Genomic DNA, 72,089 nt, shown 5'->3' with positions numbered 1-72,089 from the left:
ACAAAATGGGCCATTGGGACGACTACAGACTAAACATAATAAGTACTAGTTACTGATAAGTAAAATATATAAACTATTTACATAGGTATTATTAACAAGCCTTAACTAAATAGAAAATTTAAAAAATAAATAAAAAATTAAAAATATTTACTGTACAAATCATGACCGCGTGGAATGGTGGCAAGAATACTAGCGGCATTTCCCCGTTGAATCGGTATACCAACCTTTTGGGCAAAAAATGAACCAGCTCTCGTCACCAGAGACAACAGAGACATAATTTGGAATAAGAGACGAATATTTAAATAATAATAAAATAATAAGCGCTAAATAATACAAAAATAAAACAAATGTTTTACGCAAAACATCCTAAAAATAAATTAAATCAGAATTTTGACAAATTTAAATACCATTAGAATATATTGGAAATTGAAGCCAATTTTGAATAGCCAGGAAATACTTAATGTATTTCGAGTTAAAGGCCTCTTTCTGTTATCCCGACATCTAAGAACCCTCTCAACCACATTTCATCAAAATCCATTCAACTGTAATCGTAAAGAGATAAAAACGCATCCTACGTTTTCTTTGAGATCTAAAGCACCTCTGTTTTAACTTTTCATCGAAGTCCTTTCAGCCTTTTTAGAATGAAATGTTAATTACATAATAACGTTATACCTTTCTCGTAGGAACTTGCATTTTTCCGAGTTATAAAGTAGCTTATGTCACTCCTCCTCCTCTTGTCCTACACTATCTTTATGTAAATCACGTCAAGCCGTTGCTCCGTGCTACGTGGGAGCAGAAAAAAGTGACATGGTTTTGCTATTAGAATATTAGCTAGATTACATTGCTGTAGATCTACATATTCTCGGATCAAATAACGAGAAAATCAAAATAACAAACTATTAGATTTTTCAAGATTTTTCTCCTGATTGCCATCGTGTCGGATTAAATTAGTACGATATTTTATTCTCTCGCATAAATATGTCAATGAATGATCTAGGAGAGACTACTTTTCAAAAATATAATGATGAACCCGAAACCAAATGAGGGAGATGCCTTTAAGCACTTTTCAGTAATAGTTTTGGATTTGCCCCTTCGACGCATTTACGCGATACCTGATGAAGATGAAGGGTTTATGGAAAGAGTTTGTGGAATTCCATCTGAGTAGGTGCCCCCACTCAACATATTCTACCACCAAACAACAATACTTACTATTGTTGTATACCAGTTTGAAGAGTGTGGAAAACAAACAAAGTGTAACTACAGGCACAAGAGACATAACATCAAAGTTACCAAAGTTGGTTTTTGGTTGGTTAAGAGTTACGTAATCATGCCTACATATTATCAATATAAAAAAGCACACTTAATACAACTACTACACAAGTACAAAATCAAAATTCTCTTTTAACCATAATAATAAATAATTAATGAAACATTTTTATTAAATAATAAATTTGTAAGTAATGAAACAAAAGAGTAATTAAATATGATATTAACACGCAAAAACCACTAACCTAATTATTTTGTATAGGTCAGCGGACAGTAATAACATTATAGGGTTGCCAGAATTATTAAGCTATTTAACAACAACAATAAACAAATACTTCACTAAAACCATTTCTATTACGATAACCCTATTTTGAGGAGCTGAAGTATGAACATGTTTTTGAAATAAATGTATGTATTTCTTAAGGCTATTCAATTTATTAATTTTAAATAAACTTAGCATATAAGTTATTTAAATATTACATAATAGCGTAGTACTATTTAGATTCGTTTTATAAACTAAAATATTTTTTTTTACTTTTTTGCCAATGGTATAATAATCCTGGGGACTGGAATCGAAGTATTTCGTATTTAAAAAAATTCTCGTGTAAAAAGTTTCAGTTTCGAAAAGAATTGAAATGATCAGAGCAAGTTCTAACGAGTACTGCGGATGATGAAGTGTTTCCATTCCAACTGCTGTAGTTTTGCGGTCCATTGTACGGTTTATGGATAAAGGAAGATCATTGTCAATGCGAAGTCGCTTAGAACAATTGACAAAACTCGATTGTTTAACATTGAGTTTACCTATTATTTGCAATTCTTTACTCCTCTGTAGTAATTGTTGTGACAGGTCTTGAGAACTTGTAATAAACAATGGCGGCACATGTTCGTCCTGCATTAACAATCAGCTTGAACAGTGGGCTTGGCTGCTCTCCTTGTCCAACCAGTGCGTTGGTCGTTTTCGGGTGTCATATATGTTCAACTTTTCAGCAACATGATAACCCTCTGATTTGAATGCCTTTTCAGCAAATAAAGAAAAACTTCGATTTTCCAATTTCATTTAACTGATAGTATAAACTATACTTACCTCAAAGAATGCTGCTATTTTTCGATTCATTTAAAAAAAATGATTAAAGGATCGTTCAGTTATAAACAGTTGTTCTGTAATAAAAAATTTTTGGTATTAATCTTTCTATTAGTCAATAGTTTAAATTATTTCAATATACAAGAAATATCAGAAACATAACTCGTTTTAACATATACGAAATTGAGACGGCGTATCTAAAAATTAAATTTAACAGCATATTTTTTTTTTAAATTAACACATCAATATTTCAAAAGAAAATAATCTTAAAAATGGAACAAAATTAAAAACCTTGAACTCTGTCACAAATAAAACACCACCCCTATACCAAAAACAATCTAAAACTTTAATCATAAAATGTTATAGATCCTTAATTTCGGGTACGTAAAGCCGATTTGTACATGACACTCAACAATCCTGCATTTCTATGAAATGGTTAAAGTTATATGAAATGGGTCAGGCTTAGACGCGACACGTTGAGGCAATTTACGTACAATAAATATTTACACCGTATATTAGTATTTTATTTCGGAACTAAGTATTAAAAATATATTTTATTCAACCCAGGTCAATCTGTTGAAGAAGTTTATACTTTCTCAATCCGTTTTCGTTAAAATAAATTCTATTCAATGAAGTAAATATTTTTGTAAATGTAATAAAATTAAATTGACCCAATTTTGAATATCACTGATTTCTTCCATTAATTAAACATAATATTCATGAATCTTTTGAGAATTAAATGACGTCATCAGTATGAGGTTAACTGAGGTCACTTAATCATACCTGATGGTAAAAGGGTACTTATACAGTATGTTTTGGAATTCGTTTGCCTAGAAAAGGCCTATTCACTCTTGCCTTGGGGGTATCCGCATAGAAAGACTCAGGAAATACAACAGGAATTATTTTGAATTATTTAACTTTGATGGGAAATTGTAATTCCGTTTCACGGTTTATTTCAGTAGTCTAAGGCGGTCCCTCCCCAGAAGCAGAGCCAGAAGTGCGCAACTCCTATTTATAAAACTTTTTGACATTGTAAAACAACTGACTCGACGCAAATCTAATCTTAGATTGTTACATTACAAGCAAATACATCCGGTGAGGGAACGCTCTTTGACATCAATAAATAAATACTCATAAAACGAAAAATTAAGTATCGAAATTACATTAATGAACAGTACAAAATGCACAAATTAAAAACACAAACCGACACAGACTTAAGTTTTGATTAGAGAACTTAGGTATCAGAAATTTCGACCACTGTGGTCATGATCGAAGAAGACAAACATAATAATCCATTGGTGTTTACTCAACCATTGACACCCAATTGCCAATTACTCTTACCCTCATAGTTAGCAATTACGAGTAAAAATGGATCAGGTGCAATTGCCACCGCTAACGATATCATAAATCTGTTACTGAATGAACAAATAAAACAATACCCTTCTTTTATTACCCAAACAAAGCATTCGAATGCAGTCAGTGAATTTACCTTTATTGGGCAAAGTTATCCTGATGCTATAGGTATAATTTATTACTAGAAAGAACTGATTTTAGAAATGATCCTTTGAAGTAAGATAAACACAGAAGCAGCGTTATGGACTGGTCTTGGATTAGGGGATTCTGGATGAAAACCTTGAAATTGCTATCTATAATAATGATGATTATGGATAGACTGGTCGAATAACATCTCGGCCAGTTAAGGAATCCAGATTCCCACAAAGATCGATCACTCAAAGTAAAACTGGAGTTCATTCCGATTCAATGAAGAAGTCGTCGTCGTAGAGCAAACTTTTAATGGAAACGAGAAACAAAATTATAATGGAAACGGTTGGAATTTCCTTTCGCTATATATTGGTTACTAAATAACAGTTTTTGTTTTGCAATAGGCGGACTGGCAAATAGGCCACCACCGCCCATACATATCGGTGCTGTTAGAAATATTAACCATCCCTTACTTCATCAATGCGCCACTAACCTCGGGAACTAAGATGTTATGTCCCTTGTGCCTGTACACTGTTACACTGGCTCACTCACCCTTCAACCAGGAACACAACAATACCAAGTATTGCTGCTTAGCGGCAGAATATCTGATGAGTGGGTGGTACCTACCCAGACAGGTTTGCACAAAGCCCTACCACCAAGAATGGAATAATTAAAAAAAATTATCTACCAATAAATATTAAACATGAAAACAAAATCAAACGGTAAATAAATTGATATTTTTATTGATGTGATTTATTTATTTTATTCCGATTAGCGCGATTGAGGGTAAGACTGACACGTAACACTCTCGCATGCCGTTATGACCCCTTTGAGATTAACTTTAAACCAGTGCTGTAATATTGAACCAAAGCATGAATAAGTTTTTATATGTTTGCGTGTGATTTGCAAAACTATTTATATATATCTAGTAAGATAGACTGCTCTAAAAGCAGACATATTGTTTATGGACATTTTTATTATTGTAAATGACTTATCTTTTTATTTTGTCTAAGTTGTTTGTACTATTAATTAGTGTCTATTGTGATTTCGATTACTATATACTGTATATAATATAATATACACATAATGCTCAAGGTAACTAATATTTTTATCAGAATAAGGCTAAATAACGAATAACCTGAGAAAATAGTCCTGGGCCTTCTAAGGACCTTCAATTTTCGAGAACATTGTTTTAAACCTCGAAAGACTTAACCACCCGCACAGTTATAAACATTCCTCGTTTATCGCTCTCTCTCTATTAATGAAAACCGCATCAAAATCTGTTGAGTAGTTTAGAAGAGATACAGATACAAATAAAATAACTTTGTTTTATACTATTTATAAATATAGATATATAGTACCTCTAAATATATATTAATAAATTTATATGTGAGCTGAATTTTTTCAAATAAAAATACGTAAGTATATCTGTTTATTGAAGGTTTATTGGATGACGATTGAAATATGGCTTTCCCGCCATCACGGTCATTGGCTTTTATTGTGAATGATACTTTTTACTCTGTGCAGTATTGCGTGCAATCCGTGGATTTATCGTCTGTTAAAATATTCGAATTCGTTTTTTAAATATTTTCAATGTTTTGTTTATTATAGTGAGCTTTTTATTACCAAATAAAATATTTAAATGTTTTTAATCTCTTGGTCAATTTTAATATTTGTGTTATTGTTATTTGTTGGTTCGCGTAAACGTACAATAAAGAAAATGTTTTTATTTAAGCTCCATTAAATTATTATTTATTATGAATTGCGAGGCAGAATTCTCAATAGTACAACTTTGTGTATTATTTAAATATGGGCAGTGAAGTTATTTATTCAATTATTTTTTCTAAGATTTTTTTTTTGTTATAGGGCTTTCTGTACACCCATCTGGGTGTATCACACACTCATCTTATTATATTTAACCGTCAAACAGTAATACTTGGTATTGTTGTGTTCCGATTTGAAAGATGACTGAACTAACGTAAATACAGGCACAAGAGACATTATATCCAAGGTTGGTGGCACATTGGTGTTGTAAAGATGGTGATTATTTCATACAATATCAATGTTTATTAGCAGTGTCACTTCCCACCAGGTGGATTGTTTGTGTCACACGACATCTTAATCATTTTAAAACTGCTTCAGTTGATAAAGCTGGCAGTTCGTAATTGGGTAACTAAAGTGTGTAACTTTATGCTAGCAGTTTTTAATAGTTTCTATCACATGGATATTGTCAAGACTTTGTGCCTAATAACCACTTGGTGGTAGGGCTTTGTGCAAGCCCATCTGGATACATACCACCCACTCATCACATATTGTTGTCATCACATGTTATTGTTGTGTTCCGGTTTGAAAGGCTCACTCAGAGCCAGTATGACTCCAGGCGCAAAGGTCATAACATCTTAGTTCCCAAGGTTGGTGGCACATGGGCGATGTAAGGAATATTTCATGTTTCTTACAGTGTCATTGTCTATAGGCGGTGGTAACCACTTGCCACTTGCATTTTAAAAAATAAAAAACTAGAAAGTTAAATGCCCGGATGACGATATCTCGATGGCGAGAAAAATCTATGGATATATCTCGATGGTCAGATGATGCACTATTGGGTTTCGTGGATTTTAATTCAGAATTAACGAGTAATATTATCGTGACCAAATTGTCTCTTCATCAAATAAAAACATATTTTGTACAGCAGATATTTTACTTCTGATTCGTATATGTTTATTTAAGTTCTCAATGTAAATAAACCTTATGTAAATAAACGAGGTTCTCATATATACTGTTAAGGGATTACCAATTCAAATTACTTTTTAAATTGTTATTTCATTTTTGTATCGTTTTGTCATTTCCCATTTGCATTCTGTTAATAAAGCCTCACGACTTTAAGTTTTATTATTAATGAAACTTAATTATAACAATTCTAAGCTCAAGTATCGAGACAACCTATTACGGAATTTTTAAAGCTGAAACTGTTCGACAAAGAATCTTCGAACTGAAAGCAGCGCATTGGCGCGCACAAAACAAAAAGGCAAAGGCATCAAACTTAAAATACAAGGATTTTTTGAGTTTTTATTTTGTACGTAAATGGTTTAAAAATTAACCGTAATCTTGTAAATATTTGCACCGATCGAAAAACAAGTCAAAATATAGGTGTAAGCTTTGTCACTAGTCCTCTTAAATTTATTAAAATAAAAATATATTCTATTCGAGTAGGCTTTTACAATCACCTTTCGTCATTTTAAATAATTGTATTGAATGAACAGCTGACCTCAGTCCGAATGTAGATTAGTAGAACTGACAAGAAACTCATTTGGAATCAAGAATACAACGCTATATATTTTATGACCACTAGTAAGTTAGTAGTGATAACTTTTACATTTTCTTATAAGGATATAGAACAAAAAACATTTATTTTGTTCCATTTCTTAAACTTAAAATGCTCAATGTCAACGTGAGTATATACTTTCCGTGTATATTTATTATTCCTGCGATTCAGTAGAACATTAATTAATTGTATTCTAGTCTAGTATATAATCATGATGATGTATAGTTATCAATTTATTAGATACAAAAGGTCAAAATTTTCAACTAGTATGTTTTTAAATAGGTAGGTACTTAGGTATAGTAATAGTTCCCGAGGACGTAACTAAATAGATATTAGGTTAATCGCATATAAATCTAACGTTTATTTAACGAGAAGTTTGCAAACAAACGGATAGACGCACAAAGCGACATTGTTATAAACTCGGGGACTACTAAAATATTTCCGATATTATACTTTCTCATTAGTATAAACATAGTTGATATCTAGTTACTAGGTTTTGTTTTAATTAATCCTTACTAAAACAAAGTGTTGCATTCGTTTTCAGTGTGTGCGTGGGTGTGTGCGCATTATAAACTTGTTTCTTTCCTATTAAGTACACAATACTTACCTACCTACAGTAGGTTGAACTTGAAACAGGTTCATTTTAAGAATTAAATACGGAATCGGAATTTCAAGGAAAACATAAAACAGTGCCATCTGGCGTTATCTGTGTTAACTAATGAAAGTATTTTTTTCAGTGCTGCAAAGCCATTTTATCACGTGCTAACCAAACATTATGTAGCTTAGTAATAGAATTTAAATATTGATATTATCATTTATGTTAAATTAAAAAAAAAATAGTTGATATGTGATTAACACATACTGAAATTTCGCTTATAGAACTTTTATTTGTTCAATAATATAAATAAAATTAATATTGTTAGAAACTTTAATAATAATTTTAATGTGAATTCTTTCGTTCTTTTGTTTTGGTTTCTTGAAAATAATAATTTTAGTAAAAAAAAATAGTTTTATATAATTAAAATCATAAAGAGGTTTATAATGGCAATACCAATAAAGTGAGCCATCGCCCTGTTAACGGTGTCATGGCGGTTTGACTTGTTGAAGGTTTTTTTTGCAACAACTTAATAGTTAATGTGCTTTTTAGCAGTGTGATCTTTGATTTTTGTGTAATATATCAAGTTATTCAAAATAGTTAATAATGCGCGAATACAAAATAGTCGTGCTAGGTAGCGGAGGCGTGGGAAAATCCGCCCTGACAGTACAATTTGTACAAGGCATCTTTGTGGAGAAATACGACCCCACTATCGAAGACAGCTATCGGAAACAAGTGGAAGTTGATGGACAACAATGTATGCTCGAAATTCTTGATACGGCCGGCACAGAACAATTTACCGCGATGAGGGACTTATACATGAAGAATGGGCAAGGATTTGTATTAGTGTACTCGATAACAGCGCAATCGACATTCAACGACCTGCAGGACTTGCGGGAGCAGATCCTGCGGGTTAAGGACAAAGATGACGTGCCGATGGTGTTAGTGGGCAACAAGTGTGATTTGGAGGCGGAACGCGTGGTTGGCAAGCAACAGGGCGCTAATCTGGCGAACCATTTCAACTGCGTTTTTATGGAGACCTCCGCGAAGGCTAAAATCAGTGTGAACGAAGTGTTCTACGATCTAGTGCGACAAATCAACAAAAAATCTCCCAAGGAAGAAAACAAAAAGAGAATCAAAAAGCCGCTCACATGTCAACTGCTGTAAAGATCGCGGCGCTTCCGACGCATCTAGGTATTAAATATTTAATAATTTGAAAGACTTCTCGTACCCGGATTTGGCTCTTGACAGTTCCAAAAGTAAACTAGATCGGGTGAGCATGGTTGGTTATTGAATATCTTGAGAATTTTGCAATTGTGCATTTGTTGAGCTAAAGTGGTCCAGTGCTATAGATGAGTGAAAAATGCATCACAGATCTTCACCTACGGTGTCCCGTTCCGACCAGTATATAAAGTAGACCCCTACTTTTCGGTCTGTGTATATTCTGATAATTAGTGTTTTATTTGAGGATCCATTCAAAGGTTCTGTGTGTGTTTCACTCTCAATATTCCATTTTGTATAGTGTAAATGACGCCATGTTCAGAAGTTTACAACTTGAATGTCCTATTTACTTTGTGATTTCAATTCATATAGAAGGCTATAATGAAAGAATATTGTAAAATATAATTGCCTAAAATATTTCCTCTTGTATTTTTATTAAATATAACGTTCTAACCGGTTTTACGAGAGATAATAAATTATGTCATTAGAGTATTGTTAAAATTCCTGCTTAGTTCAGACAATGAGTGGTTATAAGAAACAGGATAATAATTAAACTAATGATTTATTCAGTTCTGCGTAAATCACTCGTCATATTATAAATGTAGGTTAATAAGCTTTAACAATTTTGCACAAGTTTGTTTTAGTCAAGAATTAGTTTGTTAATACAACCATTTGTTATATTAAATATGTGGTAATGAGTAAGTTACGTAGGTTATATTGTTGGTACATTGTTTGGTTATCTTTGGTGCAGGAATGTATCAATGTTTTGTCATAAATTTGATATGCGTTTGATAGTGAATGTTCCTGTGAGCGACACAAAGTTGCCCAGTGATTCTGTCTGTCTGAACTAAGCAGATATGTTATGATAGCATTTACTATTATTATTTGATTTAGAAACTTCTGAAAGGCCAGAATGTGAGTTATAACAGGCTCTTGGGAGTCCTGGAGTTTGTGCCAGCGGGCCTTAACCAATGTATAATGTTTAATAATTAAGAATACATTAAATTTTTTCAGATATATTATTGTCTTGTTATATAATACAAATGTATCAAAGGAAAAGTTAATTATGCAACACCATATAGGACTCAAATTACTTTTGAACAAATATTAGTGAGCCTTAGGTGAGTGCACCCCACCAAATGTAGTGTGTCCAGTGTCTGTCCGAGTGCAGTCGGCACTCATAAAAAACTATTCCTTAATGAAACTAAAGTTTAAAAAATTATCGTTATTGTAAATGGGATAAAGTTTTATGATTACTGGCTCATTTAAATGTGAATTACCAGCCTGTGTTGCTACTATGAAAAACTTTGTTAAATTACTAATTATAATAGGTGTTCAAATATTGTTACGGTTTAGATGTTTCCTTCATTATCATTTCTGTTAAAATATAAGATTAACTGCACAAGGATATTGGTAATGACTTGATCTGAGTTGAACTATATTTTTATATATATCGTGCGAATTAAGAACTTATATTTTTATTTTTTCAATCAATAATCGACATGTACAATTAATTTCTTTTTTTCTTGCAAATTTATCAATAAAACCAATTTTAAATATTCATGTTTTGGGTTGTATTATTTTACTCGCTCGCGTCGTGTTGTCAGTTGTGTATGTTGAAGTACATCGCGATGAGTCACGCCGTAGGCCCGCACTCGCGGAGCCCTGCCGGCGACATATGGCAATTGAATCGGAATTTTAATGGAATTTAATTAAATGAAACAACCAATTATCATCTACTACTATTTTATTGACTTGACGTGTGTAAAAAACTTTTATAAAACGTGTCTAACATCATTCAGTATAACTAAACTACGTAGGTACAATGTTCGGAAAGAAATAATGGCAGTGTGACGTGGCGGGCGTATGTCGACATTCTAGTAACATAAGAATTGACACAGTCCAATGGAAATGAACACAATACGCCTTCCTCGACTATGACCTATAAACCAAGCGTTCTAATTATAATATTACAAATCAAGTGTTGAATTACGTCGCTCTAAACATCACTACGGCCGCATCCCATCAAATGAAACAGGGTCTAATGCATAGATCGAGTTCACGATGGGACACGCATCACTTAAAAACATGTTATAATATTCATATCACTTATTATATATATATATGTACTCCAAGCGTGGGAGATAAAATCTACATACAATTGCGCTCTAAAAGTTTCCATGGTCTAAAAAGACGATAATATGAATAAATTTTTGTGCTATTCTTATCACCACACCCAGAGCGTGTTACGTTCGCGTGTTATCAGCTGGTTATTTATTGGGGACATACATCCAAATGTTCCTGCACATTTTTATAAGAACATACTCTGTAGGTATGTTGGAATAACGCTTAAATAACAATACTATGAGTTCTGATAAACATTGATACATTAAACCGGGGAGCTATAAAGCATTGTACACACAATTTATTTTTAACTTATTTAGGAATAAATATATTTATGTAAAGGAAATTGTTTAGTAATTATTCGTGTAAGTGGTAATAATTTTTAAACAATACACAAATGTAATTCCTTTAATTAAAGTGATTACAGTTTAAATTATCCTCGTTTGAGTCATTATTATACGTTATTTAACCACTAAAACATGAAATAATTGGCTATTAAACCATGAGGTGGACACGTAGATGACGTACATTAATTAAATCAACCATTTCAACCGATTTAAATGACTACATTGAAAATGCATTAATTTAAAAATGGAATATCTCGGTCGTATAATTGAATTAATGACGTTTATTTTTGGAAATGATACAATATACATGTATGATAATGTTAACACCTACACATGTGCTCAATTTGCCTTATTAGTTTTTATTGGAGAGGGTTGTTGACTGACTAGGGTCATCGAAGGCCGACACGAGTGGGGCCAAGAGGACCGCTTCAGAAATAGTGATAAAAGCGTACCACTTTATAAAAAGTTAAATATAGATTTTTTTATAAGCAAAAAAAAATAACCTAGAACGCCTTTTTGGATTTACTGGTATCGCACGCGGTCGAAATGAAATTCGTCCATTTTTGGCGTGAATATTTTTGTGCATGTCTATGGCACTTTCACTTTCTAATTATAAGTTTCATTACCCTTCTTATATAAGAAATACATTAAAAAAAATAGATACCTACGATAATTGTTGAAGTTCATGAATATATAGATCTTTAAATGTTAAGCATAATACTTAATACAGAAAATTAATAAATAACGTTAAAATTACAAATCTCACTTTTAGACTAGACCGGTTCGCTGACTCATTGAATAAAAATAAATACTTCCGCTGAACTTCCGTGTGACGAAATGACCTCAACACTAAGTCGTGCGTCATCATGAATCACTTGAAACTTGAAGAAGGCTGAGATGTGGATTAAAAATGTAAAGAACAGGGTCACGATGTTGACATAAAGTATCACGCTACTAATTACTAACAGCAGACAAAGATGATGCATTTCGCGTGAATATGCGCGTCCCCAATGGCGCAATGAAACCATATTAACAAAAGAAATGCCGTTACATCCAAATATATATCTTGTATATGTAATGACGTCACAAGGTTCATAAATCTAAAATGGTGTATTGAAACGGTTATTTTAAACATTCATCTATTTTTTTTTTAAGTATCATTCTCAAATTGATTGTTTTTTAATAATATATGAAATATTTGAACAAAAATAACTTCTATTTACTTGGTATTGTTTTCTTATTAAACTCTTCAATTTTTTTTTTCTAAATAGACGAAAGTGAATTAAAGTTATGCCCAAGAATAAAATTCCTATTTTAAAAATTAAAATCACATCAACTGCTGGGATAAATAAGTACGGCTTTGTCATGGAAAGTTGACCGAGTTTACTAGACGGATCTATTTCAATTCAGGTTGATAACACAAAGTATCTTATCGTTCGTACTTTTGTCGTATCCAAAAACCATTCTACAAATCTTCATAGAATATTTGTGGCTTGATAGACAATTAATGGAATTATTAGGAAACTTGCCTGTGGAAAGAATTATTTTAGTCATTAAATAGATTGAAAAAATTTTTGGTCCTTAAAATGCAAAATCAACTCCATGACTAAAATATTGACTAGACAACAAGCTCACATCTATAAGCGATTATAATTCTTCTATTAATAAATACGAATATAATATATTACGAACAATGATATTATAAAAATTCTAAAGTGCTCTAAATGTTTTAGTTAATGAGCAATTGGCATCATATCACTGTATAAATAGTGTAACGGTACTTTTCTGCAGTTCAATTTGCAATTTCTGTGTTGACAAATATTTACGATTCCTCAAAAAGTCACCAACAAAGTTAAAACATTGCATACATTTTTATTAAGCTTTGAGTAATCACAAAAACTTGTTGACAAGACGAAAGTTGCTAATTTCTCATTCGCAGACTCGGAGCTCTAGAAACAATCACCTTTGTCTAAAGATAAAGGTGATAGAATATTAATGACTTCCCTAATGGTTCTCTGCAGAGAGTTATTTCCAGGAATGGTTATTTCCTGCAAGGAAACTACTTTAGTCGCACATTTTAGACGTAATATTTCCGAAACGATTTATTTATTTGTTTAATGTAATAAATAAATTATATTAATAGTTTCTTAACTATTTTTTTTCTTATGTGAAATTTCTTCGGGATACGTTTTTATTTAGAAGACCACATAAATTCCCCACAAAAATTACTAGCTTAGTTATTAGTCACAGTATCTTCAAATTTGTGTAAACATTCTATTATGTGCGACTAAATTTTCATTCTAAATATATAATCTGTAATATGCGCTCTATAATTTTATAATCTTTGAATTTATATCATCACTAAAATAAATACTTCGATATTTAAAAAACTAATGACTAGTGCAAAAGTGGTCCTTATAATTGGTACAAAGGTCATATTTGACATTTTATAAATTTAAGTAATCACACAGATTAAACAAGCTTTTGTATACAATTTAAGTTTAACACAATCATGATAGTCGTTTATCGTATTTAATCATTATAAAGAGTACTCAATCGATAGCTGTTAAGTTGTTATTTTGCGTAATCATTATAATGTTAGGTACAATAAATTATTAATATTTAATTACTAGAAATATACTGTATTGTTTCCAATGGTGACAGTTAAATCTCGGTTGCTAGCGTTTGTACCATAATGTAAAATTTTAACAAAGTACAACCGACTTCAAATTTATCCTCCCAGACAAAAAAATATTTTCCTAATCGGTTCATAAATGTAACATTTTTTTTTTTTAAATCAAGCGCATTGTTAAACCTCTTTGTTTAGTCGGTTGTAAATATCAAGTAGGCATGATTTCTATACAAATTATTTATAGTTTTAACCTTAAAACATTTAATAAGTTTGTTAATAATAAAAAAACGTAAAAACGCTGTTTCACAGATTGCAGAAAATGATTTTATGCTTCGAGAAAATACTGTCTTTAAATGTCGAAAGAATTTCAAATTTATGCTAGATGACTGTTTCGTATTTCAATGAATCTCGCCTTTGAATATAATATTAATCAACATCTCAAATCATGTGCCTGATTTGAATAATCTGAGTTTCAACTATGAAAAGATTATTTGGATCATAGAAAATAAATTATAATTGGTATTAGTAATCTGTGAAATTACTTCGATTTCGATACAAAGTCGCGAAAATACGACGAATTACTAAAAACAATGGAGACTATTAAGTATCTCCACATTGAAAGACAAATACGCCGAAAATCCTCCTTAATGTATCATACAAACAATTTTCAATTTTCGAAATCGTCCTACAAAAGTTCAAAATTGAACAGTTTTACTATAATTTGTTTTTATTTTTTTTCTGTTTATTTAGAAGAGTCGAAGCTGTCGTTGAGCGGCGGAAGACTATGCGTCAGCGTATTGTCCAGCTTCCTCGCTTCATGCTCCAAGGTGTAGGAGTCCAACGCTGGATCCTAGGGAAACATCATTTTCACCTGTAAATCTTTGTCTCAAACCATTTCGAATTAATCCAATAAACCAAGTCTTCCATCGCGTAATTTAAAACATAATTTCATGACAAATTATTTTAATATTAATTAGTAAAATTCCATATCTTAAATTGTAACCTATACTGCCATAAGTTTAATTAAAGAAAAATAATTTCAAACTAGTTTTTAATTAATCCATATACTACAAGAACGCATCCCTTTACGTTAAATCATTTATATTTAAAATAAATAAACAACAAAATATATATATATATAACGTGGAGGGGCGCACCCCCGCGGGTAGATAGATCTAATAAAACAATTACGGCTTAGTAGTTATAAAAGTGTGACTAATAACTGGTTTAATATTTGACCCATTTGTATGGGTATAAGCTCTTATAGCTTAAGCTTTTGTAAGCTTAAGCTATAAGAGCTTATGAAAAGGATTCCATTTACATACGTCAGCGATATGACATGAAGTTTTCGGCTAAGCTATTCTTTAAGAACGTTTCACAATCGATCCCTGTAAATTGTCGATTGTATTCATGGTCGCAGATAGCTTACAGACACGATCGAATTTTGCCAACTATTCTCACATTTTCCTGTATACCGTCGGCATGAAGTGAAAACCTCGCGAAGCACGTTTCAGTTGTTAATTTGTTGATGTTTTTTTTAACTCGTAGGCCGTGATCGGCACCGACAGCCGCCGAATGCCTATCGCATTGATTATAAGGAGATCATTGTGCCGTCGGCGGACTTTACTTATACCTTACACATTTTCGTAATGACAGAAACCCAGTGTAATCTGTTGTGCGACACAAAGTCAACCGCAACCCCCGCAAGCCCCCCAGCGGGCAGAGGCGCTACCTGCTCGACGGCGCGCAGCGAGTCGCCGAGCGCGGCGCGCAGGCGCTGCACGTCGCGCGCGGCGCGCCCGCTGCGCGACACGTAGGCCTGGCGGCGCCGGATCTCCGCCGACAGCTGCGCGCGCAGGGCCGACAGCTGCGGGGAATATGAGAGCTTGAATGCCACGTCCCTATTCCACATGCTTGTCGAAGACCTCCCAGAAAATAATCCACCGAGTGAATTTTCATTTCCTATATTTGCATTTGTTTAATTTGGTAATGGGAATGTAAATAAGTCATTGAATCAAATATAAACATTAAACACGTACCATTTGCTTAAGTATAGCCGAAGATAGTATTCAAATACAACGTAGACAAAAAAGGCTTAATATATCATTTATAATTTAACTCTTGCTCGGAGAAAACCAACGTTCGTAAATCTGCATGTTCTTTGACTTCTGATATAAATCCATCAAACTGCACTAGAACATCATAGACTACGAATAACATAAATAAAACTTATTATAAAACATATTTCTCACTTGATGTTCAAGACGAATGATCTGTTGTCTATGACTGGCTTCTCTAGCCTCTAGCAACCTCTCAGCTTGCACCGCCGCTTGTCTGTATTGCTCTATATCTTGTCTATTGTTACCCGACGATGGCTTATCAGTAAAGTAACGATTACGAGCCATTGTCAATTCCGATTCCTGCAAATTGGATAATTTATAAATTATTGATTTTAAAGTATATGCTTTTCCATGATTTATATTTATGTCAAGCAATACAATTGTAATCCTATCTCCAAAACTCCGTGGAAGACCTAACAACACATTTGATTTTTATGTGTTACAACGAGTTTATGTGACTTTAGGTACAAATGAAAATGATTGAATAGTATAACTTGACCTCTTAATCATTGACTGTGTGTGTAGACGTTACAACGCATACATTTAAATTTAAATTGTACACTTGTGTAGATGCATACATCCCTCTTAAATTCGTCACCACTTTAGTGAGTCAATTGTACCGAACGTACGTTAGCCTCTATCGCGAATTATCCAACAAAATAAATAAGTATGTATCAATGATTCAATATAATGAATACATGCGTTAAAACGCACTATTTAAATCAGCAACTGATGCAAGTTCTAGATAGAAGATTATTTGTGGGCCAATGATTCCAAAATATTTATATAAAACTAATTGAATAATTAAATTATTCAAAATAGATCTCTGAACAACACTATCGCAGACAGCTATCTCCGATGCAATATTAGGTTAAGCTTTCACTGAATTGTAATAGTGGCCTTTAAAATAATTAAAGAAAAATGTTCACCTACTAACAAGTTTTTACACTACGGCCTAAAATTAATGGTTTACTATTTCTACTGCATGCTCCCAGTGACGGTATCTACCACAAGGTATAGCCCCAAAAGGGGTTTGTTTTAGACTGTATCTGAATGATATAAGTTTAAACTACTTAGAAATTGAGGGTGAGGCCTCAATGCACAGCTGTACTGGAGCTTTAATTCATCTTGCTATGCTACTAACTGCTCGGCGTGATTTTACCATATTAGTAACTCTTCCACTATTGAGGAGGTTTGATGTTATACAGCTATATTCAAATGGAGTATCTAACGCAAGAAGATTTCTGATGGTAGATCCTGAGAATGACGAATTTAAACAATCAAACTCTTCAAATTTATAATATTAGTTTAAATTATTTACTTTATCAGAGAGTTCCTTCTCGAGACGCCTGATCTTCATTTTCAGTTCTCTGTTCTCTAGCTCCAGGAGACTGAAATCAGAGTTGTAGGGCTTGTCCTTGCAAGGCACTTCTTTATAGTCCTTGTAGCCGCGTGAGTCTTTGGTAGAATCTGCACCTAAGAAAATAAAACGTTCACTGTAAAATGTCGATACAAACTTCTTGGAAGAACGAAGAAATAGGTACAAGTTGAATTTGTATAAATAAAATATTATGAACTCAAAATATTTACCAGAATCTAGATCAGAAGAATAATACACGCTCTTCTCAGTTCTGTCATGACTCTTGCTACGAAGGACTGAGGGTCTGGTCTGGATCATACGTCTCTCGGCGTCCAACTTCCTGACTGTATCTTGTAGCGCGTCGTTCTTGGCCTTCAGCTCTGACCTCTCTCGTTGTAACGCGTGCAGCTCTCGTTCCAGTTCACCGCTGTCGTTGCTCTCCTTACCGTCCCAGGTTGTCATGCGAAGTTGGGACTCCAAATCGGCTCTGGAGGTATCGAAAAACATATAACCAATTTTGCGTCCAAACTAACTACTTGAAAGTAAATTTTTATGAATACCATTGGCATATAGAACAGTTAACAGTTCAAAATTATGTTTTTACAGAATTTCCGTTTATACTCTAAGCGTAAAAAGCTTATGTCCTTCCTTGAAATTCAAGCTTGCTGCATAACAAATTTCACCAAAATCGGTACATTGGTTTATCCGTGAAAGTATAAACGGACGGACAGAGTTACTTTCGCGTTTTCAATATTAGTGTAAATTAGTTAGATGTGTATAGAGGAAGGGGGCGGGAAGCAGACGTTAGGTACAATATTTTCTTTTCTGTTCCCTGACAACGTTTAAAATCTTTTGTAAAATTAGGAGCCAAATCAAGCAAGAAAATAATATTAACCACACCAAGCGTTGCTAACATATCATCCAGTATTGAAGTAAAAAGTGTTACAAACTTTTGCGCTTCAATATTGGCCAGCTGGTTTGTGAGGCGATGCGCCTGGTCCTCCAGCGTGCAATTGAGACGCTTCAGTTCACTCAGCGCCGCCTTAGCGCTTTCCAACTTCTCGGTCAGCACACGACGCTCGTTCTCACAATTGCCTAAAAATCAAAGATATTTAAATTAAAAAATGTATTAGGTTTTACTTAAATCTCCTGATCACTAAAATTAAAATAGAATCAATTTAGTTGAATTTAAACTTACCAACATTCTTCTGCATCTGTCGCAACTTGTCCATAGCATTGGATTCATTGTTCTTGGCCTCGTTGAGGATTCTTTGAGTTTTGCTGAGCTCAGCTCGGAGCTCACTCTCGGCCGTGGCGGCTTTCTGCAGCGAGGTCGAGAGCTGCTCCACGGTACCCTTCAGAGAGGTGCACCTGTCTTCCAGCGAAGCGATAGTACGAGTGTAGGCCTCGCAACGTTCTTGAAGCTTCTGTTGACGGGTAACATTAAAATAATAAAAAAAACTGGAGAAAATATATAAGGCAGGTGTAAACGTGCGTAGTACTTTAACACCAGGGCCGGATTTAGGGAGGCCAGCCGGGGCAACTGTCCTGGGGCCTTGGCAGGAGAGGCCTCACAATACAATTTTCAACAAATTACGGTTTCTTAATACATAGATAGATACAAGGAGTAAATCAATGTTTGGTAAGCTATACTGATAGAAATGAAACTATTCAATTTAATTAGTAAAATAATAATTAGGGCCCCCCCCGCCTCTGTAGCCCAGGGCCTCCACTCCTCTGCGGCCCGGGGTTTCCAGACCTCCAAACCCGGTCCTGCTTAACGAGACATAGTATAGGCGCGTGCTCGCGTGACCTTGAGCGCGCCGTCGCGGTCGCGCGCCGCCACGGCCGCGCGCTGCACGTCGCCCTCCAGCTGCGCGCGCCGCACGTCCAGCCGCGCCGCGCGCCCTGCGGGTTCATAACTCGTTTAGAAAAAATCCTTTCGTTCTGTGCGAGATCATAATTTATGACTGGCGTCGTCGTTTTAAAACCTCCGACCTCAGCCCGGTTATTTCGGTGGCACATAGAGAATGAGCCTAGTCCGTAATATTCACACCCAGTTCCGGTACACACACAGTTTAAAAAGAAGTTACAATATGAGTTGCATTGCAAATTGCAATTGTTGCCAGCAAGATCAATGCCTGCCATAAAATTCAGCCCTAACTTTCACTACTGAGAATAAAAATACACAAGATTTTTTTTTTTATAGAAAATGACGAAATTTTTAATATTATTATTTAACACCAGCAACCGAATCTTACCTCAGTCTTAATATGAATAAAAAGGAAAAAGTATCACCTTCAGCGGCTGCAAGCGCTTCACGCAGCTGACCGACTTCTTGCACGCGCTCCGCCAGCTGAACTCGGAAATTTTCGGATTTATTCTGCAACAATTAAAATCAAAAAACAATAATTTCATCATCAAGACAAATTTAAATTAGCTCTAATTCCCCTATTTCATTTAACTTGAGATGTGCCCATTGTTTTGTAGAACTTGAAAAAAATAATTTATCAGACTTTAACGAGCTGCTGTAATAAGTAGAGTAAACAAATCGTAAAACACGCGTTTGAAAAAAAAACCACATAAATAATCATTTTCACTGATCCACAATTATATAAGCATTACTTTCCTACCTCATTTTGCACTTTGTCCTCAGTGATAGAGCTCAAAGTGGCTTCGAGACTAGTTATCTTGTCCCTTAAAGTGCTGATTTCCACCGTCTTTGCTTGTACCGACTCGTTCTGAAACGAAATAGTTTATCATCATTTTTTAATTATATTTTAATTACATTATTTACTACTCATATATTATAATGATACATGATTATTATTACTAAGACACTGTTACTGCTAGTAATAATACATTTAATAAATTTAATAATCAAATAATTGGTTCCTTCAATTCTACTAATTTATAACGCTTATTACGACACGGTTCGATTGCGGTGAAGTGACAATTCATTCGTAGAATATAAATGAGTTATGAATAATGGCGTCATTCGTAACTCGATGGTGTGGTGACAATACCAGTTAATAAGTAAAAGTCGAGAGATGCGCTAATAATGGATTGATTGATTGCTTGATTGATTGATTGCTTTATACTTTATTTCGAAGCATTGTATATTTATAGTAGTTAGAAACGTTCGTCATTACAGAATTTGCTGATATATATATTGATGCGTTGAATGTTTACAAAATGCGTTGTAGTAGGTTACAAAATACGTCATTGCAGAACTTGCTGATGTTAATGTCGGCTATCTACAATGATATAAACGCATCAACGTGCGGTTTCAGTATACAGAAATAGTTACAATTTAAAAACAATTTAAAATTCACATCAAAAAACATCTTCTTCAATTACCAATTTTTTTAACTAGATTTACTTTGTAAAATATACTTTTTTAACTTTTCAATTAACATGAACAGAAAATTTGACTGACCAAGGCATTCAACTGAGCTTCCTTCTGCCCTAAGGCTGCCTGGAAGCGAGATTTCTCCTCTTGTGCCGTTCGCAAGTTACTATTGAGTGACTGCAGACGTCCTTCGCCCTTACCCTGCTGCTCTGTGGCTTCCTTAAGCTGCTTTTTCAGTACGGTCAGTTGCGATTTGTAATCGTCCTAAAATATTTGTTAATAAATATATATTATTTTATCGGTTCAAAGCAAGCATCATTGAATTTCCATGTACTGAATTTGGGTTTATAATCGACTCGAACTCGAATCGACCGTGAGGAAACCTGAATTGAATGGAATAAGCATCAAACCTTCTCATAATGAAAAGGACTTTAAAGGGACATACACACTGTATTTTTTTTAAGTGATAACTTCTTATGGGAGGGTAAACCGTTTCGTTACGTAACGCGTTACGGCGCCAGTACGGCCACATACGGTAGGCAGGCTCCTCCCTTCTCAATTTAACCCACAGCGCTAGCTGTATTGCGGACAGTTTAAGTTATAACTTCCGTCGAGCGTCCCGAGACGCACACGTATTTATAAGTTTTATTTATTGGATCCCATACCTTTTCTCTCTCGATCTGGCACACTTCATGCATCAAATTACGCATTCCCTTCTTGATCAATTCAGGATCAACGTCGATGGTTTCGTTGCGTTCTTCCGAATGATCGCGGCCTGGAATTAAGGCAAGAAGTCAAACTTTTACTCGGCTGTAAAGTTTTGAGCAAGCTTATCTGCGTAGGTACCGCCCACTTAGCATATGCTTAGCATATTCTACCGCCAAAAAGCAATACTCAGTATTGTTATGTTCCGATTTGAAGGCGAGCGAGGCAAAAAGCAACTACATTCACAAAGAACATAATATCATAGTTCTCAAAGGTTGGTGGCGTATTAGCAGTGTAACGAACGGTTAATATTTATTATAACGCTAATGTCTTTGGGTGGAGGAGACCACTTACGGTCAGGTGGCCTATTTACTCGTCCACTACTTATATCATAAACAGAAAAAACTGGTACATTATTGCTTGTCTACCTAAAAATTTCGACTTCACCAGTAATTTTATTGGTTTTTTTTCACCCCCGTATAGATTTATTTACTGACAAAGGCGAGCCTTCACGTTAAATTAATTTTTTTTTAATATTTTTGAATTAAATAAACTTGACAAATATAATCTTACGAGAAAAAACGAGAAAATATTATATGAATTAATTCATATGATATTTTCTCGAATTATATTACGATGATATAACGCGTGGTCAACGAGCTTAAGCAACAAGCCGGCGGGCAGGCGGCGGGCAGGCGGTGGCAGGCGGCGGGCTCACGGACCCCTGTGCGGGCTGTAGCGGCGCGCGGGGCTGGCGAGGCGGCGGCGCGCCAGCAGCGAGCCGTCGGGCTGCACGCCGCACACGCGGCGCAGCGCGGCGCACACGCTGGCCAGCCGCGCCTCCGCGCCGCGCCGCGCGCCCTCGCTCTGCGCCAGTGCTGCCTCCACCCCGCGGCACCGGCCCTCGCTGCCGCCCAGCCGCGTCTGCGATTTGTGGTAAATTATTTCGGATTTCCTTATCCAGTGGGTAGATTACCCCAGTGAAAGATTACTTAAAGTCGGTCATGGTACGTACAGGTATATGGTACATATATACTCGAGGCAATGAGGACTTGTTAGAAACATTGGTAAAAAGAACACAACCGGCGACTACCGAAGAGATTCCGGATTAGAACCTCAAAATAGAGGTCGGTTGTAGAGATGAACCGATTGTGAACAGATAAACCGAAAACATTAAGAATAATCTGAAGTCGAATTTATATTTGAAAGGACTAAAAGCATTAATCATAATCAACATATTTTTACATTTATCCTCGCCACTAATCCCGCAGTTTGAACCAATCCAAATCTTAAACATAAATTGGTTTTTAATATAAATCACCTTCAACTCCTGTATCTGCTGAGTGGCATCTGCGAGGCAAACTTCTAAGTTGTGTTTCAACTCTTCCAATCGGCGTTCTTTGGATCTACAATCTTCAAGACGTAATACTAATTCCTATAAATTAAATAACGCTCCTGTAATAAACTATTTTACCCAATTAGTGGAAAAATATACACAGAATAGGGTTCGACCACACACACAGGATGATAGATCATGTCTGTGTAGACTTAGAACTGAATTAATAATAAATTGATTTACTGTTTCATTTCCGTTCGATGTAGTATAATTGTTCATACATAAACTTGGAAAAAATGTGTAATATAATAATATACAATAAGCGCCCGTAAGAGAGGGAGCGTCACCTGGTCGCGCGCGCGGCACGCCTCGTCCAGCTCGGCGGCGCGCTGGCGGGCGGCGGCCAGGTCGGCGCGCGCGGCGCCCAGCAGCGCCTCCAGCTCGGCGCCGAGCCGCTTGGCGGTGGCCGCGTCGCCCGCCGCGCGCTCGCGCTCCTCGCCCTCGTTCTGCAGCCTGGCGCGAGTGGGAGCAGATGGCGAACTTAACGTTAGTCAAATTTGTATTTATTTATATCGGTATGTCAGTTGACAAGTAAAAGAAGAATCTGACAAAGTTCCAGGCTCGAGTGATAGCAAACCTCGACTGCAGCTCCTTGATATCGTGCTGCGCCTGCTCCAAGGCCGCCCGCTCCCTCTTCAGCTGCGCCTCCGTCGCACGCAGCGAGCGCTCCGTGTGCTCCGCTCCGCTCTCAGACTCCTTGATCATCGTCTGGACCCGAGACAGTTCCAACTCGAGGGTTGTGCGATTCTCCTCCAGGCCTAAAGTTCATGGTAAATCAAATTATTGTAGCTTTTTTAAATTGTAAGTGAGCGTTAATGTGTTCTTCGATCGATCAAAATCTAATCAACATATCGACAATATATCGACTTTGTTTAAACACCAAAATTTACCACCGGTTTAGAAGGTTTAGAAAGAAGACCATCAAGCCAAAGAATAATCGACAGAAACTCAAATGTTTCATAAATCAATAAATAAATAAATAAGTGAATATTATTTTGCAAATTGTATTATTATTACGAATATATAATTATATATTCATAATTTCTTCCAAAGTAATTCGAAATAGTATGAAAAAAAAACATCTTGAATTTTTTGGCCCGGAATTCGAGGTCGAGTTTTTACTATCTTTGTACTAAAAAGTAACCACTAGAATCGAGACAGGTGGCGGCAGAGCACCGGCAATCTTGTGGTAGGCCTCGTCGCGCGCGCGCGCGGCGTCGCGGCGCTCGTGCTCGGCGCGCTTCACGTGCTCGCGCAGGTCGCGGCACGCGCCGTGGTACTTGTCGCGCTCCGCCGAGCTGTTGGACAGCTGGCGCCGCACGTCCGACAGCTCCTTGCGCAGCCCGTCCGACTCGTTCTCCACTGCCGGCCAGACGGGGCTCAGATACATTTCAATTTATCAGCTATTGCAATGGGGTGTGTACAGTTTCATTTCGAGCGAAACAGTTTCGGCATAAAGAATTTCCGTAAAATTTCGTGCCCCTGCGCATTGGATAAAAAATTATGCTAAATACTCGTGAGTTAATATTTCTTACGCTTTTCCTCTCTCAAATGTTAAAATGGGCACACAAGTGAACTGTAATTTAAAGTGGATACGCGACTCACGCTCCTTGAGTTTCCGCAGCGCGTCCTGCAGCTGCACGTGCAGCGCGTCGTGGCGGTCCTCCGCCAGCGCCAGCTGCGCGCGGCCGTCGGCGGCGTCGCGCGCGGCCGCGTCGCGCTCGCCGAGCAGCTCCTGCACGCGCCCCGCCAGCCGCGCGCACTCGTCCTCCGCCGCCGCCCTGCGGGACGCGCGCGGGGTACTCACTTACTACACGTTACTTTTCATCCGAAACTCGAATGCAATTTGCGAGTTAAATATATTTCTTCCTGAATGTTGTCACGCTTTACTTCGTTTCGGCCTTGAAACTAATGAAACCGTGACTGATCTCAAGGCGAGCGAAACCAAAGGCAAATTCGACACGACCGGAAAGATTTCAGACATAAGCCCGACGGTTTACGTGCTTTCCGAGGCACGGACACTTCCAGACTCCAAGCTGTTACTGATTTTTATTGTAATTTGAATTATTCTTATGACTTTACGACGAAATGTACATACGTGTAATGTAATGTATGTATTTACAGCATGTCGTAAAAACACTTACAACTCGCCCAAACGAAATATATGGTGTCCTTCAACTGTATTTTAGGACAGATTTTAAAACATACTTGGCTTCCTCGAGTCTGGTCTTCAGGGTGGCCAGGTCGTCCTTCAGCTGGTTAATGTGGTTCCTGTCCTGTTCGGCTCTCGCCTGCCCCTCTCTACGCACACGTTCCAACTTGTTCTGCTCGCAGCAGAGCATGCGTTTGGTATCTTCGAGGCGTTCCATGATAGCTTGGTGTTCTTGATGGGCTAAAACAATTTATATATTATTAAATTTAACTAAACTTAATTCATTGGTAAATCTTAATATTTATATTTATATCAATTTAAGATTCTAAAGGACATTATCTATTTTCATAAATAAGGCCAAACGTGTTAGATATGGCCACTGAATTACCGCACACTAAGAATATTACTGTGTGTGCGTTCGTAATTTTAGTATTTTTGCATATGTATCGTGAGAGCAGTAATCTGCCCTCAGTGGGCATTATAGTAAGTCATCATTATCGTTATGCATCGATAATATATTTTATATATTTCTTTCTTCCATTTTTTATGCACCGTAATTTCGCCATAAATATTCAAAAACTCTTTGATCTGGACAACTGGAATTCAAAGTTGCTGTTTAGGGTCAAATCGATGTGTGACCGATACTTATCTTCGCACAAAACGCTACTTAACAATAGTCTAAGCCTTAATTTATATGTACACTGCCCTACTTGGTGGTAGGGCTTTGTGCAAGCCCGTCTGGGTGGGTACCACTACCACCACCACCACCACCACCTACTCAGTATAGTTGTGTTCCGGTTTGAAGGGTGAGTGAGCCAGTGTAACTACAGGCACAAGGGACGTAACAACTTAGTTCCCAATATTGGTGACGCATTGATGATGTAAGAAATGGTTAATATTTCGTACAACGCCATTGTCTATGGGCGTTGGTGACCACTTACCATCAGGTGGCCCATATGCTCGTCCGCCTACCGATATCATAAAAAAAAGAGCCGTCAAACATATACTGAAACTTCTGTAGTTAAAGTATTTCAACTGATAAGTATTTTAACTTGTGTAGTCAAAACTATTGTAACAATTATACGGTACACTTCTAACTAGACCGCGCAATATATTTCTCAATCAAAAGTCACTTTTCAATTATCTTCGTTAAAGATTTAAAGTGTAATAGATTGTCAAGTTACCCATAAGCAAAGCTTGTTGCTTATCATTCTCAGCTCTAAGCAGAGCTTCGTCGTGTTGCAATATCAGCTGATCTCTTAACGCCAGTAGCTTCTTCTCTTTCTCTCGCGCGCCCGCTTCCAATGCTTCTTTCTCGCTCGTTAGTGATGCTATTGTCTGACTTAACTTCTGTTCTAGGGACTGACGTAATAGTTCCTGTGAACATAAATAATACATATACAAGATATGTTAAGAGTAAAATTGTATCAAGAATAACTATATAATTGTATACGTGGACAGACAATGACTTTATTGACTGACTTGTTATTTTTCAACAAAATCAATGTAAGAAGCACCGTATCTGTTTAGGCAAAAACAAAAGTATATAAATTTTAAACATTATGTTTTATTTTTAAGTAGTTCAATTACAAATTATTTAACGAAAGATTCTCTTTATACTCAAACACGCACACGCACACTTTTGCTATGTGTGCGTGTGCGTGTGCGTGTACGTACACGTATGTTCATGTAATGTATATATAACACTGTAGTATTGTAATATAACAGACGTATAAATTTATATCAGCTTTACCTTTTCCTCCTTAAGCTTAGTGATGTTCTCGGTAGTGGTTCGATTGAGATTAGTGATAACTTGCTGGTATTCCGCCTCTTTTTTACCCGATTGTTGGGACATACTGTTTCTTGTTTCTCGAAGTTTCTTCTCAGTAGTCTCGAGGTCGTTCGTGAGACGAGCTATCTGGCCTAACAGATTCAATAGTAGGGGTCATTATTCAATTTTAAATATATGTTTTGAATGAATTGTATTATACTTACGAAACAAAAACTTACTCATGAAAAATATATACGAACCAAAATACGAATATCCTTACGAGTTACTTTAGAATACACACGAGCTATTTTAAAATAATACTGAAGCTCACTTGATGACATACTAGTAGCTAAGCGCGGCTTCACTCGCGCTTTTGGTATTAAGCTTAAAAAATATATCCTTCCTTGGAGTTCAAGTTTGCTTCATACCAAAATTCATCATGAGTGGTTTAGTGAGTTTGAGCAACAGACAGACAGAGACACTTAGGCATGATACTGGTACCTTTATAGTTCTCCTGCTGCACCAGCGTCTCCTGCAAGTCGTGCTCGGCCTTGGCGCGGCCGCCCTCCGCGTCGTCCAGCGCGTTGGCCGTGTCGAACAGCGCGGCCTCCAGCGCGTCCTTCTCCGTGCGCGCGCTGGCCAGCTGCTCCTGCAGGTGCTGCTTGTCTTTGTCCAGGTTGTCTATGAGTATCTGTTGACCATTTGTTTGTCTCGATAACATACCTAACGAGTCCTCGCTTTTCTTGATGCCATTTTCAATTATGCCGATAATGTCTGTTGTACGAACCTGCCGTTCCTCTGCATCTTTGACGTGATCGTCCAGGGACCTGTTCAGCCTGCCGATCGTCTCGTTGGCTTGCTCCAATCGTTGTTGTAAGCGAATTATCTCTTCATTGAGAGCGTCTTTCTTTCGAGCCATCGCTGTTAACTGGGAACTGAGTTCTCCACGCTCTCTGAAAGCAAAAAAACACAACTGATTCCTAAGTCTTTATGATAAATTCCTTCTTCTATTTAACCATAGTTCCTACGATCTTGAGGTATTTTTGTACAAATTTAAAGCTTTTGCTCTAGCCTCGGCGCATGTTTTTAATGACTTTAAATGTAAGAAAAAAAATCAAATATATTTTTTAACTCGTTTACTAAACCGTCTGTGTAGCTTTCCCCATTCGGTCATCATTACACGCATATTTTCCCGCCAAACAGATAAACTTACTAATGTTGTGTTCTGGTTTTAAGGTTGAATGAGCCAGCGTTACTACAGGCCTAAGGGACGTAACATCTTAGTTCCCAATATTGAAAACGCATTAACGATACGAGGGAAGGTTAGAATTTGTTACAGTACCAATGTCTATGGACTGTGGTTACTTTCACAATCAGGTGTCTCAATTGACAATCAGCCTACTTGTTTTGAAATTAAATATTTGACGTGCTCACAATACATGGAATACACAAAACGCCAATACATAAACTAGCTAAGGTATTGTTATATAATATAAAAAAATATATTAATATAAAAATACAGGATAAAGGAAATGTGAGAATTTAATCTTTTGGTAAAGATTATCCAATCTGTTACTACTTAAACCATACTTATAATTATTATTATATTTAAACAAATTAACCTCATCACTTGTCTCAGTTCCAACTCCACTTTCTCTCTCTCCCCTTCGAGGAACTTGATCTTCTCGTATAATGAAGCCTTATCTGCTTCTAACTCCATCCGATTCTGCTCAGCTGCGAGTAGTTCCTTACGTAGGGAGTTGAGATCGCCTTGCTGTTCTGATGACTGGTTTGAGAGAGACGATCTCTCGTCTTCCAGCTTTTTTTAAATTAATTACATAAATTAATGGATGTTTTACAATTCTATTCAAAGTTATTATAAACATAAATAATATACATATCGAATGTCATAAGCGTCAATAGCGCAATGGTTATCGCAGGATCGATCCTGACGGAAGTACATTTTAAAAATTTTTTTCGTGTTTTCTTCGCGGAAAAAATTCTCTTAAATATTACTTTGCGCTCTCATTTGCTCCCTGCATTTTGAATTTCTCTAAACTTTTAATTTCACCTGTTTTACCTGTTTTTTCTTGCTTTTTTCGATTTTTTCCCAGTTTTTCCTCCACAGTAAATCCATCTGCTGTCCTACCTCTTTCCGTTGTTCGGCGCGATTGCGGGGCCCTCTGTCCTGCATCCGTCGACGCATCACACTCCCGGATCGGCCTCTCCGTTCCGGAGATATTCGGGAAAAACCGAAAATTTGCGCCCGCCCACCCGCCATGTTATATATATATAGAACAGGGAGGGTAATTTTTCACCAAAAAACTTTTATTGTCATTTCTGAAAGCCCAGGCTCTGGGGGTCATAAATGATGCCTTAGAGCCACCCTCAGCCACGTACTTCCTGAGGGAAGCCGCTTTCTAGCTGCTTTTGCGAGTGAATACATGGATACGGACATGGAGACAGCGTCCGATGCCTCGGTCCGGTTCGCCGAATCCGACTCAGGCTCCGACACGGCGGGACCCGCTGCCGACCGCCGCGGCAAAACCAAGAAAAGTGGGCTCAGTCGAGCAAGGACTGCGCTCAAAGCCAAAGAAGATGAGGAGAGAGAGCTCGCTTTCGAGCGGACTCTCAGAAGCAGGGCTTTTAAAAAAACGCCTGTGGTTGTCCCCGAGCCTGAAGAAGCCGCATCTTCAGCCAAAATGGACCCGGCCCTCCAAAGCAACGAGGAGCTCCGCGCAGAGGCTGGCCGTAATGCGCGCGAAATTAGGGAGGTCGCGCTAAAGTCCTCAAACCTCAAAGGAGGCTATATTAAGAGGCTGAAGGACGCAGCGGCGTCTCTGGAGGGCGTCGTCGAGGCTCTGGCGTCCCGGACGGAGGCCGACGAAGCCCGTAACCTCCGGGCGGATAACGGTCGCCTGCGCAGGGAGATCGACTCCCTTAAAGCGGAGCTAAAGGCCCACCGCCGTGAGTACGCGGAGATGCGTACCACGGTGGCAGCGGCGAACGAGGCTACCTCCTCCAACTTCTCGCGGGACGCAGCGGTGATGGAAGAGATGAAGGAATTCATCGCTGCGTCTATCGGGGTCGCAATAAAGGCCCAACTGGCGGACATCGAGGAGCGTCTCCCTCCTGCTAGGCCACAGCGACCCCCCCTCGCAGACGACAAGCTGCAGAAGGTGGCTCCGCCCCTCGCGTCGGCGGCCCGCCAGTCGGCGAAAACAAAGAAGGCCAGCAAGACGGCCCCACCAGCGGCACAATCGCCAACCGCAGGCCCTTCTTGTGCTCCGGTGAGCGCCCCGGTTGCACCGGTGACAACACAATCACCACCGAACCAGGAGCCGTCCTGGTCCACGGTGGTGAAGAAGGGCCGGAAGGGGAGCAAGACCACCCCTCCCGCCGACGCTTCGGCCACAAAGGCGCCGCCGAAAACGCCCCAGCCAGCCAAGCCGAAGCTGGCTACCCCTCGCTCGGCTGCAATCGTTCTCACGTTGCAGCCGGAAGCAGTAGGGAAGGGCGTCACCTACGCGCAGGTCCTGGAGAGAGCAGAACAAGGCGTCAAGCTCCAGGACCTTGGGATCAGTGGTGGGCTGAAGGTGCGACGCACGGCGACCGGGGCCAGGGTTCTCGAGTTGCCGAGAGCCCAAGCGGAGCAGGCCGAGATGTTGGCGGAGAAGCTCCGCACAGTGCTCGACGGGGTCGCAGACGTAGTGCGGCCAGTTAAAAAGGCCGACCTGAAGGTGACGGGGCTCGACGACTCCGTCACCTCGGAGAAACTGGCCGCGGCGATCGCGCGCGCAGGCGACTGCTCCATAGAGTCGGTGAAGTGCGGCGTGATGCAGCGCGGACCCGGCTATATGGGGATGGTCCGGGTCACCTGCCCCCTCACGGCAGCGAAAAAGCTGGCCGCTGCCGGTCGCCTCCTCGTCGGGTGGAGCTCTGCCAAGGTGGCCGTCGTGGAGCAGCGCCCTATGCGCTGCTACAAATGCATGGGCCTTGGCCACACGAGGGCGCTCTGCCCGTCGAAGGCGGAGAGGGGTGGCCTGTGCTACCGCTGTGGCTCGGACGGCCACAAGTCAGCGGTATGCACGGCCAAGATGCGGTGCGCGGTCTGCGCGGAGGCCGGGAAGCCCTCCGGGCATCTGATGGGGGCGAGGGATTGCAACCCCCCCATCACGAAGGGTAAGGCGGCTCTAGGAGCCAAGACCGCCCCGCGCGAGGAAAGCCGCCAGGCTACGGAGGGAGCTAGTTCGACTCAAGGATGCCAGAACAAATAAGCTTCCTCCAAACGAACGTCAACCACTCCGCCGGAGCGCAGGACCTACTGCTGCAGTCCATGGCGGAGTGGCAGGTAGACCTGGCGGTGGCCTGCGAGCCCTATTTCGTCCCTCCCCTACCTCACTGGCTGGGGGACTCGGACGACACCGTGGCGGTCCTCACGAGGAGCGGAACGGGCCCTCCCCTCTCACTCATCGAGAGGGGCTCGGGCTACGTAGTGGTGGGGTGGGGGGAGTACGTCGTCGTCGGTACGTACTTCTCCCCTAACCGCAGCCTGGCTGAGTTCGAGACTTATCTCGGCTTAGTCAGAGCTGCGGTGGCCAGGCAGTCGCCGAAACCGATAATGGTTCTCGGCGACTTAAACGCGAAGTCGCGTGCCTGGGGCAACCCCGCCACGAATCCGCGAGGGAGGGCCGTCCAGGTGTGGGCCCTGCTCTCCGACCTGTCCCTTCTCAACAGGGGGCAGGTTCACACCTGCGTGCGACATCAGGGGGGCTCCGTGGTGGACGTTTCGTTCGCCACCCCTGTCGTAGCACGCAGAGTGGTCGATTGGAGAGTGGAGGAAGAGGTGGAGACTCTATCGGATCACCGGTACATCCGATTCGAGATCTCCACCTCTCGCAGGCCGGCGGAACCCCAGAGGGTGCCGACTACGCTGCCGAGGTGGTCTCTCGGCCAGGTCGATCGAGAGCTGGTCAAGGAGGCCGCCATCGTGCAGCGGTGGGGTTCCGCGGGGAGGACGGAGGGCGCCAGCGCAGAGGAGCTGGCGGGCCGCATGCGCAGTTCGCTCAAGGAGGTCTGCGATGCGGCCATGCCTCGGACCCGGCGCAGGGTTCCGCGCCGGCACGTCTATTGGTGGTCGCCCGAAATCGCCGACCTTCGGGCGACGTGCTGCCGGGCGCGGAGGGCCTACGTCCGCTGTCGAAGGCGCAACGGCCTCGACACGGACCTGGAGGGACAGATGTTGGACGCTTATCGCCAGCTGAAAAAAGATCTGCAGCTGGCGATAAGCAAGGCCAAGGAGAAGGCCAGGGAGGAGCTTCTGGCGGGTCTCAATCGAGACCCGTGGGGGCGCCCGTACCGCGGCGTACGCGGGAAGTTCCGCACCCAAGGCGCCCCCGTCACTGAGACGCTGCCGCCGGAACTCCTCCTGCGCCTGGTCGGGGAACTCTTTCCCCATCCAGGCGAGCATGTCCCTCCGCAGATGGCCCCCCGCTCCGTGATCGAAGACGCAGTGGCTCCACCACTGATCACGGAGCGGGAGATGGAGATGGCCCTCGGCCGCTTGAGGGCCAAGAACACGGCGCCGGGTCCGGACGGGGTTCCAGGGCGTGTTCTGTGCGACGCCCTGGAATTCCTGGGTGCAAGGCTTCGGGAGCTGTTCGACGAGTGTCTGTGCAGCGGGCAGTTTCCGAAGCCTTGGAAAGAGGGAAAATTGGTCCTGTTGCCGAAGGAAGGTCGGCCGATGGATTCCCCTTCGGCATACAGGCCAATAGTGCTGCTGAACGAGACGGGCAAACTCTTCGAGAAGGTCCTCGCAGCCCGTCTCGTTCAGCACCTCGAGGAGGTCGGTCCGGGTCTCTCGGAGGCTCAGTACGGGTTCAGGGCGGGCCGGTCGACGGTCGACGCCCTGGACGCCCTGAAGACTCGGACGACGGAAGCGGTGGCCCGGGGGCAAGTCGTCCTGGCGGTGTCGCTCGACGTGGCGAACGCCTTCAACAGTCTCCCTTTCGAGACGATACGGGAGGCACTCCGATACCATGGGGTGCCGACCTATCTCAGGAGGCTGCTGGAGGCGTACCTCCAGGACAGGGAGGTCCTCTGGGCGGGGGTCGATGGGAGGCTGGTCCGGCGTCGGGTAGGCTGCGGCGTTCCACAGGGGTCGGTTCTCGGCCCAATTCTGTGGAACGTCGGTTTCGACTGGCTCCTGCGAGCTCCCGTCCTTCCCGGGATGGGGGTGTTGTGCTACGCTGACGACACCCTCGTCACGGCGACTGGGCGGGACTTTCGGGAGGCGGCTCGCCTCGCCGAGGTCGGAACGGCTCTCACCGTGGACCGTATGGGAATGCTGGGCTTGAGGGTCTCCATATCCAAAACGGAGGCCCTCCTCTTCCACGGTCCACGGAAAGGACCCCCACGAGGGGCGAGTATCACCGTCCAGGGGACGGTGATCAAGGTGCAGGCCCAGATGAAGTACCTGGGCCTCATCCTGGACGGTCGATGGAGCTTCGGGCAGCATTTTGTCCATCTCGGCCCGAGGCTCATCAACGCCGCCGCCGCTCTCGGCCGCCTCCTTCCGAATGTGGGGGGGCCGGGATCGCTATGCCGGCGTCTCTACTCCGGCGTAGTGAGGTCGATGGCGCTGTACGGTGCCCCGATCTGGGTCGACGCTCTCACCGCTGACAACCGGGCCCTGCTGCGAAAGCCGCAGAGGGTCATAGCGGTGAGAGGCGTCAGAGGGTACCGTACGGTGTCGTGGGCTGCGGCGACACTTCTCGCGGGCGATCCGCCCTGGGAGCTCCAGGCGGAGGTGCTCGCGGAAGTGTACCGGTTCCGGGTCGAGGCGAGGAACCGCGGCGACCGTCCAGGGTCGGCGGAGGTCGGGCGGATCAGGGCTCTAGCCCAGCGAGCCCTGATCGCCCGATGGCAGGAGGACCTGGGGTCACCCACGGCGGGCCTGGCGACAGTGGAGGCGATCCGCCCCCACTTGAGTCGCTGGGTCGAGAGGAAGAAGGGCACACTCACCTTCAGGATGACGCAGGTACTTACCGGGCACGGATGCTTCGGTAAGTACCTGCACGGGATAGCGCGGCGGGAGGTGTCACCCTCCTGCCACGAGTGTGGTGCGCCAGTCGACACGGCGCTCCACACCCTGAGTGAGTGTGCCGCGTGGGGGCCCCAGAGGCACACCCTTGCGGCGACTATGGGCGGAGACCTCTCGCTGCCGAGCATCGTCAACGAAATGCTCGGTAGCGAGACGTGTTGGTCGGAGATGCGCTCCTTCTGCGAAAACGTGATGTCGCAGAAGGAAGCCGCGGAGCGGGAGCGGGAAGAGGATGCCGCTGCAGACCCGCTCCGCCGAAGACGACCGGGGAGGAGGAAGAAGCGCTACGCGCACCTTCTCCCCCCGCCTCAATAGGCGTCGCAGGGACTAGGGGGGGTCTCAGTACCCCGAGAACCCCCTCTAGGTGTTGGAGGCCCGCATAGGCGGGCCGACCGTCAGGGCGTCACGGTAGCATGCGCAAGCGATCCCGTGGCGCCCACCGAAAGACGGAGAGGGTACCGCTGGTTTTTTAGTGGGTAAACCCGGCGTACCTGGGCGCACTCGGCGTCCAGGGCTCCGGGGAGTCCCACACACCCCCCCACCTTCCATCACGTGGGGGAAGCGCGTAACGCGTTTTTCCAGCGAGAAAAAAAAAAAAAAAAAAAAAAAAAAAAAAGGATCGATCCTGACCCTTGGGCTATTGTCATACCCACTCCTAGCACAAGTGATAAGCTTATAATAATATATATATGACTATAGTTTATTTCTGATCTGATGATTATTTTTATAGACTTGCTCATATTTTGGGAAAAAATAAATAAACAACTTAACATCATAATCATCTGAAGATTGTTAAATTCTTTTAATTTTTTTTTTTTCGTTAAAAAGACGACAATTGTAAATTGAGAATTCAATTACTTGTTTAACGTCTTCCTGTAGTTTCTTCTTATCCGTTTCCAAGTTGCGCACGAAGGTCTGCAACTTGTCCACGAGGTCTTGGAGATCGCCGCGTTCCAAAAGCGTTCTTTCCAGCTCTATTTCAAGCTCACCTAAACATGTATAAAACAAATTATCAACCACCAAACATTCACTACCCAGTCCTGGTCTTAGGTCGGGCCAATAACACGCAGCAGCTCGAAACTGATCCCGGTACAATGCCTCGGAAAAATTGTTCCATTGGTATTTTCCTGAATTTACTCTAGTCGTGTCGGATTATAAGAAAGAGAGATAGAAAGATATAGAGAGAGAGAGAGAGAGAATATCACAACATAATCTACTACGCATTTGGTTTTTCTTTATTGAGATTGGCTGTGGTGATCGGAATCAGTCAGAAGGTCATCGTTAGGCAAATAGCAGATTCTTAATACAAAATATCATTGATCGACGAAGTCTAGTAAAAATATTTATATTTCCTTATAATTTGTAACCTTATGTTCCAATATTTCTTAAGAAATATTGTAATGCTCTTCAACTTACTCCTATTCTTCTCCATCTGCGTCATGATGGCGTCAACTTCCAACTTCTGCTGGTCGAGGAGATCTCTCGAGAGCGCGGTTTTGTTCAGCTCCTCCCTTATAGTCACGAGTTCGGAACGTAAGCGAGACGAACGTTCTTCTTCCGCCCTGTATATTTATTTGAACGTCATTTTTTAAGAATTCTTAACTATTATTACTTTTTTTTTTTTGTTATAAGGTTTTGTACAGAAGTACAATTACAGTGACAGTGCGAAAGTTATCAAATATATTTCTAGGAGAAACCTCATATCCTATTAAGGATATTTGAGTTTATTATAACAACATTAGCGTTTATCTGTATGAAAATGGTTACGATTCACTCAACAAATACAAGATTTCTATGAGGTTGTATATGGTATATATTGGTGGTACTTGCATGACATCAAATATAATTAATAAAGACAAATTAAGCACGTGAAAGCTCAATACTGTTTCTTTTAAAGCATTCTGAAATAACTGTTAAAGACTAGCATTGGAATTTTGCAAAATATCACAAAAGTATAATATTTTCTAATATTCACAAAACTGAATGTTTTGGAAAAACGTTTTCGTCTAATATTCTTAAAAAATATACTTGTCAACATCATGCTCGTGCAGTAGAAATTTATTTCCAAAGTCCAAATACCTCAATACGGACTCCCTATTGGCAGCTTCGTGTCGCAAGTGGTCCACTTCAGAGTTCAAGGCGCGTTTCTCTCCTTCAAGGGATTCAATGCTCTTCTCTAGTCGAGCGTTGATCTTTTGCAACTTCTCGTAGTCTGATGTCAGTGATTCGACCTTAAAAACAAACACAGTAAATGAATCACATCGGGTTACAAAATACACATTAAGATCGATGCTAACTTTATCTACGATAGTGTACAATTTTACAATCATGACCAAGAAATCAGAAGAATAAAAATATTAAAAAAAAAAATAAAGGGATGCGTCGTGGAACAGCCGGTTGGAACGAAGTTGTTTCAGCTAAATATTATGTATTAGATAACAGACACAATAAGATAGATTAAAAACGTTTAAGAATAATTAAACGACAAGACCAAAAAAAAAATCATATTAAACCGTACATAATAGAAAGATAGAGGAAGAAAGAGATGAAAAAGCGAAAAGAGATCGCACGAGTGAGCCGCGTAAAAGAACTCCAGAAGAAGAAAATATCATTACTGATCTAGTAAGTCTCACTCACCATGGCATTTATGTCAACTCTGTTTCTTTCGAGATTGTTCTTGTCGATCCTGAGCGCTTCGATTGTCTTCTGCATTGATTCCTTCTCTTGCAATATCTGGTTTAGATCGGCGTTGGCTTGGTCTAATTTGCCTAAAATAATAACAGTAAAATTCATTCATGAAGTTTCTTCTTCATGAAGTTTCAATAAAACGGTTTTATTTACGTCCAAGCGTAGACAATTATGGAAAAAAAAAACATAGTATTGTTTTACTTAAATTATAGGGTGTTCTTTAAGATTTGACGAAATTAATAAAACCCAAAGATATTTGGAAAATTTGGAAGTACATTTTAAGTTAATATTACTTGGAATTAGATTACAGGAAGTGGTACTTAATTCGAACAAAGTCGCTAAGTTAAAAATGTTGATAGTTTTCGTTTGTTTTAATTTATAATATGAGTACATATTTATATATTACGCACACATTTTTAGAAAATGAATATAACGGATGTAGTTTAATATATACCTTGTAGATCTTGAACTTTTCCTTCCAAGGAGATGATGTTGGAATCTGCGACTTCACATTGCTTCCTACTCGTACCCAGCTGTTCCCTTGCATTTTGGAGTTTAACCTATGATAACATAACTTTTAAATGGAATACAGAATTTAAATTATTTTGAAAAGCATATGCGCGCTTGAAGACACATGTAAAGCGAAAATCACGCACTCGAACATGCACTATCTTAAATGCAAACAAAATCTATAGTTTCACGCATTATGTTTTTTTTTTTAATTAATTCGAATATAATAAAAAGTATGACATCCACTTTGAAAGTGTTAAAAACGGTTAAAAAATCCTTTTGCTTTAAGCTGGATTCAATTTTATTCCAATAAACTGTTTATGTTTGGTAATCCTAATTGCAAGTAGTTCGCAATACACCATCGAAGCAGCAATACTCAGTATCGTTGTGTCTAGTTCGAAGGATGGAATGACAGGCACCAGGGACATAACCTCGCAGGATTAGATTACCACCGGGCGTCCCAGTTGCCAGTCTAGCTGCCTATTCAGTCAATAAACAAATAGTGTGGGCCACGCGCCTGCAGCTCGTGCACGTGTATGCGGTAGTTGTGCAGCGCGGCCTGCAGCGCCGACAGCGTGCTCTCCGCGAACAGCGCGCCGCCCGCCGCCCTGCAACAGCGCGCACGCTAGCCACGGCCCGGCGGGTGGCCGGGCCGGGCCTAGGAACTCCGGGTTTTGAGGTCATCTTGTATGACGTCTTGTATGAGTTGTGCGACCATATTATTTTTATATTGGTTTGGTCATTAGGTGGTTCGGTTAGGTTAGGTACAAAAAAGATGACCGACCGACCGTCAGGGCGTCACGGTAGCCTGCGAAAGCGATCCCGTGGCGCCCGCCGAAAAGACGGAGACGGTACCACTGGTTTTTATGGGGTATTCCGGTGTACCTGGGCGCACTCGGCGTCCGGGGCACCGGCGAGTCCCACATAACCCCCCCCCCTCCCCACTTTCACGTGGCGGAAACAAGTTACGCGTTTATCCAGCAAGAAAAAAAAGGTACAAAAAAGATCAAGATTGCTTCGTACCAAATTTCATCAAATTCAGTTCAGTAGTTTGACCGTGAAAATAAGATAGGCAGCACTTTAGAATGTATAACATTAGTTTCATCATTTAATACATCGTTAATGATTTATGCCAATGGAATGCAAATTTGCTTGTTTTGTATAAGCGCTTCATTTGATTAATTGTCTAATTTCCTAAATGGAAAATATCGTCGCTCGTATTCGATGGATTCACCACATTATACTAAAACAAATTTTCTATTGTCCTCAAAGTTATTCAAAACGAATTACAATACCAACCAACAACGTCGACATAATAAAACCTTTTTAGTAAAAGTTGGGCACTGATAAACATTAAACGGCAGAATACTTTTATGATTAAATCATCTAATATTTTAAAATGAACCTATTTAGTATTCCTACGTTTAAATCAAACTTAGGACATAAAACTTCATTTCCAGGGCTCTATAGACAATAACACACGTTCTAGAAATAAAAATGATCATGACATTCATTGTTAGAGCTTGTCCAAAATCAGAGTGTGTCTCACTAAAATTTCAAACTAACAAAAAAACGTTAAATGAATAAGCTTATATACTTAAACTTCAATTTAAGTTTCTAATTTTTATATGTCTGTATTTATTCTGTATTATTTTTTCACTTTATAACGTAACATTATTTAAATATTTTAGCTTAATAGTGCTGTAGTAACGCTGTAGCCTCCAACAATCGAAGGAGCACACAACTTGTAAACCTTACATGATTACCATACTTGATTATTCTTAAGAATATGTATTTGGTACCAAAGTACCAAAAATACGCCTTTTTTGGACACTCATAAATTAAATAAACAAATACACAGATACTGACAAAGAACAGGAGCGTAACCTGCTGTACTACGTTTTAAACTTTTCAAATTAGCACGGTTTTACAACCCGGGTTATAAAAAAACCTGGTCGCTGTGCATTAGTAAGCGACCTAGTAGATCTCTTAAAAATATTATTGATAGGAAGGTAGCTGCTTGCACCTGGGGCTCGATGAGCTTAAGACGTCTGATCCTGCCCTTACCTGTCAGAGAGATGTAAGTGTTGAGGCGCGCTATCCGGTTCCGAGTCCTTTATCAGCACACGAGCGACCTCCTCTAAAGCAGAGCGCATCACATTCGCCTCTGAGCACATTGTCTCAGCGCTATCACAGCGTTCCTCCTGAGAAACAGAATTTAAGAAAAGTTTAGATTTGTATGAATCGTATTATTAATTATAGCCTGTTCCAATCGAAGTAAGAATATGATCTCAGTAGGATACGCATATCATAAAACATGAACGAGTCTTCTCAACAAAATTTATCTCTAAAAAACTCTAAAACATCCTATTCGATGTTTAAATAGAGACTCGAGGAAATTTATATTAAACTAAGTGATTTTGTTCATAAAAAAAATCATCAAATTCGGTACTGCAGTTTGGGCGCGAAAGAGCAACAGACAGACAGAATTACTCTCGCACTACACAAATACGTATAAATCAATCTTTGATTTCATAACAACCGTTTTAATCGCAACTTCGAATCGCAAAAACTATACTATAACGTAAATGTTGTTACCAATCCCTGCAGCTCCCCCAGCAGGCGTTGTATGCGAGCGTCCCGCTCGCGCAGCTCCGCCAGCGCCGCGTCCCGCTGCGCGGAGGCCGCGTGCAGCTCCGCGCGCATAGCGTCGCCCGCCGAGCTCGGCGCTGGGCCGCTGTGCTGAGGCTCTGCCTGTAAACAGATTCTCTTATCACTCATAAACTATTTATTTTTGAGCCAACCCATTAATTTATTATACTTTTAATGAATTACATCCCTGCTTATGTATATTTTAGTTTTAGTTAGTGTGTGCAATAGAGAATGTCTAATAATAATTCGATTTTATTCTAAAAACGTGTCTATAAAGGGTCCTATGCTAAATATTCATTTATACTGACTCAATTAATAAACAATTTACAATTTCAATCATTTTATAACACATTTTTTGTGTATGAAATATAATAACTAAAAACAAATTGAAAAGTATTTTCTGCACATATCATTTACTAGTTGTCTCCCCCGGCCTCTCTCGCGTTTTAGGGGTTGGTCGTCAGGTGTAAGGCATAAAAAAGCCTATGTCCTTCATTAGAATTCAAACTTGCTTCATAGCAAATTTCATAAAATTTTGCCCAGTGGTTTGGCCGTTAAAGAGCAACATACAGACAAATACAGTTACTTTCACATTTATAATATTAGTATTGATTATAAAACATTCCATCTACAACAAACAAAATCCAACCAACCTTTGTCCCCTGAGAAGCGTATGAGTTGATAGCATAGCCGCTTAAAGTTCCAATGAGATCCCTGGCAGCAGAATCAATTTCATTCTTGACTTTGTAAAAGTCACGCTCGGTACTAGTCTGTAGCTCACAGAAGAAACGCTTTACAGAGACCACTTCACGCCATAGGTTAAGTAAGCGATTGTGCTCATTTGAATAGTAGTCGTTGAAGGCCTAGAACAACATTTGTTTTTATTTAGTAAGCAGATAATTTTAATGAATAAATAAGTATTATATACATTTTAATTTAACATGTAATATGATTTAATAAATATAATTTAATGACCACAAAACATTTTATTCAAATGAATTAAAGATCTCACATTCAATTATTTAATCCATAGTGTTATAGAGAACGACCAATAAATTAAGTGCAACTATTGAGAAAACCTATAGATCATTTTAGGAACCCAAATATAATCTGAATATTACAAGAGTATTGATATTTCGATTGTAATACTGCATGGAAAAGAAGACACACAAGCACATCAAACATAAACTCAATTTAAGGACAATACAACTGTGAACAATATTACTGTAGAAAATTGAAAGTTTTAAACAAAAGCAATACACATACTTGCTCCTCATCCTTCCACTCGTCTTCCTTAATGGACATTTCGTCTCGCAATGCCTCCCAATCATTTGTGAGCTTCTGTAGATCATTGGTGAGAGCCTCATTCAGTTGGTGAGACTCTTCTAACTGATCACGTAGCAAGTTGTTTTGAGAGACCAACTTCTCACATCTGTTGTTAAAATAAATTCATTTGAAAAAATACTTTGAAAAAAAGGGGAGTACTGAAACTTTTCGAAACATTGGTACATGTGTAACATCTTTTGATTGTAGACTTTTATAAGTCTACATTTTTTTTTTGTATGTAATAAGGTAAGTGGACCAGTAAATGGGTCTTACTTCACCAAGGCGCCACCAACCTTGAGTACTAAGATGTCATGTCCTTTGTGCCTGTAGTTACACTGGCTCACTCACCCCTTAAACCGGAACACAATATCAAGTATTGCTATTTGTAGCAGAATATCTGATGAGTAGTTGAACCTGGAGAACCTACCCAGACGGGCTTACACAAAGTCCTACCACCAGATCTAAATATGAGAGAGTGTTGTTTACTTGAAAGTTCTTGCATTTTGGCGAGTTTTAATGATGGGAAATACTGACTTTCGTTTCTCTTCATCTAATCGTCGCAATGCAGTATCCAGGTCCCCAATTCTTTCTTCCCGGCGAGTGTCTGATACGGGCAGAGCGGCAGGCGCCGGGAGCGCTATGCTCTTGCTGGATACCGGCTTGTAGCTCGTGTCGCTCCGTGGTGTAGTCTCTAGCATTTGGTTCTCTAACTCGGAACATCGCTGTTTATATTGGAGAACCTATTCCAAATATGTATTGCTTTAGTTTAAATAGAAATAAAAGTTCGACGACTTTCATTAAATAGATTAATTACACGTTAATCTTTTCATATAATTGGATCATATTAGCCGCAAAAACTTTGTTTTGATTTGTAATCTATGTTGAAGTATTGAGTGAATGTTGACAATTTGACAAGTAAACTTGTCATGTTAGTTTAATGTCACAATCAGCTGTTAAAAGTAGCTTTAAAAAATAATTTGAAACTACAATTATTATATGTTTTAAATTGTAATAAAGATTAAAAACTGTATTCTGTGCCCTCTTGGTACAAATAAAAGCCAGAATAAAAAAAAACTATTTATTTTTAACTGTTTTTTTTTATTTTTTGTTAAAAATGTCGTTTAGGATACTTTTTATTTTTATACTTTAAAGCCATTAAAAAAAAATCAAACATAGGTAGACCTTTGCTTGAAGTCTCGATACTAATGCTGCTTGGCCTTGTTGTGCGCGACGGTAGGCATCAAGCCTCCGCTTGTGGTCGGCGTTCTCACCAGCCAAGCGTGCTCGAAGCTCTTCATTCTGCCGTCTTAAGTCACTGCTGACGCTTCCTACCGGTGAATCCATCTCTGGTGGACTCTCCGGTGTCCGGTCCTTCTATAACAAGTATATTCAATCAAATCCAAACCTTTATTCAATAAAGAAGTCGATATGCCTTAATCCTGACAAGAACCGACTAAAGAAACTAATTGGGATTATTGTTCTTCTTTTTTTATTTTATAAGCATTTTTTTATTCAATGCATTAATAAATTATTATTTAACCTGTACGTGATCTTTTGAATCCCAAGGCGTGATGTCATTCAAGTCCTAGGTATAAATAACACATTTATCTGTATTGTGAAGCATCACCAAGTAGTTCATATGTATATTTATATTTTCCATTTACTTCTTGGTTATTAACAAATCTCCCCTTCGCGACGGAAATCGTAATTATATTGACTGCATCACCCCAAACAAAAATGTTATTAAAAGTTATAATACGCAAATCAGATAACAGCCGTATTTTCTAACAGCCAATGCTGTAGACCTGAATTATTATCCAAGCTATTGATATTAATGTGTAATTTGAGATGATATAGTAAGATAATTATATGTAACTTATCACCTAAAGGTATTTCAAGGAATCAATTGCGTCAATAAGGAATAGTACTTCCAAATATACTAATCACTAATCAGATAAAGCAAACCATTCATATAAATGAAGAAAAGAAATGGACCTAGAATGGATCTCTCGAAACTCCCACATTCAACTGAAACTGAAACCACGAGAGATCTCTTAGGTACTTGATCTTAGATACCATTTACATCGACCCTGTAAATTAAATTACTCAGGTACGACTTCAGATGTTTGGGACCGGCTTCTCCTGTACCGTAGCGATGAATTTAATACTTAAAAAGTATTTTATTTTGATGATCGTTTACCAATTTACGGATATGTACCTATTACTTTATTTTACTTACTTTACTTTATACTTTATTGTAAACCACATTGAGAAAATAAATGAATACAACATAGATCCAGCCTTAATAAAAGACGCGTACAATTTTGTCGACCTTATCACTACATAGTGATCTCTTCCAGAAAATCAACGGTGAAAAAAACTCTGAGCCCTGATGTACTTATCTAACAGAATATTTAGTTAAATAGAACATGTATCTTAGGCTTACCTCTTTTATTTCCTTCTTAATTCGTTGATGAGGTAGGGTGCTAGTAGACCTCCTGCCAATAGGAGCGCGAGCACTCCTAGGCGTAGTCAAACTTTCCCTCGCTGGCAACTAGAAATAAAATATATTACGTTTTCCTCTCGATAAAGAATAAAAACATATTAAAGAGATACCTGAAATGTTACTTTCTTTTTAACTTTCTTTTTATGTTTCACTTCTAAATAACAATGGCGAAAATACTTAAATTCAAAAGACATGCTGGTAGTTTAAAAGTTTAATTGCAACACTATCTTAAAATATAATCTGTGAACAATAAAAGTGTAATAGCAGGAGGTCGCGACCGAGCGAAGTTTTTTTGCAAGACAACGATGAAAATGTGTCGAGTTTTAACCGCAAACTAACGGAGTAGACTTCCGTAGGGTGGTATCATGGCGCTAGGGCATCCTATCGGTCTAGATCTAATTACCACCCATATTGCACTAATTGCAACGTTGGGGTGAATAAACCTTTGTCTTTTAAGCCGTGCCTATATAATTTATTTAAATGTAGTGTAAAACGAAATATTAAAAACGAATTGGAACAAAAACTATATTTATATTAGTAATGTAACATAAACATTTTGAAAGTTTAAATTATTTATTAACCTATACCAGAATATTCGCAATCTTATCTGTCCATTAAAAATGTACCTTTCGTTACCTAGCAACGCAATCAGTAATGCATCTAAACAAACAAAATATTAATAATTTCGATATATGAAAAACGCAGTATTTTAGAAATCGTAAATTATTTAATTTATGCAATAATAGAAAATTAACATGATTCAAAAGATAATTTTGGTTTCATAAAACTTTTTGAAGTCAATTTTAAACAACGATACATTTAGCGAGACATTTTTGTGATAGATTGATTTTGATGATTTAGTTACACGGAAATACACTACCATTAGTAAAAATACCTACACATTTAATTGGAATAAATATAGCTTAGAAATTTCTACGCACTTACGTCAAATATTTCTAGTTAGTGTGATTTTCTCAGTATCCATTGTGCCACCTGTGTCCAGCTGAATGAAGCACTAACACTCAAGCGCCTGACAATGTTATGATAGCAACAATTAGTTTAATCAATAAACGCGTTAGTCAGTTTTGAATCTATGAAAACATTTCCTGGTCCGATATGGAAGAGAGGGGTTACAACACTGTTTAAAGTTTTAGGTTCTTTATGTTTGTATGGGGTGTCGTTCAGCTTGACTGAACACCCCACGTGACCACGCAACTTGCTTTATTGATAAGAATATGCACTACAATTGAACCACACTTTTTAAATTTATTTCTTTATCTATATTTATATATATAATAACGATATCTTAGTTGAATAAACCATTGAACATTTTTAATTTAAAAAAATATTAACTTAACATTATTATTTTTGCTAAATATACGGAACTAGGTAAAACGGTCAATGTTTTTCCGATGTAAAGAATAATGTGTAAAAGTTTAATTCGTGTTTAATTCGTTTTAAATGTGAGGTGGCATTCAAAAATATTAATTCGATCTGTTATTCAAACTATTATTTTGTACGACTGAGAAACTGTTTGGTTTGTAGAGTTTACATTAAAAAAAAGTTTTTATCTAAAAAAAAATTCAGTATAAAGACAAGCTTAAAGTTTAAAATTATAAGTTAGGCTATGTAAGAAAGTAACTATAAGTAAGTACATAGTATGTATTATCATATATCTTTAATTGCCGCCTCGTTGGTCTAGTGACTCGATATAAGACTACAGATACCTAGGTGCTGAGTTCAAAACTCAGTCCAGCCCGATAAAAAGTTATGGGGTTATTCTGTCGAAAAAATCACAGAACCAGCCCGTAGTCTGGAAGTTGGAATATGTGCAGTCCCGTACCCCAGAAAGCACGTAAAGCCGTTGGTCCTGCGCTGAACTCTTTCCGGTCGGGTCGGATTTGCCGTATCATCGAATTATGAGACTGAGTGAATAGAGATCGCACCTGTGTTTGTGCACACACGTGTCCACTATTATAAGTCCGGTGTAGTTAGCTGCTCTCGTGGGTCTCATTGGTTTGGTGGCTAGCTATATAAGACAGATTCCGAAGTGCTGAAGTACAAACTTCGGATTAGACCGATAAAAAGTTAATAGATTTTTCTATCAAACTCTCTCCGGGCCTGTTGTGTGCGTACGTACGCACGCGCAAATATGGTTTCCAATGAAGTTCCGACGAAATAAATCGTCGGAACGACTTACTGACTTAACGAATTAAATTTTTTGTATACATATTCATTTATACCTATTTTTTGGAAAAACTGAGAATCTTAATCGTCCAAATTTATTAGAAAATAAAAGTTAACACGCATACTGAAAACGACTGCAGGTCCGGAGGCCATTATGCTCCTGTGTTTCCACTATATCAGATGCAGTTGATTAATATTAAAGATTGGCCTCATGACTTTATTGATATTTTAAACGCTTTTCTTCGTGGAAATATGAGGTTACGAACTGTGCTAAAAACTTTTCAATTCCAAAAGTGCTAAAAGTACATTTATACGATAAACATAATTATAATAATGACGTGGTAATGATCTAGAAACTTTCCATGTGTTAATAATAACATGTACCTACGACCGTACATGCACATGCCCATCTTTGTAAAAAGAACACGTGTGTGTGTGTTCTTAACTTGTGTGCAGTATAAAATCTTCTTACGTCAATATACAAGCAATGCGTGGGGTCGACGTCCGATATCAGGATTCGTGTGATAACAGTCTGATAGCGCACACACATGTTTTAATTCGTAGTAATTACATTTCTATTTTTGCAGTTTCAATTCACTTCAACAGATATAAGAATAAATACAATTATTATTGGTATATTAACCTAGGTAGGTATCGTAGTTTAACATTGATTTGACAGTTACGGTAAATACTGCCATATTAAGAGAGATAATGGCTGCATGTATATTATATTTATAGACTTCCACATACTTTGTCAAATAACAACATTAACGTAAGTATATTTTAATGTTAAGCTAGTGATAGGTACCTATTACTAGCTTACTTACTTGGTTTTACTTACAAAAATACATTTTGTAGAGAGGTACTTATAACGTTATTTATAAATATGTCGTTTTAAAAAATATGTTTTTTTTTTTGTATTTATTTCAATATTACGGTTGTTGACAATCTCTTCACATAAGCCTATAATAGTATGTACAAGCATGTCTTTGTCATAGCAGAATTATTTTCGTCGCATTCATGTATCCAATTCAGAATATACCTAATGTAATAATAGCATAACAAATATTTTAGAATTGCCATTAATAACGCACAAGTCCGTAAGTAATATTCGAAACGAATAAAAAAATATATCTTGAAAACGTCAAATAGGAATTTTAGATGTTAATAGGAATTGGCAGTCAAAAACGCACACAAGTCATTTCTTTATATTCGCTGAAAAAAGAAATTGGCTACGCCAATGCATTTAAACAGGTCAATACATTATCTCGCACAAGGTTAAAAAGATAATGTTTTTTTTTTACATTACATTCTTTAACGTTTCGTGGAAGTTTCATCCGTTTATCAAGGTTTATTTTTAAATTGAAATAAAAATACAATTCAGATTAAAAGCCTCGAATTGACTAAGTTTTTTTTTATCGTTATAGAATAGTTTTTATGTTATAAAACTTCTAGAAATTAAAATAAGCTTTATTTTTATTCTATAAATAATTGTGATGTCATTCTACATATTAGTAGCATATGACAGATTAATTTGTCTTTTGCCCGTCCTTATTATTTTTGCAAGAATTTTATGGCTCACAGTGCACTGTCTTTTGGATTTTTTAAATAACATATTTAAAAAAAATGGATGTGTCAATTGCAATATTTTTTAATTATCATGCTAAACCTGACGCACACACGAACCATTATTTAAAATCTCGCGGTCGTTGACTGTGAATAATCTTATCGTTGTTATTGATTTTTAACTCTAAATATACTTTTATAATAAAACAATTTGCTTTATCTTAAAACTTCACTTTTCTGGGTGTGATTTTTAAGCAGATTGATTTGTGTCACTGGCAACATTTATGGTTAGTCCATACTATAGCTATTATTTTTTATAAGTACATGATATAGTGTACCGTTTGGTACCTTTGAAAGACAAAATAAATTATTTAATTATGACATACATTGTATCGTAGTCGACTTAATAACGAGGCACTAACTATCCCATCTCGCACTCTAATCCTGCATTACAAATATAATATTTAATAGCGAATTTAATAGCCCTAACTCTTGCATTCCGTTGCTCGTGTACTTACGTACAGTTGACGTACGTACATAATTTTGCTTCAGCCACAAAAGACATAAAGCTAGGTGAAAAATGATAAATTTATATTATTATTAAGTGCAAATTTAAATATTCTTATTGATAAATTCCCAAGTTTTTTTTTTATATTACGTTGAAGTTCAGTTTTAAATAACGAATTCTAGTATGTTTTATTTTTCATTTATTTTTATCTTTAATTTAATTTACATTTAATATTTATTAGTGGGTTTTTAAGCAGTTTTGAAATAATTGATTTTAATGTAAAGCTACCAACTGACCTACCACAAAACTACGAACACAAGGGACATAACATCTTAGTTCCCAAGGCTAGTGGAGCATTGGCGAAGTAAGGGATGGTTAATATTACTAACATCGTCAAAGTCTACGAGCGGTGATGACCACTTAACATCAGGTGGCCCATTTGCCGGTCCGCCTATTACATAAAAAAAAAAGAATAATTCACCCCGCTTAAACCCCTTACGGCATTGTATTATTTTAAAATTTTATTAAGTAGGTAGATAAAGCACGAAAGTCAACGAATGTTCACCCCCACTCTTTTTTATAATCTATATGTATAATCTATTATCAAATTATACCTCCGCCTAATTACTTTATCAATGTTTTTAACATGAGATAAAAAAGTGTTAAAGAATTTGAGAAATTTTAGTACAAATATGTATTATTGTTGATGTTACCTACCTATAAATTATTGTCAACTTATATAAGTTAAATATGAAAATATAGTTATATTTATAATAAAAGCAGAGGCACAGGTAAATTTATCAGCTAGATTTTCAGCGGGAATTTTACATCCGAAACAAAAAGTTTTTAATGTCTTTACTAAATTCTAAAAAAAAGGTGTATACAAACCACGTTTGAATATAATTTATTTATGAAAAAATCCTCTCTCACCTTATATTTGGAATGACATATTGATTATGATTCATAGACAAACTAAAGTTTCAATAGAAATACGTCGAAAGCTTTGTACAGTAGTATTTGACTTCAATTTCGTAGATTCGAAGTCATTGTTTCTAATTGCATAGATTATACGACTGTTCACATCGTCCGTATTTTCAAACGAGTAACTTTGAATTAGTTCGCCAAAATTTGTATTGTTCACTTGTATCCCGTTGCGTGACGACTCACCCCGTACAAACTAGGTCACTGTAAACGGCTTATCATTTACGATTAGATGATAAAACGGCGAATTATGAAAATGATAAGCGATTAGGCAGTTAGCTGCATTAAATCGTCTCCATCACAAAGATAATCATCGGCGACTTCCGATGTAAATAATAATTGCATGTTTTTGTACTGAGTAAACAAAATTGTATAATCTTTTCCTTTTTTTTGGTATAGGTGGCAAACGGGCAGGTGGCTAACCTGATGGAAATTGAATACAATTAATAGCTGGGGCTTGCAGATGCTTTGCTGGCTTAAATTATATTATATATTAATTAGTTATTAAATTTATTTACTAAGATATACAATCAACTATATTTATAGTTACTACAATAGGTACCTATGGTTAATTACAATTCATCTTAATATTAAGATACAAAGTCTATGCAAACAAACAATATTTCAATTGTAACTAATTCTTTGTTTCTTACACTTGTACTTGTAGTAACTTTTTTATGCCATAGATTAGCGGCCACGCAAATGGGCCACCTGATAAGCTGATCACCACTGCCCATTACTAATACGCCACCAACCTTGGTAGCTAAGATTTTATGTCCTTTCTGCCGGCAGTTACACTAGCCGACTCACCTTTCAACCCGGAACACACAATATTAATTCTTGGTGCTTGGTGGTAGAATATATGACGAGTGGGTGGTACATACCCAGACGGGTTTGCACAAAACCCTGCCACCAAGTAAACCGATTACTACCGCACCGAACCGAACTACTCGACCGATTATCATGAAATTTTTCATACATGTTAGGAGTACAGATAAATATAGCTACGAGGTATTTAACACCTAACCCGCCCCCTACACACGGGTCAAGCTGTGAACGGAAACTAATTTATAATAATATATACAAAAACCTGCTAATAACAAACATATTAAATAATGCTGATAAGAATCCACATTCTATCCTCGTGGTGATTGTGTAAGAGAAACAGATTCTGGTCCGCGACGTCGCACGAGACTTCTTTCTGCGAGCAGTCATGTCGCTGATGCTCCGCAGGGAATCGCTGTGGCCGTAACATCCTTCTGTGAGACCGTTATGGCCCAGAAGGTGCTAGTGAAGCAGGAACGGAAAAAGCCAATCTTATTCGGTGAAGACAAAGAAGACCTCGTATCATCCGACCAAAAGCTCCGACGACTGGGTCTTAAAAATTTGGGGTATTTTTTATAGTGATACAAACTGTATAACAAATAAATTAACTAACATAGTTATCTCAGTTATGGTAACTAAGATTATACATACAAAAGTGTGGTTTTTTTTTTTTTAAGTTTTCAAGTCTTATCTATCAACATACAATTTGCATATACGTTATCACACAAGAGAGAAGACGGAGGCGAACTCACATTATAAAATAATAAATCTTCTTCGTTTTCGTTTCGTTCGATTGGAATGCGCCCAAAACGACAAGTTTATCTACAACGAAGCTGATAATATTAATTCAGAAATAAAAAAAAGTTTCATAAGCACGTAACATTAATAAAATAGTAAAGTTACTATTATTAATTAAGGCCGGATTAAGGCTTTCGATTCTTTTTTTTTGAAAGGTTTTGAAGGTGACGTACAAGTTTTTACACGTGTAACATGCAGCTTCCATCACAATTTTACCTTTCGCCGCTGCGGACGTTTTAATTTATAAACACATATTAAGCTCATAAACATTACTGTCACTAAATGCTTAAACAGGTATGCAAAATGTTCGTTTATAACTGATGTTACTACTCAGCAAAGTGTAACATAACATATAATTTAGCATACTCGTATATATCAACATTTAACACTGCAATGACATTAAAGTTCCATATCTATTGGCAGTTGGAACGGAATTTTAGTTCGAACCCCTAAAATAATAAAGTAACAAAACTTAGCTGTTTATAAAATCAGCATGTGATCTACACAGAGTATATATCGACAGAGACAGAAAATAAAATTGGATGGATATATTGCACAAATTTATGAGAATATTTAATAAAATGTTTTCTACATTAATAATATATGTATCTACTTATTTAAATGTTATAGTAATCTTGACATGTATTCAACATAAATCATTAAAATATTCAAACAACAATAACTGATAACTTTTACAATGAGAAAGTTTTTTTTCATTAAAATAAACGAACTGACTTTTGAGATAAATTTGATAACTCCAATTGCTAATCATAAAAGCAACTTTTACGTTGAATGTTATCAAAACAAAGATAGGTAGGTACACTATGTTTACAATAACAAAGTAAAAAATAAAAGCGGTATCTTCAACTTGTATAATTTAAGTGCCTTAATGAAATACTGGTAAAATTCGATAATACAATACTTGAGCCGAAATTTTCAACATAAAACTGCCATGAATAGAAATTGTTCGTTAAATCGTATTTCCGTGGTTCATGACGTTCTCGCATGTCGCATCCTTCGCGAACTACCCGCCCATAAATATCGTTTTATGTCACGTGTCAGAGACGCCATCTTGGTTTACCGGCGAACTCGACCAAGGAAACTTTACCGTAATTCTGTGACACCCATAAGCTTGTATGCGTTGCGCCCTTGGAATAAAGCCTAAATTGTTTCCAATTTTTTTATTGTTTAGCAAAATTCACGTAGCAAACTCATAAAAAATTGGAGTCGTCTCCTATCGATTGTGCCAACTGGTGCTTACCTCCGATCTCGATTCTTTAACAATTGGTGGGTAATCGAGTTTTCGATTACTCAAATAGTAGCGTCGAGTGATAGCTTACAGGAAGTTAACCCTTTAACTTTGTTTATTTGTAGTAATCACTAACTACTAGTTACGAAGTTTAAGTTTGAGAAACCGCCACTTAGGTACTATTAAGTAGACTTAAAATTGAATTTAAATTCTGGTTGAATTTATGACAAATAAAACGTATTTATTTATAGACAAATTATATTTAAACATTACATTTTACTCTCAGAAAAAAACAAATGAAAATGGAAAGCATGGATAATTTATGATTTATGTAAATTCTACAAAGCGAATACAATAGCAAAATAGACACGTCTTTTTGTTTATACGTCAAAAGTTCTGTAGTGATTATCTGATTTATTAACAAATTCTTAATATTACACGCACTACGGGAAATTAGCAATCGCTTTTGTTTCAATTCAATGTTTCATGCACTGCATCTATTCATATCCCTTTGTATTCATATTTACTATAATTAATTTTAATTAATATATTATTATATTATTAATTAAAGGAACATTCTTAGTACAAAATATTTGGTTTAACTTATGTTGCATAATATTTATTTATGTTAATTTAATAATAGCTGAGATGGCCCCGTGGTTAGAACGCGTGCATAACATTAACCGATGATTTCGGGTTCAAACCCAGGCAAGCATCTCTGAATTTTCATGTGCTTAATTTGTGTTTATAATTCATCTCGTACTCGGCGGTGAAGGAAAACATCGTGAGGAAACCTGCATGTGTCTAATTTCAACGAAATTCTGCCACATGTACTCCACCAACCCGCATTGGAGCAGCGTGGTGGAATATGCTCCAAAACCTTCTCAAACAAGACGAGGCCTTAGCCCAGCAGTTGGAAATTTATAGGCTGTTAATGTAAAAATAATAGTTATTTCCTTATTCGAAAACTGAGCCTGCGCACCAGTTAATAAATAGATCTCAATGAAGTGAAGCATAATTTACAAAGATTTAAACATGATCTTTTCCCGCATACGGACTCTATCAAGCGTACGTAAGCTGCTATTTAAGTAAAAATACTGGAAACCTTATCGTACCATATATTTCAAGCAAGTATCGTGTTACATTTGTAATTAGCGACAAACCCTGACTTCATTCGGGTACAATTTATTAATAAAGAAAATAATATTTATACCCTATAGCACTCAAGAATAATGTAGTAAACACAAGTGCTTTAGCTACTTACATTGGTACCAGAGTAATGTATGTGATGTTGTCCAATGTATATCTCTACCAGTAAAAAACTAAAATTATAATTAGTTCAGGAAATTTTACATACAACCAAACAAAACTTACCTCTTAATAATATTAGTATAGATATATTTACATAAATATTAAACATTTATTTGATCTTAAATATTAAATAGTCGTGGAACACAATAACTAATCTGTGTGTTTCTTTTTTTTTTTCCTTGAACGTAACCTGATTCATATTTAAAATTCGTCATCCTATAATCTGCTTTCATATAAGATTTTTTTTTATGTAACAGGTAGGCGGACCGGCACATAGGCCACCTGATGTTAAGTGGTCCCCACCGCCCATAGACATTGGCGCTGTTAGAAATATTAACGATCCCTTACTCGCCAATACGCCACCAACCTTGGGAACTAAGATGTTATGTCCCTTGTGCCTGTAGTTACACTGGCTCACTCGCCCTTCAAACGGGAAAACAACAATACAAAGTATTGCTACTTGGCGGCAGAATATCTGATGAGTAGGTGGTACCTACCCGGACGGGTTTGCACAAAGCCCTACCACCAAGAAAAAGGATCTTAGTTAAAACATGTCTAAATAAAAGGTAGTAATTGTCTATGGGCACTTAATATTTTTGATCTGTTGATTAGATTATGTTATTTGACATAACACCAGAAAACTATGTATGAGTAGGCTCTATTCTGGGTACAGTGATTAATTCTTATTAATAGATATATAAGACTAAAAATTTACGTATTGTGTTAATAATCTTTCCTTTTTCTATTAGTCTGAATTCGTTTATATTTTCTGATAAGCCTTTTTCAATCATAATATCATACAATTACTAAATTAACAAAATATTTGTCGTGCAAATCGGCTATTTATTATACCGTAACATCTGCTAATACTCAGCCTTAGTCAGCCATTCAAAGAAAAAATAAGGGATACGGATATTTGCATAAACTCAATTCTAAAGTTCAATTATAAGATCTATTTTGTGATCGTATTTCTTACTAAAATACACACGACTTCGCAAACGTCGATTTGTTGCCCTCGAACGTTTTTGTTGCGCTTTCATTGAGCAGCTTTTTTGAAATTTCGCGTCAATTACTATAAGTATAGTGTTATAAAATGATAACATTTACATCGTAATTATGATCGATGTTCTATCCAGTTCATTATAAATCACAAAAGTAATAATCTGAGATAAAACTAAAAAATGAAGCCTAAATAGATAATAAAAAAAACATTAAAACTGGAAGACCAGGAGTTTAGTATAACATATTATCATGCTTAAATTCCTAAAGCTATCGCTAAAGGATCGCAACTAACTCTGTACTTAGGTAAATTATATGTTGGAGAAAGATAAATAATTCACAAAAAAAAATCTACATTTTGTTATCATAGAGCAGTCGGCGGCTGATCTATGCTAATACTATGAACAGGTACACATTTGTTTGCTTTTAAGCCCCGGAACTAATGATACAATTTTATTTTTCACTTGCGTATAGGGTATAACTATTATTTGTATCAATCGTTTTTTTATTAATAAATTTCACTTATACGAAGTTGGACGAACTGTGTTGGACAAAAGTACCAAAATTATACAAGGAAAAAAATAGTTGTAAAATGTTATAATAATGTCAAGGGTGGATTCTGGTGAATTAGTCTGGGTGGATATTCATATTGTAGCGAGCGATTCGGACTCACACACTGAGGGTTCAGTACCACCAAACATTTAATTCGGATTCAACAGATTCGTTTTCGATTTTTTTTTCCTTTACTTGTCCTACAAGATAATGCTTCTTGCTAAATTAAAAAGAGATAAAGTAGTTTGTGTATACGAGTAGAGAATAATCTCAGGAACTAACCATCAATCTAGAAGAATGCTACCATGTACCTAACTGCTGTAGGGGATAAAATATATTTATATAATATAATTTTCTTATTCAATAAATTGCATCCTTGCGAAGGTGATTCGCTAGTAGTTTGATAATCTGATATTTTTAAAGTAGTTGTAAATTAAATGTAAATTATCGCAATATTTTTTTGCTTCAAAATTGATTTAGCAACTAATTTATTTTAAATGGTTAATTAGTATAATGTTTTTATCGCAGGTCAGTTCCGTGGTATGAAGGTTGCAGATAAAATCACATGGTCTACACGTGAGGTGTCATTACGATATCATACGTGATACTTATTAGTTAATAATAGGAGTGTTTTAGTATCAGGGGACGTAGCAAGTTGAGTTCCGTACTAATTAATACGGTATAATTTTTATAATGTACGAAAATTTTCATCACACATTCATGCTAGTGACTAAGCGGTATCCAGTTAAAGGAGAGTTGTTCTCTATGGATAGAGAGTGACGAAAAAAAAAAATTTTAAACTAAATTACGTTCTATGCGGTTGACAGTTGAGGAGTTTCTTCGTCCGCAGCTAATCCTGGATGTGTACAGGTGATTCCTACCATCTATCTATTTACTTGGGGGTAGGACTTTGTGCAAGCCCTTCTGGGTAGGTACCACCCACTAATCAGATATTCTACCGCCAAACAGTAGTACTGAGTATTGTTGTGTTTCGGTTTGAAGGGTGATTGAGCCCGTGTAACTACATGCATAAGGAACATGACATCTTAGTTTCCAAGGTTGGTGGCGCATTGGCGGCGTAAGGATTTTTTTTTATTTTTTTTTTTATTTTAGGGAAACAAACAATGAGATGACACTTATGGCATAATAATATACAATATTACATACATCAGCTAAGTATCTACTGATACTAATTACACAATTATTAAAATGAAACAAAGACTAACATACATAAAATCAAATAGGTAACATAATACAATTAATGAGATCAATAAACATATAATTTTCCGTTAGGGAAAGCTTATACTATTATTTCTTACAGCGCAGTTGTCTATGGGCGGTGGTGACCACTTTCCATCAGTTGGCCCATTTGCTAGTCCGCCTACCTTTATTACAAAAAAAAGAGAATTTTTCTTTTTGTTTGTTTTTTGATCTGAAAGTTATATAGTAGTAGGTATATAGACTCCTATTGTACTCGTGTTACGGGCAGCTCGTTAAATAAATAACCCTATTTTTATTGTAATCTAGTTAGTATCATTATAACGAAAAGGATGATATACTTTATGCAATTCCAATATATCTACTAAAATAAGTATGCCAACAGGTGAACTAAACATTTGCCATACTCATAAACAGAATAATTGTACGAGAACAATTTGAAATAACGGGCTGCAAATATTTGCCTGCAAGTTATACGTAAAATATTTTTAGGCCAATGTATTTATTGTTATTAAAATATTATCTTAATCAGTTTTTATTCGGCCCGTAACGGCCCCGTCCGTTTTGCAATGATTTTCACATTGCAAAACCTATTTATTTATAAATGAATATGATATTATTTTCTCCTGCCGAATCCTCCTCGTCTAAGGAAGATAATAAAAACATAAAGACTGGTTACTTCAAAAGAGCAACTATGCGTGTTTCTTGCGGTTTTTTTCGCTAGAGACTGCTTTCCGCAACGTTGGTAGAGTTGAAATATTGGCGATTCAAAAATGATTTATTATAAATGTACTTGAATAAAATACTTTCCTATTGATTTCGACTAATGGTGCGTTCCTAAATGACTCAATATTTATTTAATGACAACATTCTTAATCGTTTAATAATAGTGCGTAGTCAATTAAATTTCCATTGGCTATTTACAAAATATTCCATACAAGATTATGTAATAGGCAATCTAATTATGTACCTACATAATATATTTGTAAGGTCAATAGCTCAATGCAAGATATTTCAGTGTGAGAAAGTCACAAATCACTAATATTTTTATGATTTAATTAATAAATATTAAGAACGTTAGTACTTTTTTTTAAATATGCACTTTAACAGATTATAATGAAGCTATTGAGGTAACTGACATAAACTTGTGAAAATAGCTGTATTCGAATAGACTTAAATTTAAAATAATTCAACTCAAATTAACCCGTTACATTCAAGTATTTATGTAATGACTAGCTGTGCCCGCGACTTCGTTCGCGTAGTTGTCGGAAACACTATCATGATTATCGTTTGATTGCTCACGTTGGTTTTTGTTATTATAATCGTCAATAAGATTTAATAATATGTTTTACAGTACTTCAGCGTAGATTATATTTTTAGTTTTATTTTCTTGTGGTAGAAGAACATACTGATTTTGCCCGCAACCCGATCTTGACAACGCGACATATAGTTGGCCGTGTGAAAAGCAGTCTTGACGTAAATCGATTCATACGTGTTTAAATGTTTGGCCCTGTGATTTATTAATGGTTACGGCAAAAGATAACTTAATGGGAAATTGAATTCTTTTAAAATTAAAAGGTAAATCATTTGGAATCATTGGGATGCGAGGTATAAGCACTGTTTGACCAACTGCCGGACCAGTCAAAACTGTTGCAACGATCACGTTATTGCGAAGGAATTTTACTTGAAGGCGGGTCCCGTTACATAAATTTGGTAGTTTAAGATTTCTGAGTAAAATTATCGCAGCACCTATTTTTAACTTCAGGGAATGTGGTGGAAGGCCGCTCGGGTTTAAAGAATTGAGAAACTCTTGCGGGTAATGGACAGCATCTTCTTGATCCATTACATTATCAATAGATGTGTAGGTAGTTATATCGCCTGGAAGTTTGGTTAAAATTAGGTCGTTAATTTCGTCAACGCTACTATTTCTCGCCGCCAATATTGCCCTTTGACACATCCATTGGTAATCTTTATTTTCTATTTCGACGATATTAGGGTAAACTTTTGATATTAAATCCTCTATGCTAGTCACTTTTTCTCCTAAATCGCGATCAATTTCAATTTTATTTTCAGAATGAGGTACTTTTCCATCTCCTATTAAAAGTAACTTTGAAAGAAAATTTGTACTTCCTCCCCCCAAATGTGCTCTCATATTCGTAGATAGTTTTAAGGTATGGACAAATTTCCATAACGGTGAACTTTTAAGGCAAGACCTTACAATATCTGCTCTAGTTCCTCTTAAAATTACCGGTAAAGTTTGTCTAAATAAATTACCAACATCTGTGTTTTTATTGCTTATTGTTATACGGTCAATTATGACAACCCTTTTCTTAAACATAAAAGAAATATTGTACAATAGTGTACGATTGCGAATATTTTTTTTTTAACAATTCGATGCAGGTGTATCGACATCTGGATGTAAGACAAAAGAAAAAGTCAATTGTAAATAAATAAATTACAAACAAAATTCATACTCTGCCAAAACAAACAAAACGTTCAACAGGAAATGTAATAGTAAATCTGAATGACTTTTCTTTGTCTTGGATTAGGAGAAAAGTTCATGAATTGTAATACCTGACGGTAGACACGTTTGCTTAAACACTCAATTTTGATTCCAATTTTCTGTCATTATATAGGACCACTATGTACGTATAGGGTTTAAAAAAACATCAAGAAGAAGTGTATTTATCGATAGACCAGATTTACAAATTTGGAGTATATCATATATTTACAAACCTACCTTGGCTGACACCGCCTCCAAAAATAACAATAATTTTAACTATAATATATTATCGTAATAACTTTGCTGACTTTTAAATAGTCTAAATATTTTTAATTTCATTTTACATAGTATAAATCTAAAAAATATTGTGATCATTGTTTGTTATTCATAGGTTTGTGTTAAGTTAGATTTAAAGTGGGTAGGTACATACTTATCTCCTTGCGTGGAAACACAGAACGTACCTACATATTGGTAAGTAGAATAAGTTACTTGATTATTAAGTTGTAGAATAATAAGCAATTATTTTTTACTTTTTAGAGCATATTTTTTTTTCTCTTATGAAGTCTGTTTTTTTTTGTCAAAATTTTTGTTTCTAAAAGATTCGGCCGAGTATCGCTAACGTGCTCCTTAGAATTGTTCCGTTCCCTTCCGTACCGTTACTTTTTCATGGATCCTATGCTCAGAACCTTACCAAACTTTCACCATAGTACCCTTGAAGTATATCCTTTATAATAAAAAAAGAATCATTAAAATTGGTTGGCACAATTTTGAGTTATTCACCTATTTATCGCGCACATACATAATGCACATTTAAGACTTATATCGTTTTCATAAGGATACCATCATCGTAACAGGATAAAATTAAAATGGGGCCCCACGGGAAGCACTACCTTTCAAACTAAAAGAAATTATCAAAATCCAGTGAAAAGTTATGAGGTAACAAACATATAAAAAAAAAATACAGACGAATTGATAACCTCCTCCTTTTTGAAGTCGGTTGAAAACAAACAATATTAACTTAAACGTAATAAGATAAACAAACCGAACAATAAGAAGTTTAGATTGTTTCTCCTTTGGTGTTATTATTTCATAAGGTGATTATAGTACAACCGTGTTGAATATGCTTGAACGTAATAGAAATTACTTGAAATATTGAACTACTAATTTATTTGTGTAGTCATTTTAAACGATATTCACCTATTTGCTTATTTGCATAATTTATTTTCTCAGTGATGATTAATCTGCATCGGTGAAAGTATCGCTCGCCATTTTGAACTTTTTTACGTGTGTAATGTAATTTTTATACCTTATTTATACCGTGAAACGTTTGAATTGTTTACTTGCAAAGTACGAAGGAATGTTCATTGAAATTTTATCTTATATCGTAAGTTAAAACTACAGCAGATTATGATTTAAATGTAACCGATTTTAAACGATAAAAAATAATGAGCAAATAAGCTGATAACAAAACCTAATTTTGATAAATAATTTAACTATTAAGAATGTTAATTTTTTTAAGTCGTTATGTGCATTGCTACTTCGCAGAACTACACCGCGGGTGAGAGTGGCGAGCGCGGCGGCGGGGCTGACCCGCCTCCCCCTCAGCCGCCGCCGCGCCCCGCCTGCTAGCACACTCTTAACAAATAGACATATAGTGTCACGGACTTTTTTTTTATTATTAAAAGAGGAATATATCTGTCATACACATTTTTTGAGTAACTTAAAACGTTTATGCTGCGCACGCATCGAAAGTCCATAAATGTGAATAATTTTCCCCGTTTTTGCAACATTTCTCACTGTCGCTGCGCTCCTATTGGTCGCAGCGTAATGTTATATAGCCTAAAGCCTTCCTCTATAATTGGACTATTCAACAAAAAAAGAATTTTTCAAATCGGACCAGTAGTTCCTGAGATTAGCGCGTTTAAACAAACAAACAAACAAACAAACTCTTCCGCTTTATATATTAGTATAGATAGATAGGTATTTACTTGTTGATTTGATAAAATTGCGTTCTCAACTTATCAACAGTTCTTCTTACATCATATTCGACAAATTAGATACAAATGAATAACATATATAAACGAATTATCCAACAGATAAAATATAAAAGGCCTGACAATTGAGTTTAACTTTTTTTTTTTAATTTTTGTGCCTCCTTGTTGTATAATCAATGAAAACACTACGCAAATAAATCACGCGGCAAAAACGTGGAACAGTATCGTGTCCGGATAGACAAATTGAACTAATTTGCGGCATCTATAAATACACACCAATTATAATTTATACTAAGCGTTATCTTGTGTTTTGAAGATTACGCTTGTTTACCAAGTATGTAGTTACAGTGTTAGTGGGTAAATAAACGAGACACGGTTTATTTCATAAATTGTTTACACGTTTGTGAGCTGCGTTGAGATTTTATTGAACAGCTATTCACTTCCTAAATAACGACTTACGTAATTTATGTGCTTGTAACTGGTTCTCCAGGAAGTTATTAAAAATTAACTTGGTAATACTTTGGTAGGGCTTTGTGCCCGTCTGGTACCTACTAGTCATTATTTATTCTACCGTTTAACAACACTACTGCACAGCTTAGTACTGTTGTGTTCTGAATTAATAATGATTGAGCCAATTGAATTATGGGCACAAGGGACATCGACTGTCTAAGTTGTTATTTGTTACAGTGTCATTGTCTATGAGCCGTGTTTAGCACTAACATCAGATAGCCAGTTTCAAGCTGTTCTACCTATTATAAGAAAACAGAACAAAAATATATGAACTGTGGTTTGGATCTAATATACACAGATTGCTTGAGATATCTGTACAAAAAAATCTCAGTTTAGGCATTTATGTCTCCAATTTTGTCCAACGATGTGAAGTTTGATGTTGTCCTTTGTGCTTGTAGTTACTTGGGCTCACTTATCCTTCAACCAAGAACAAAACAATACTAAGTATTAATGCTTGACGGTAAAATATGATGAGTGGATGGTACCACCAAGTAAAAACTCGAGCACTTTCAGGTCTCATAGCTCCCAAAATGTTTAGTTACTTGCGGACATTGGTATACGAAGAAGGTTTAAATGTAGATAATACTCTAGCAGTCCTCCAAGACATTAGTACTAAATTGTTTTCAGTGGATGAAACATATCACACAGGGCGGATTTAGAAGAAGGATCAACCGTTCTACTTAATTTCCTAGGTAGGGGAATATGAGAACTTCCGAGCTTCGAGCCGCTACTGAGAACTTCTTGAAAGAAAAAATTAATAACTACTTAATTTAATACAGGAACTACTCAGGAGATACTACATACTCGGGTTTGCAGCCACTATATGCCAGCCACTAGACCAATGGAGCAGTTTTTGTGTCGATATTAATAACTACCTACAACATTAGTCAAACTTACAGTTGACCTATTTTATAGAAACATTATGTAAATTCTCATACTTAAACTACAACGTAAGAAAAACAACAGCGGCGTAGAATCACAGATAGGCTAAGATGCTATTAATAAAGGTTACTTTTTATCTTTATTTGCATGGAACTTGAACGGAAAACGAGTCTTATTGAAAAACACTTATTATAAAATATAACCTTTTTAATATTTATTATTCTAGCTGTTCTTCGCCTGTCCCAAACATTACTCTAATTAGATTATTAAGATAATAAGGAAAAAAATCTCTGTCTCCAGAGTATTTATACTTTTGAAAAAACATTTTTTTTTTTGTTAAATTTAGTGTCTTGCCAAAGCTCTTGAACTGAATTTTCCTTTTCAAGAATTCTTTGGTACCCATGGAAAGGTAATTTATTGTTATGAGTTTTCGGAGTAGTTTTCAGCGGTCACATAGTGAATGTTGGTTGTTAGTTCAATTTATTGTAAAAGCAATTACTTTCTAAAGTCAAAGTGAAAACAACTGTTTCAGAAAAGAAAATACACTATAACGATAAAGATCCGGCGAAAATCAAATGTAACATATTATGAGCAAATTGATCTTGGAAAATAAACAACACGCCATTTATTGAAAAAAAAGTATAAATGAATAATTATTATTGAAAATCAATTATAATCTGTACTTTTTTTAATAATAACTCCTCTTACCTATCCGTAAAATGTATAATTCATTCAGTAACGAAAAATGTAGCAAATTTTTTTTTCTTCAGAATAATTTTATTTCATATATCTAATAAAGTTCTAAAAAACAGTAATTGCCATTATAACTTTTAAAAATAGAATACAGAATGACATTAAATAACTCGTATAATATAACAGTTATCAATAGCACTACATTTTATAGGTCAAGAAACTCAAAACATTACTCATTTACATGATGGAGAGATGAATAGTAAAATAATTTTACATCTTCTTCATTCACGTGCTATAATCAATGATTGCATTTAGAGAGAAATCATAATAAAATTAAAATTATCATATACTTTTTAAAATTGTCTGGAGACGTGTCTTGACATTCCATAAAGTGTTCCGATATATTTATGAAATATAGCGTAATTTTTATAATATAATAGACGGAACTATTGATGAAATTTATCAAGAACTGCTAAACTATTCTGGATGCCGCTATAGCTGAAGTTTATTTGTGAAATGCTAACTTCATACACGTAATTATTTACACGTTGGTATTGCTTAAGAAAAATCTGCTTTCATCGGTCAAGCAACGAAACATACGTAAGTTTTTCCTTAAAAGAAGAGGAGACCTTTGCCCTGCAGCGCAACAATAATCATCTACAGATTAAAAAACTACGAATTTACTTTGTGACTTAATCTTAAATACTTTATTAATAAAAGACTATTTTACTCCGTTCTAAGTCATGTTATAAGATATAAAAAATATATTTTACATTTTATTAGATAAGTTGACAGTGACCTAATTTCAAATGTATGTTATAATCCTTTTTATGACTGACGTTTTAAGTTTGATAGATAAATAAAATATTTAAAAACACACCCAAGATTGTTAATTTGGGACAATGGCTCATGACCTATGATACTACTTGATATTATGATTTATTTTTTTATCTGTAACGATTTAGAACTTTTGTTATAATGTGAGAAGGAGTAGTTGAATTTTGGCAGAATGTATAACTATAATTGAAGATTATAGCTTAAAACTAGGACATCATTGAGCTTTTCATGTGATTTATTTATGTTTATAATCAACAACGTGAACATCACCTCGTGCTCAACGAATACGCCCATCAGTCAGTAACCACGGATAGATTAACAGCTGATAAATATTTTTAACTACAAAAATCACAGTTAAGCTGTTGTTTCGCCCAATGTTATTAGTTTAAAATATTCGATGCTCTTTTGTTATAAATTAGGTGATTAAAATTCTCACCAATTCTAATACGTATATCTCTTGTATAATATTATTTAGGGCGAAATTTTTGCCTTGTATATGAAAAATGGGGTTGAAAGGACACTTTTATGTATTTTTTACTTATCATCGTGACACAAACAAGTTAAACAATAATTAATGTATCCGGCAAGACAATCTCGGTTCGAAGTCCACTTGTATCTCAACGCGAAGTCTATCATTTCGCGATATGATGAAATATTTTAACGTTTGACATAACGTTTACGACATATTACGGTGTAACGACACGAGTAACCTGCAACAACAGTTCAAAGATTCGTTAAAATCTATAATATACCGTGGTTAATTTTTTTGATACTTTTGTAATGTTTTATTTATATAAAACATCATAGGTATTACACAATTTATGGCCAATGAAATACTAGCAGTATGTCCAAGATGAATCGCAATTCCGATGATATGGACGGAAAATTAAGAGAAGATGTATTATTCCAAATGTCAACTGCAAATGGAACAAAGATATAATTTACAAATTATAAATTACGGTACGCTAATTAGTCAATATAAAACTCAGAACTTCTTTTGATTGATACGAGCACAACGCTTAAGCGCTCTTCACCCTATAGATCCTGAGCCAATGTACAAGGTATATGGCAAATTTCAAAACAAAGTCTAGTACTCGTCACCCCCGGTGACGCTCTAAAAGATACGATGGATGACAACAGATTCAACAGCGTTTATACACTCACGGAAAAAAACATAATTGACCACTAACGAGATGATCGTGACTGAACTCGTTTTGAACATTTACACAGAAATAGTTTTAAATGTCGATATAATAGTTAAAAATGGTATACTTAACATTTTTCGCAGAATATGTTCACCTGGCAAAGAGTACTAATATTACATGTGACAGAAAAAAATATTCGGGTCAAAATGCACCTCGTCGTAGTCACGTAGTCATGTCAAACATCGTTGTTGACAAAATAGGCGTCATTAACGTAATGACATGACAACACTTTGGGCTATTAATGTTTTTGAAGAACCCTTGACTTAAGACATTATGACTTAGCAACGTAGATTCTGAGAAAATGTACTCAGGTCTTAAGGCGGTTTCAGATCAGCGTTTTGTTAGTAAGTTGGTAGTGCCCACGCACTAACAAGGTACAAGCGAGTTTAGGCCCCTTATGCCAAACGCCCAATTATTACGAACGTAAACCGATAAGAGCTTGTATGAAAAAATACGCTACTACCTTAAACGTAACTTTTCTGCATTTATATTTAATACTCCAGAGAGACCTAAACAAAAGTTAGTTAGTGATAGCTGTAACCGTCAAGCCGTACGTTGTACTCGAAATTAATAATCTCACAATAAGTAATTTTCCTTTCCATTCCACTTTATATAGTAGTTAATTAATCCATATCCAAATTTAAAATAAATTAATATGAACGTTATAGTTAACGATTTTCCTTAAGCATCGTAAAGTTAGTCATACAAACTATCAATTTTTTCGTAACAATCTTCAAAATAAAACGACATAAGTTACAATGAATCTTAAAAAAAATAACAATTATCCGATACGTTAGTATTTTACGTACATCATAGTTCATACTATACTTGAAACAATCGCGATAGTGTAAACAACAACTGTACAAAGTTTCAATACAATCGGATAAACGATCGTAATATGAACGCATGGAATACGTAGAACCTAATCATTTAAATTTGATAATAAATAGAAACAATATTATGTATCAACTGGTAACCCTAAATTTAAATAATATAAATATTTTAACCCATATTATGAGCTCTAAAAACAATTATAATTCGGTTATAATATAATTATTTTAGGACTGTTTTTGGTAATAGTAACAGTGATTATTACTTTCTTAATGTACACCCAAATGCACGGAACCGAATTAATTATATTCTTTTTATATTGATAAAAGTGGATACTTATAACTATATTATTTTGAATGCAACATTAAAAATAATGTCTTATAAGTAACCATAATTTATTCCTAATGTTACATGTAAGTACATACTTATGTTGTAAAAAGTGTACCAAGAAAATGGCAATACTCTTTTTGAATGAGTATGAAAAAATATTTAATAATGTATTTATTAAAAATAGTATATAATAAAAGTTCAGCCTGTGTTACCGATGCATAGGGAAACATTTAAAGCTTTTGTTAAGGACCAGTGGTACTTCAGCTACATATAACCTACTAATTAATATTGTCTTTCCAAAAATTAGCCGCCCAAATTAAATATAGGGTGATCATCCTTACGTGCTTAAAAACAGGACTTAAAATCGTTACTTCGTTTCCCGCACATTAACAAAAATAACCGAAAGGTATAAAAAGTCTCCTGTATTCGGAGTGTGCTAAAAATAAAATAAATCCCAAGAAACGTCATCATAATATATACTTTCTCTCGCCTCTTTGCAACGCGTAATAACCCAACATGATGTATTCCAGATAAGGTTGCTAAATAAAAATATAATTATTGTATTTTGTTGAGCATTTACTCAAGAATATACTTGAACCGGTTCTATTTAACTTTTGGTAATGTCTGATTAATCCCATAGGATTTGAAATGGTTATAAAATTGTTTTACTTAATTTTGATGCAATACTGCTTTTAATAAGAATATTATATTCACAAATATTTTTTCTTAAAAATAGGACTTTTTTTATAAATAGTTATTTTCAGACTTGCACAATAACAAGCTGTAGATATAATTTCTAAAGTACGGTTAAAAATGAATGTGTGAAAGGATCTTGTAATAGGTTATTCGTATTTGTGTCTTGGTGTTATAACTGCCGCCGTATATTCTGATTGTAGTAACTTACCGGCATTTCTTCCTTCGATATCCCGCGTAGTCCGCCCACCGCGCCCGCCGCCCTACTGCCGTGAGCAGCGAGCCTCCACTGTGCCAGCGCACCACCTGGCCCCATCTGAAGTCTGCTCGCGTGACCGACACTATCATCCTGCACACCACAAACATCGCTCTTACAACCTACCGAAATAAAATCTCTTTTTATTTGCCATACATCATTCTGATTTACATTTGAATTTGATGTGTCTTCGACATCCGCATTAGTTACGATAATCGTCGGTATATCTTTCCCATTACCAACTTTATCAATATCAGCACAAGAACCCGAATGTGCGACGTTTCCAAATTTTTCTTTTATCGAATTAATAATGGCTTTCCTTGCCAATTCGTAGGTAGACTTCGACTTTCTCTCCCTCCATTTCCTAAGTACTGCGTCCTTCGGTTCTACTCTTTCTGTCGCTTTGATTTTATGATAAGTACTGTTGTTTTCTGTGCTTGTTGATTTATGTTTTGTTTTTGGTTCAGGTAAACTTATAGCTTTAAAGTTTTCGTTGTTTACGGTACCGCTATGTGTTTGTTCTTCTAAGTTTTTAGTTTTCATCGAAATATTATTGACATCGCTGAACATATTCCAGCATATGACTCCATCCCTATCAATCGGTTTTCTAGATCTTGGTATAGTTAACAATTTACAGCTTTCAGACATTCTTACTACACTACCCGCAAAACTAAACTAATAAACTGTTATTTTTTCTAATGTTCATTTCGAACCGGTAGGTGTAATTTTGCCGACGTGTGAAACGTAAATGGTTCCTTATAAGTAATTTAGCGAAAAAGCAAGTCAGTAAACCAATTTTCAATAACATTTAACAAAAGACATGTCTTTCAATACCATTCGTGTATATTTTAAACAACAATGCCTTTTGTAATAGACATAAAAATTTGCTTACCCGTTCTAGGTCAGTATGCAAAATACGTTATAAAACATTTTGATTATGTATTAAAATATCTCAATTAATTGAATCCAAAGAAAATTCCATAGTTGAAAGTCAGAGATGAAATTTACTGTATAATGAAATGTTTGTTTTAAATAATAATGAGACGAGATAAACATTTCAAGACGATGTCGGATACTTATCAGCATCTAACGTAAACAATAACTAATAAAGGAAATTGAATAATCTTACATAACACTATCGTTTTTATTTTTATGTAATTTATAAATTAAAAATAAAATAATACAATTATAATAATATTCTTCTACAACGCAAGACATATATTATATAACACAAATATGTACATCGTTTACGAAAACACAGGTATATATACCCTAATTTGTAACTTTTTAAAAATTTATATCAAACTAGCTGTGCCCGCGACTTCGTTCGCGTAGTTGTCGGAAACACTATCATGATTCAAACGATTTTGATTGCTCACGTCGGTTTTTGTTATTATAATCGTCAATAAGATTTAATAATATTTTTTACAGTACTTCAGCCTAGATTATATTTTTAGTTTTATTTTCTTGTGGTAGAAGAACATACTGATTTTGCCCGCAACCCGATCTTGACAACGCGACATATAGTTGGCCGTGTGAAAAGCAGTCTTGACGTAAATCGATTCCTACGTGTTTAAATGTTTGGCCCTGTGATTTATTAATGGTTACGGCAAAAGATAACTTAATGGGAAATTGAATTCTTTTAAAATTAAAAGGTAAATCATTTGGAATCATTGGGATGCGAGGTATAAGCACTGTTTGACCAACTGCCGGACCAGTCAAAACTGTTGCAACGATCACGTTATTGCGAAGGAATTTTACTTGAAGGCGGGTCCCGTTACATAAATTTGGTGGTTTAAGATTTCTGAGTAAAATTATCGCAGCACCTATTTTTAACTTCAGGGAATGTGGTGGAAGGCCGCTCGGGTTTAAAGAATTGAGAAACTCTTGCGGGTAATGGACAGCATCTTCTTGATCCATTACATTATCAATAGATGTGTAGGTAGTTATATCGCCTGGAAGTTTGGTTAAAATTAGGTCGTTAATTTCGTCAACGCTACTATTTCTCGCCGCCAATATTGCCCTTTGACACATCCATTGGTAATCTTTATTTTCTATTTCGACGATATTAGGGTAAACTTTTGATATTAAATCCTCTATGCTAGTCACTTTTTCTCCTAAATCGCGATCAATTTCAATTTTATTTTCAGAATGAGGTACTTTTCCATCTCCTATTAAAAGTAACTTTGAAGGAAAATTTGTACTTCCTCCCCCCAAATGTGCTCTCATATTCGTAGATAGTTTTAAGGTATGGACAAATTTCCATAACGGTGAACTTTTAAGGCAAGACCTTACAATGTCTGCTCTAGTTCCTCTTAAAATTAGCGGTAAAGTTTGTCTAAATAAATTACCAACATCTGTGTTTTTATTGCTTATTGTTATACGGTCAATTATGACAACCCTTTTCTTAAACATAAAAGAAATATTGTACAATAGTGTACGATTGCGAATATTTTTTTTGTTAACAATTCGATGCAGGTGTATCGACATCTGGATGTAAGACAAAAGAAAAAGTCAATTGTAAATAAATAAATAACAAACAAAATTCATACTCTGCCAAAACAAACAAAACGTTCAACAGGAAATGTAATAGTAAATCTGAATGACTTTTCTTTGTCTTGGATTAGGAGAAAAGTTCATGAATTGTAATACCTGACGGTAGACATGTTTGCTTAAACACTCAATTTTGATTCCAATTTTCTGTCATTATATAGGACCACTATGTACGTATAGGGTTTAAAAAAACATCAAGAAGAAGTGTATTTATCGATAGACCAGATTTACAAATTTGGAGTATATCATATATTTACAAACCTACCTTGGCTGACACCGCCTCCAAAAATAACAATAATTTTAACTATAATATGTTATCGTAATAACTTTGCTGACTTTTAAATAGTCTAAATATTTTTAATTTCATTTTATGTAAAATAAAAAATATTGTGATCATTGTTTGTTATTCATAGGTTTGTGTTAAGTTAGATTTAAAGTGGGTAGGTACATACTTATCTCCTTGCGTGGAAACACAGAACGTACCTACATATTGGTAAGTAGAATAAGTTACTTGATTATTAAGTTGTAGAATAATAAGCAATTATTTTTTACTTTTTAGAGCATATTATTTTTTTTCTCTTTTGAAGTCGGTTTTTTTTTGTCAAAATTTTTGTTTCTAAAAGATTCGGCCGAGTATCGCTAACGTGCTCCTTAGAATTGTTCCGTTCCCTTCCGTACCGTTACTTTGTCATGGATCCTATGCTCAGAACCTTACCAAACTTTCACCATAGTACCCTTGAAGTATATCCTTTATAATAAAAAAAGAATCATTAAAATTGGTTGGCACAATTTTGAGTTATTCACCTATTTATCGCGCACATACATAATGCACATTTAAGACTTATATCGTTTTCATAAGGATACCATCATCGTAACAGGATAAAATTAAAATGGGGCCCCACGGAAAGCACTACCTTTCAAACAAAAAAAATTTATCAAAATCCAGTGAAAAGTTATGAGGTAACAGACATATAAAAAAAAAAAAATACAGACGAATTGATAACCTCCTCCTTTTTGAAGTCGGTTGAAAACAAACAATATTAACTTAAACGTAATAAGATAAACAAACCGAACAATAAGAAGTTTAGATTGTTTCTCCTTTGGTGTTATTATTTCATAAGGTGATTATAGTACAACCGTGTTGAATATGCTTGAACGTAATAGAAATTACTTGAAATATTGAACCACTAATTTATTTGTGTAGTCATTTTAAACGATATTCACCTATTTGCTTATTTGTTTATTATATAATTTATTTTCTCAGTGATGATTAATCTGCATCGGTGAAAGTATCGCTCGCCATTTTGAACTTTTTTACGTGTGTAATGTAATTTTTATACCTTATTTATACTGTGAAACGTTTGAATTGTTTACTTGCAAAGTACGAAGGAATGTTCATTGAAATTTTATCTTATATCGTAAGTTAAAACTACAGCAGATTATGATTTAAATGTAATCGATTTTAAACGATAAAAAATAATGAGCAAATAAGCTAATAACAAAACCTAATTTTGATAAATAATTGAACTATTAAGAATGTTAATTTTTTTAAGTCGTTATGTGCATTGTTACTTCGCAGAACTACACCCGCGGGTGAGAGTGGCGAGCGCGGCGGCGGGGCTGACCCGCCTCCCCCTCATCCGCCGCCGCGCCCCGCCTGCTAGCACACTCTTAACAAATAGACGTATAGTGTCACGGACTTTTTTTTATTATTAAAAGAGGAATATATCTTTCATACACATTTTTTGAGTAACTTAAAACGTTTATGCTGCGCACGCATCGAAAGTCCATAAATGTGAATAATTTTCCCCGTTTTTGCAACATTTCTCACTGTCGCTGCGCTCCTATTGGTCGCAGCGTAATGGTATATAGCCTAAAGCCTTCCTCTATAAATGGACTATTCAACAAAAAAAGAATTTTTCAAATCGGACCAGTAGTTCCTGAGATTAGCGCGTTTAAACAAACAAACAAACAAACAAACTCTTCCGCTTTATATATTAGTATAGATGTATATTTTTACAAATACGTATAAATTATTTGTTTGTGTTTTAGATTCTATTCTTATCGATAAGACCACATTTTGGAGTGTAGTATAACATAGCATAAGATTTATATTTATTTAGAATTCTTGTTGAACCTACGGTTACGCAAAATTTATAAAACTTGTAGGTAAAGTTTTAGCTCTCTCGAGGGATAATTTAAGAAGAGTAGCATATGTCCCTTCCCGGGATTCAAACTATCTCCATACCAAATTTCATCTAAATCGGTTCTCTGGTTTAATCGTGAAGAGGCAACAGACAGAATTACTTTTACATTTATAATATTAGTATTGATTATTGTTTATCAAATTTATAATAAGAATTATAATCTATAATAAAATTAATATTTTTTTTTCTTGATTATAGATTAAATATCGAATATATCGAAACGTATTAATTTTAAGTTTTTGTTATTGTCCTACAACATATATTTAATAATTTTTTTTTTTTATTCTGGCTTTTGTTTGTGCCAAGAGGGCACAGATTATTTCCCCAATGTCACGTGCGATGGAGAAGACACGATGGAGATTGAACGGTACCGTACCGTTAATAATAACAACATGTATGTACTTGTAAGTGTGTAATAAACGCCAATATTTTTTTTTTGTTTCCTTTACCTTAAAATTGTCAATATAGCTGTCATAGCAATACAATGTAGTCGTAAATCTATCTAGTCTAATATATTCTAAATTTGATAGTTTCATTGGAATGATATCGAGTCCTTATTACTTACACGTATCGTCTGCTTATTTATTAATTGTCATATAAATTGTAGGTGTTCATTTAGTAGGTGGTCTTATGACTGATATCCAGTGATTTATAGCTAGAACGCGCAGATACCCTCAGATGTCTAGACTTC

General features: G+C 36.6%; 2 protein-coding genes across 2 annotated transcripts; one reads left to right on the top strand and one right to left on the bottom strand.

The window, feature by feature from the left end:
• The first annotated feature begins 8,195 nt into the window (after window positions 1–8,195).
• On the top strand, window positions 8,196–10,534 carry LOC113398456 (ras-related protein Rap1). The gene has a single exon (XM_026637202.2). The coding sequence runs from the start codon at window positions 8,353–8,355 to the stop codon at window positions 8,911–8,913; it is 561 nt and encodes a 186-aa protein (XP_026492987.1). The 5' UTR covers window positions 8,196–8,352; the 3' UTR covers window positions 8,914–10,534.
• A 3,838-nt stretch (window positions 10,535–14,372) lies between these two features.
• Window positions 14,373–66,633, bottom strand: LOC113398457 (rootletin). Its single transcript, XM_026637203.2, has 38 exons — window positions 66,594–66,633; window positions 43,651–43,758; window positions 42,387–42,578; window positions 41,739–41,944; window positions 41,145–41,310; window positions 40,532–40,741; window positions 39,825–39,980; window positions 39,294–39,430; window positions 37,744–37,834; window positions 37,171–37,276; window positions 36,666–36,796; window positions 36,108–36,259; window positions 35,445–35,590; window positions 34,887–35,017; window positions 28,549–28,745; window positions 27,714–27,879; window positions 27,428–27,617; window positions 26,909–27,078; window positions 26,340–26,532; window positions 25,212–25,395; window positions 24,609–24,784; window positions 24,180–24,365; window positions 23,581–23,761; window positions 23,291–23,456; window positions 22,929–23,042; window positions 22,330–22,531; window positions 21,568–21,677; window positions 20,990–21,166; window positions 20,184–20,291; window positions 19,849–19,933; window positions 19,364–19,458; window positions 18,749–18,977; window positions 18,501–18,645; window positions 17,781–18,037; window positions 17,512–17,666; window positions 16,323–16,490; window positions 15,803–15,937; window positions 14,373–14,920 (listed from the first exon to the last, which is right to left on the bottom strand). The coding sequence occupies exons 1-38, from the start codon at window positions 66,597–66,599 to the stop codon at window positions 14,813–14,815; spliced, it is 5,835 nt and encodes a 1,944-aa protein (XP_026492988.2). The 5' UTR covers window positions 66,600–66,633; the 3' UTR covers window positions 14,373–14,812.
• Between the last annotated feature and the right edge of the window lie 5,456 nt (window positions 66,634–72,089).

Source organism: Vanessa tameamea, chromosome 12, assembly GCF_037043105.1.
Source record: "Vanessa tameamea isolate UH-Manoa-2023 chromosome 12, ilVanTame1 primary haplotype, whole genome shotgun sequence".
Taxonomy (NCBI): domain Eukaryota; kingdom Metazoa; phylum Arthropoda; class Insecta; order Lepidoptera; family Nymphalidae; genus Vanessa; species Vanessa tameamea.
The sequence above is the reverse complement of the archived record's forward strand: the minus strand, read 5'-3'. Positions and strand labels throughout refer to the sequence as shown.

Coding starts and splice junctions, on each gene's coding strand:
- LOC113398456 (XM_026637202.2), top strand. CDS start 8,353: ATGCGCGAATACAAAATAGTCGTGCTAGGTAGCGGAGGCGTGGGAAAA.
- LOC113398457 (XM_026637203.2), bottom strand. Junction 42,579..43,650: donor TTAAGAAGGAAATAAAAGAG/GTAAGCCTAAGA, acceptor TACTTGTTATAG/AAGGACCGGACACCGGAGAG. Junction 41,311..41,738: donor TTAGATGAAGAGAAACGAAA/GTCAGTATTTCC, acceptor TTTTAACAACAG/ATGTGAGAAGTTGGTCTCTC.